This window comes from Miscanthus floridulus, chromosome 5 (genome assembly GCF_019320115.1).
Source record: "Miscanthus floridulus cultivar M001 chromosome 5, ASM1932011v1, whole genome shotgun sequence".
In the NCBI taxonomy this organism is placed as follows: Eukaryota; Viridiplantae; Streptophyta; class Magnoliopsida; order Poales; family Poaceae; genus Miscanthus; species Miscanthus floridulus.
In genome coordinates this window covers 95,787,932-95,860,020 of record NC_089584.1, presented here as the reverse complement: position 1 = coordinate 95,860,020, position 72,089 = coordinate 95,787,932, and the positions used below count along the sequence as shown (strand labels likewise).

At 45.0% G+C, this 72,089-nt stretch overlaps 2 protein-coding genes and 1 pseudogene across 2 annotated transcripts; all 3 read left to right on the top strand.

Annotated features, from left to right (window-relative positions):
* The first annotated feature begins 37,253 nt into the window (after positions 1 to 37,253).
* LOC136450271 (auxin response factor 2-like) lies at positions 37,254 to 42,993 on the top strand. The gene is made up of 10 exons (XM_066450655.1): positions 37,254 to 37,810; positions 37,898 to 38,149; positions 38,254 to 38,338; positions 38,992 to 39,082; positions 39,164 to 39,328; positions 40,036 to 40,152; positions 40,248 to 40,320; positions 41,334 to 41,493; positions 41,579 to 42,441; positions 42,515 to 42,993. The coding sequence occupies exons 1-10, from the start codon at positions 37,496 to 37,498 to the stop codon at positions 42,578 to 42,580; spliced, it is 2,187 nt and encodes a 728-aa protein (XP_066306752.1). The 5' UTR covers positions 37,254 to 37,495; the 3' UTR covers positions 42,581 to 42,993.
* Positions 42,994 to 49,810: 6,817 nt separating this feature from the next.
* Positions 49,811 to 53,055, top strand: LOC136454953 (uncharacterized; annotated as a pseudogene).
* A 1,146-nt stretch (positions 53,056 to 54,201) lies between these two features.
* Positions 54,202 to 57,078, top strand: LOC136452673 (putative receptor protein kinase ZmPK1). Its single transcript, XM_066453261.1, has one exon. The coding sequence runs from the start codon at positions 54,202 to 54,204 to the stop codon at positions 56,677 to 56,679; it is 2,478 nt and encodes an 825-aa protein (XP_066309358.1). The 3' UTR covers positions 56,680 to 57,078.
* The last annotated feature ends 15,011 nt before the right edge of the window (positions 57,079 to 72,089 follow it).

Here is a 72,089-nt window from a genome sequence, read left to right as displayed (position 1 = left end):
TATTGTACCAATTTACAGTTTCCTCTTGGGAATTCTGCACCTTTTGTTTATCTGATAGGTTCTTTCTTCCTTCCAGCAAGCAGTTGCAGAAAGCAGCATCGTTTATAAGCAGTTTCAGAATAAGCTTTTCCATACTCCTGTTCAAATCTTTCACAATTTTTGGCAATTGATATGTGATGCAGCACTAACATTTACAATCTTTGCCAAATATACAGGGTGATCTGTCAAATATTTAGGATGGACTGAACAGCCAAGGGCTTAGATAAATTGTTAGCTCTCTGAAGGTATCTCAGGTACAATCTTTCCCTGCATTGGATTATCGAAGGTACAATATTAATTATTCTCCTGCATTTAACCCTTAAAAATTGATGTTACACTCAATGCTACAAGAGCTACCACCATCTGCATTAACTGAAACCATTGTTCCTTCTTCCAGTATGGCTGTCAATCCACCGCTGCCCATTCTGGCAAACTGAACATCTATGGGAAACTTCATGTTTCGTATAATATATGCTCGTTGTTGTGTTCTTCATCGTTTGTTTCTAAGAAAACAGTATCTTATCATCGTTGATAATTATAGCTGTCAGTTAGGTGACTCAATTTTAGTTAGGCGACTATAATATTTGTATTGTCAGCATTGTGCCATTTCCCAGATAGATTTTCGGTCATTTCTCGCGCGCATGGGCGCGCGCAAATCACTAGTGGATGTGAATGACTGTTGGGGACCGGTTTGGTGTCCTTTCAGGAGTAGCCTGAACGATCCAGATGAGTTATCGCTAATCATATTAGCATATGACTAATAACAATTAGCATATATATATCAATGGCGTGATTACCTGCTAATTGATCATCTAATTACATATCTAACCTTTCTGAGGCGCACATTGATCACGGGATTCGATTCGACCCACGGCCGTGGGCTGTTGGACGTCTAGATTTCTACTGGGCCGGTCTGGCAAGGTGTTACGGACCAAATGAGGGACCCAGTGCTTCTACTACTCGGCAATTCGGCCGAATCTTTTGTTCGTATACATTTGGGCCCATCAAAGAACGTGCGCCTTACAATATAGAAGCTCCCCACTGAAAATGAGATTTCAGTTCTAGAGTATAGAAGCTCCCCTCTCCCCGCTGAAAGAATGACTCCATCTCTATGGGTGCGTTTGTTTCCCTTGGCCCAGACGGCCGGCCAGCTGCAACTCGGGCTGTTTGTTTACCTGACCTAGCCCAGCAGCCAGCCCTGCACGCACGTTAAAGCAGCGAAGATGCTGCATCCGGGGAAACGAAAAAAATTTCCTGTTCCTCCAGAGCCAGGCTCGCTGCGGCCTCGAGCGGGCGTTGGCATCACCTCCGGTAGCCTCTCTCTCTCCCCCGGTTGGAAAAGGTGACGCGAACGACGACCACCGCCGATGTGAGCTTGGAGGTACCGGCCACCAACGCGGGCGAGGCTCTCCCCGGCCGCCGCGGACGCAGGCTGCGGGCGCGGGCGCCGCCGCCACGCAGGACGCCGTGAGCGGGTGACGGAGGCGGCGCGCGGCGGAGCTCGAGGATGCGTCGGCGTCGTCGGTGGAGGCGGAGGTGCCGAAGGGACGGCGGCATGGGAGTGCTACGGAGCACGCAGATCCTGGAGGCCGAGGTGGAGGAGATGCGCGCCGCAGTGCTGCTCCATGGCGCCTGCCGTGGATGCCGCGGCACGTGGCGTGAGCAGGTGATGACCGCGGCCCGCAGCAGCACCTTCTCCGGCCGCCTGCCCTCCGGCCTGCACCTCGTTGATGGCCGTGGCCATCTTGCCCCTGCCGCCGCCGCTGCTGTGCTGCGCGCTGGAGGAACGCTCACGCCCGTAAGGTGCTCGATGAAATGCCAACCAGGTCAGAAAGAAGAAGGTGGGGGTGGTAAGGCTATCAGATTAAGGCCCTGCTCGTTCCTGCAGCGCCTCCTAAAATTTATATCATATCGAATGTTTGATATATGTATAGAGTATTAAATATAGACTAATTACAAAACTAATTGCACAACTTGCGACTAATTTGCGAGACGAATCTTTTAAGCCTAATTAGTCCATGATTTGACAACATTGTACTACAGTAAACATGTGCTAATGACATATTAATTAGGCTTAAAAAAATCGTCTCGCAAATTAGCCCCGTTTATGTAATTGGTTTTATAATTAATCTATATTTAATGCTCCTTATTAGTATATAAACATTCGATGTGACATAAATTTTAGGAGCGACTAAAGAACCAAACACCCCTAAACATCTGTACATACAAACAAACCTGATCTCGGTTCATCCTGCCTCGTTAAAAAAGAAAACAAATATGAGTAGTTGCACCTGATTAGCCTGTCCCATTTCAGCCTGGCTGTGGCCAGCCATACGAGCCACCCTCGTCCGAGCAAACAAACAGGTCCTATATGCTCCGTATTTTGTTCTTTTTCTTCAGGACGGCGAGCCGAGAGATCGCATCACATGTGACGTCCTGTTGCGCTTGCGGCGTTGCCGTCGGCCGCCTGGCCGCTGCCTCGGTGCGAGCGTGTGACCACGTCGTGAAATTTTGAATTGGCGAAGGGGGTTTTGGACACAGGCTACGTACTGCGTGATGCTTTTTTCGATTCTATACTAGATGCATATGTTTAGGAGCATAGTGACTAGGGATGAAAATGGTACGGATATTTTCTGACCGTATTCGAAACCAAATCCGTTTAGAGGGGTTGAGATCTATTCGTATCCGAGTCCGGATATCAACATCCGATACCGTATCCGTATCCGAATACTCAAATTGCATATTTATGATGTCGATATCAATCGTATCTTATTTGATATAGTTGACACTATCCGTATTCGAATTCGAATCCGGACAGAAATATAAAAACAAATGTAATATCGATGATATCCGTTCGTATCCGATCCGTTTTCATCCGTAATAGTGACGCTGATAGCCGGAAAATCAGACATAGTTTGGCCCCCAAAAGAGAGTAGAGAGCCTATCATAAGCAAGGGGTATACTCCAATTAGAACGCGCTGATATATAAAAAGAAAGAAAAAGAAAAAAAATAAAACAGAGAGACGACGGAGCAGGCGAAACCCGGATTTGTGAGACGAACACGGCTTGCGTGCTACCCAAATTTCGATGTGAAGACGCTGGTGACCGATGGAGGCAAAACGTCAGTTGCCACTTGCCAAGCAGCCTGAAAAATGCATGAGAAGTAATACTACATTCACATCATAACATGACCATCATAATTATTTTCTCAAGTATTTTTGGCTTGTTTCACCATATCCGTCCTTTGGTAGGCACAAGTTGACAGGAAGACAGACGATCGTTTGTTGCACTTGTGCCTACCAAAGCCAATGGCCACTAGGCACTACGCTTGCACGCGTGCTGCCATTTATGTACGTGTCATATATGTCCGGCCTGGACGAAAAGGATCGCGTGAATCTTGTACCATACGAGGAGAGGACTGGTGTATTGGAGCAACGGACATGTACGTACATGGAAGCTAGGGGTAGCACGGACACACGCGAGCTTTACATCGGTAGTGTCGTACGTACAACACTCTACTGCTTGGAAACTCGCGTGATCTTTTGACTGACGCAGTCACGCACGCTGAACACCTGCCAGCGACAAGCCAGGATCATCTGAAATGCAGCGCCTTAGCTATCAGCGGCAGTCCAGCTTTGGGTGTCTTTAGTTCGTGAAATAAAAACTTTTGGGAGTCGTATCGATGTGTCGAAAAAATGTCAGGAGGAGTTTTTGGATACTAATAAAAAAATAAATTATAGAACCCATTAGGAAACTGCGAGACGAATCTAATGATACTAAATAATCGGTCATTAGCACATGTGGGTTACTGTAGCACTTACGGCTTTTCATGGACTAATTAGGCTTCTCGCGATTTTGCCGAGAACTGTGTAATTAGTTTTTTTCGTCTACATTTAGTACTCCATGCATGTGCCGCAAGATTCAATGTGACACTTTGGGGTGAAATTTTTTGGAAACTAAACAGGGCCTTACTCACGCGCTGATTGGTTGCTTTTTGACCTGGGTCCCACATGCATGCGCGCTTTTCGCAGTCCTTGTTTGGCTCAACTCGTCCGACTCGTTACCTTTACCTCAGGTGTGGACGGTAGTCGTTCAGCCTGATTTTTTAACACTTTTTTAAACTAATTTTAAATCTAACACTATTTAATTTTTTTTAAATTAACACTTTTGGCCGCGCCTATTGGCATAGCGCGGCGAAACGCTTATACCGCACCATGCATGGTGGCGCGGCGAGAGGGGTGACACGGCGACGACCGAGGCGCTGACCGGTGATGTGGTAGGGTCTGCCGCGCCACCGATCTTGGCGCGGCACTGACGCGCCATAGCCCACGGCACGGCAGTCCCAGGTAAATATCGTCCGCGAGCCGCCGCCCTCCCTCTGTCTGCCTGCCCGCCCGCCTTGCCTGCCCGTCTCGCCGCCGCCCGCACACCTGTCGTTAGCCGCACGTCGCCCGCCGCCCGCCGCGCCACGCACGCCGGCACGCCCGCACACGTCCGCCGCGTCGACCACGCCACGAACACCGCCCGCACGCCACCACGACGACGACGCCCGCACGGCCACGACGACGACGCACGCCGGCAGCGAGTAAGATTGATTAAAGTCCTAATTAAGTGCTAATTTCGGTTTAGGCATTCCTGTAATTAGGTTAATTAAGATCTTGTCTAGTATAAGTTCTAACAATTGGTATCCGAGAAGCCGCTTAGCCTAATTTTTGAACCCTAAGACCTAATTAGTGTTTGGTTAAGATCTGAATAGCCTCGGATTTGTCCGATTCAAAGTTCTTTAAGACAAATCAGAATATAGGGTTTCGCTTAAGCACCGAGAAGGAGGGGGGTCGAATCAACTTCAACACTAAGCTCCAGTTTTTGCCCAAATTCGAACCCTAGGAATGTAAATTACCCAAATCTGATAACAATCCCCAACCCTAAAATCAGTAAGACGCTTTTCACTTATCTTAATAACTAAGATGGCGCCATCGGGCTCCTTCACGAGTTCGTCGGCGGCCACAAAAGGGAGCCACGCCCTGCCCTGCTATGTGCACGCGTGATCTCCGCGCCAGGGACGCCCGCAGGCATAGAAGACGAGGGCAGCAGGTCCATACATAGAAGTTGCTTATTTTTCTAGTGAAGTTATTTAATATGTCTGTTAATGTTACTTTGAATATATACATGTGCTTTTCATATTGTGTTCGTATTGCATAACAAGTAGTTCAAATTTTGCAATGCTGCATAATGTTAATTGGAATATTGTTAATTTGAATACTCTAACCCTTTGTTTATCAATTTGTAACAGGATGGCCCTTTCCACGCAGCACCCATTGTACCCCCTTCTTGAGATGGAGTACGATGAGCCGCACCGAGCACACTTCTTGACTGACACCGATGCAGAGGTGCCCTTGCCTCCGTTGAGGCCCTTCACGCACACCAGGGCACACTAGTGGGACGAGCGTTATGCACCGTTCATACGCCGTGCTTGCTTTCTTGAGCTTGTCCTGTTGTCAACTACGGTCTTTCACCCTTTGACCCAGCACTACTTACTGCAGTTGTAGACAGGTGCGAGTGCCTTCATTGTATGTAAACATTCTTATAACAAATTTGAGGTAACTAACAGTCGTTCTATTCTTATAACAGGTGGAGGCCTGAGAGCCACACGTTCCACCTACCTTACGGTGAGATAACCTTGACCATGCAAGATGTGAAGGCTATCTTTGGCCTTCGGTTGGGGGGACTTCCAGTGATAGGTATACTTGACAACGATCACTGGAGGGAGCTGGTGGCTTAGTTCACTGGCTTTCTTCCACTGGACAACGATGTTTCCAAGAAAAATAAGTGAGCAATTGAAGCCTATTTAATACTTGTATTGCTTTCCTACAGCCATCGGGTCTCATTTTCTTTGGTGAATTTTAGAAAAAGTTCTGGTGTTTTATCGTCGTGGATCATAGAGCGCTTTGATTACTTGGACCCACAGGCTGATGAGGCTCAGATCGATAGGTTCGCTAGAGTGTGGCTCTGACACTTCCTTGGTGCTTTCCGATTCCCAGACGCCTAGGGCAACACCATCAGCTGAATCTTTCTTGACATACTACGCCAGCCATGGGATAACATAGCGGCGTATAGCTGGGGCAGCACAGTCCTGGCATGGACGTATCGACAGCTATGCATTGCCTGCCGTCGCACCTCAGGGTATGCGAACCTTAGGGGTTGCTCCTACCTACTCTAGGTTTGGTGTTGGGAACGATGACCCGTTGGGAGGCCCCTTGTTACTGGTTTACTGGTAAGTACTTCGGTTCACTATATTCTTCGAGGCAGTTACATATGATGAAATTATTAATGGCTAATTCATTATCATGTTTAATGCAGCATTGGAACGTGTAGGATACACTCCCTATAGCTCTGTATATCTGGACGCAAGCAGAGTTAGTTAGAGAGAATGTGAGGCGCAAGTACATGGAGTACACAGACTGTCTCGATGTCCTAACATAGCACCAGGTTACACTCTCTTTACTATCATACATGTGTCTTGTTCGATGTATACTATATCATAACCTAACTCAATTACAAAATGTTCAGGTGCATTGGTGTCCTTGGGATGCTCTGGAGCTCCAGTACTATCTGAGTCTTATCACTAGGGATGAGTCAGACGAGTATCGCTGCAACATCCCTCTTATTTTCTTCCGCGTGGTCGAGATTCACTTGCCCATCAGGGTTTGCAGGCAGTTTGGAAGAATGACAGGCTACCCACCACCGCTTTACTCCACCAACCAAGAATTGCACGGGTGCGTTATCGATTAATAACAAAGCTACAATTTAGAGGTGTGTATGGTACAACTAACAATCATTTTTGTTGTAGGTATGACCACAGAAAGTGGTATAAGACCAAGGATTGGCGCGTGACACACAACGCGTACATCCAGTTGTGGTAGAACAGGGACCGGTAGCCGGTCGATGCGGATCCCCCACACGACCAGCACACCTTCGACGAGTACCTGTGGTGGCTTCATAGGTCTACGAGGACACATATCAAGCCCTCGTACACTGAGGAGGTGATTGATGAGGATGATGAGGAAGATGTGATCGAAGATGTGTACAACGTTGCCACTAGGGACGACACACAACTACAGATAGCCCCGCTTCAAAGATACTGAAAGGTCCTAATATGGCTAGAGGGGGGTGAATAGCCTATTTAAAAATCTACAAATCGACTAGAGCAATTTGATTAGTATGACAAAAGGCTAAATGCAAACTTGCTCTAGCTCTACAAGGGTTGCAAGTCACCTATCCCACAATTCTAGTTGCAATGATTGCTAGACACACAACTTGCTATGATACTACTCACTAAGAGCTCTCAATCTTTCTACTCTAAAGAGCTCCACTAAGCAAACTTAAATAGCAAAGCAATCTCTCAAATCTAATTACACTAAAGAGCTTGCTACAACTAGTTTGCAAGAATATAAACGAGTGAGTAGGATGGTTATACCGCAGTGTAGAGGAATGAACCAATCACAAGATCAATATGAAACCAATCACCGGGAGAATATCAAATGGCAATAGACAACCAATTTTTCTCCTGAGATTCACATGCTTGCCAACACGCTAATCCCCATTGTGTCGACCAACACTTGGTGGTTCGGTGGCTAAGAGGTGTTTCACAAACCTCGTCCACACGATTGGACACCGCAAGAACCAACCCACAAGTGAGGTATCTCAATGACATGAGCAATTTACTAGAGTTATCTTTCGGTACTCCGCCAGGGAAGGTACAACTCCCCTCACAATCACCGAAGATGGCCACGAACAATCACCAACTCGTGCCGATCCTCCACTGCTGCACCAAGCCATCTAGGTGGTGGCAACCACCAAGAGTAACAAGCGAAATCCATAGTGCAACACGAATACCAAGTGCCTCTAGATGCAATCACTCAAGCAATGCACTTGGATTCTCTCCCAATCTCACAAAGATGATGGATCAATGATGGAGATGAGTGGGAGGGCTTTGGCTAAGCTCACAAAGTTGCTATGTCAATGAAAATGTGCAAGAGAATGAGTTTGAGCCGGCCATGGGGCTTAAATAGAAGCCCCCACGAAATAGAGCCGTTGAGCTCTTCACTACACTGAACACAGGCCGACCAGACGCTCCGGTCAGATTGACCGGATGATGGACCTCAGCGTCCGATCGTGTGATGTGCACCACGTGTCATCGGCTTCAAACGCCGATCGCCCGATCTCAATGGTCAAGTGAAGACCTGACGTGTTAGTTAGAAAGTGACCGGACGCTAAGGTCTAGCGTCCGGTCGTTTCTAGTAAGCTCCTAGAGACGCATTTCTTCGACCAGACACAGCCAGCGTCTGGTCGGTTACCCTGACTTCTGTGCAGCTATGTCAGCTCTGACCGGACACTGCCTTCTAGCGTTCGGTTAGTCAAAGGCCCAGCGTCCGGTCACATGACCGACGCTAGGTTTTCACTACCATGCCTGACTGGGCATGCTGGTCCCCCTGAGACCAGCGTCTGGTCAGTTGTAAACCAGCGAGACTGTCCCTCTTTCATCTCTATCTCCTTCACCCTTGCTCAAATATGCCAACCACCAAGTGTATCACCTTGTGCACATGTGTTAGCATATTTCAAGGGTGTTAGCATTCCACTAGATCCTAAATGCATGTGTAATGAATTAGAGCATCTAGTGGTACTTTGATAACCGCATTTTGATATGAGTTTAACTCCTCTTAATAGTATGGCTATCTATCCTAAATATGATCACACTCACTAGGTGTCTTGATCACTAAAACAAAATGGCTCCTACACTTTATACCTTTGCCTTGAGCCTTTTGTTTTTCTCTTTCTTCTTTTCCAAGTTCAAGCCTTTGATCATAACCATGCCATCACCATTGTCATGATTTTCATCATTGCTTCATCACTTGGAGTAGTGCTACCTATCTCATGATCACTTTGATAAACTAGGTTAGCACTTAGGGTTTCATCAATTAACCAAAACCAAACTAGAGCTTTCAATCTCTCCCTTTTTGGTAATTGATGACAACCCTTATACAAAGATATGAATTAAAGTTCATTTGAATCTATGTTGCTTGCCCAAGCATATTTACCATGTGTAAAGGGTATGGACAAGTTTTATGAACTCCATATGGTAGCAATTGCTCCCTCTACATATGTGCTAAGAGTTTGGATTGTAGCTTTGCACATATGCTTAGATAGGAAATATAGGAGACAATTTCTACCAAATGATGCTAAGGTATAAGAGATAGACCTTTGAAGTGTGATACCAATCGGAGTGCATCATTATATCATCCTTAGCACCATTAGTAACTAGACACACATAAAAACTAGAATACCCCATGAGATCAATATTACAAGTAAGGGTCTAATTTCCATATGATAAACATAAGTCTAGTTACGTTAGCTAGATACCACTTGATAGCTAGATACCACTTGTAAAAATATGGGAATGAAATCATTAGATGACCTATGCATGCTAGATTTTCATTTCATCATTCAAATCTACAATTAGCATACACCACACAAGCATGGATCTTGAACTTTAAAACTTGTGCCATGCAAGCAAATATATGAAATGCACATTCAAATGCATCATACAAGTTTATGAGCTTGCTCCCCCTACTTGTATGCTCAAAATTTTAATTGATCCCCATCCTTTGTCATATTTTATCTTACCCTTATCTTTTCATCTTTTCACTATCTTTATACACTATTTCTCCCCCTTTGTCATCAATGGCCACAAATGCTTAAAGTATAGATAGGTTAGAATTATTAATGTCAACAATTAGCACAAAAGGTAATCTCATAATTATAGATAGGTTGAGGTGAAACCATGTGAAATGAGGATCATTTTTCCAATTTGGTTCAATCTAAAATACTTGCAAAAGATATTTAACTTGGTTTGATCCAAGGACAAGCTTCTTCACACCTCCAATAAGGGTTATATTGTACCATGTTGAGTTAAACACTTATAGCTTATTTTCTAGATCAAACACTAGGTTTACAAGCCCACAAACATGTTATATGCTACCACTAGATCATTTCGAACATACAAGCAATAGTGGTACCATACAAGCATCAAATTCATTTAATTTTCATGAATGGGCCTATTTAAATGGGAAATATGTCTAGATGCACTAATCATGTCCTTAGCAAGGATGTATGTCATGTCAATCAATTTATACCTTGAATTGCTCGAAGCAGAGGCACGTCATATAATGGGGGTGCATCAACACATATTTGAAAAGTCAAGTATGTTCAATTCATTCCTTAGCTTGCAAAACCTCTTTTCATCAAGTGGCTTGGTGAAGATATCGGTTAGTTGATCTTCGGTGCCCACACTCTCTATGCAAATGTCCCCTTTTTGTTGGTGATCTCTTATGAAGTGATGACGGATATCTATATGCTTTGTTCTTGAGTGTTGAACCGGGTTGTTGGTGAGTTTGACGGCACTCTCATTGTCGCATAGCAATGGCACTTGCTTGAATTTAATTCCAAAATCATTCAAAGTAGCCTTCATCTAAAGTAATTGAGCATAACAACTACCGGCCAAAATGTACTCCGCTTTTGCGGTTGAAAGTGCTACACTATTTTGCTTCTTTGATAACCAAGATACAAGTGATCTTCCCAATAGTTGACATGTGCCCGATGTGCTCTTTCTCTCAACTTTGCATCCCACATAATCGGAGTCTGAATATCCAATTAACTCAAATCTTGCTCCTTTGGGATACCACAATCCAATATTTCGTGTATACTTAAAGTACCTCAATATCCTTTTTTGTTGCTTTCAAATGACTTTTTCTTGGTGAGGCTTGAAATCTAGCACACATGCATACACTAAACATCACATCTGGTCTTAATACGGTCACATAGAGTAGACTTCCAATCATAGACCGATATATCTTTTGATCCACCATGTTGCCACTAGCATCATTATCCAAGCTTCCACTTGTCCTCATTGGTGTACTAATAGCTTTAGCATCATCCATTCCAAACTTCTTGAGTATGTCCTTGATATACTTGCCTTGACTCACAAATGTGCCATTCTTCATTTGCTTGATTTGAAGACCAAGGAAGTAACTAAGCTCTCCAATCATGGACATCTCAAACTTACTTGCCATCATCTTGCCAAACTCCTCACAAAAATCTTGATTTGTTGACCCAAATATGATATCATCAACATAGATTTGCATTACAAACAAGTTATTTCCAAGCTTCTTAGTGAAGAGAGTGGTGTCAACCTTTCCTATCTTGAATCCCTTAGAGAGTAGAAAATCCCTCAATCTCTTATACCATGCTCTTGGTGCTTGTTTCAATCCATACAAAGCCTTTATCAACTTATAAACATGGTTGGGTTTCTTCTCATCTTCAAAATCAAGAGGTTGCTCAACATACACAAGCTCATTGATGTACTCACTGAGAAATGCACTCTTCACATCCATTTGATACAACTTAATATTGTGGGCACAAGCATAGGCTAACAAGATCCTAATTGCTTCCAATCTTACAACCGGGGCATATGTTTCTCCAAAGTCAAGACCTTCAACTTGAGTGTAACCTAGAGCCACTAATCTTGCTTTGTTCCTTATTACTATCCCATCTTGATCTTGCTTGTTCTGAAAGACCCACTTGGTTTCTATCACGTTATAGTTCTTAGGCCTCTCAACTAACTCCTATACTTGGTTTCTTGTGAAGTTGTATAGCTCTTCATACATAGCATTGACCCAATCAACATCCTTCAAGGCTTCTTCTATCTTCTTAGGTTCAATGGATAACACAAATGAGGAATGCTCACAAAATGAAGCCAATCTTGATCTAGTTTACACACCTCTTGAAATATCACCAATGATAGTGTCTAATGGACGATCTCTTGCAACATTGGTTGGTTGAAGCACTTGCACTTGATTGATCACTTGGTTGAGATGATGAACTAGCCATTTGTTGATCTTGCACATTGCCATCACTAGTGCTTGCTTGGATTTGATCATGAGAACCACAAACTTGCATATTTGAGTTAGAGAGCACTTGATTCTTATCATCTTCAACATCAATCACCACTCTAGGCCTTAACTTACCAATGTCCATGCTTCTCATTGCCTTGACCAATTGAGTGCCTTTTACATCATCTAGATTCTCATCTTCCTCTTGGAAACCATTTGTTTCATCAAACTCCACATCATGAATCTCCTCAAGAGTACCACTAGCCAAATTCCAAACTCTATAAGCCTTGCTAGTAGTGGAGTAACCAAGCAAGAAACATTCATCATATTTCTTTTCAAACTTGCTCAATCTAGTGTCTTTCTTCAATATATAGCATTTACAACCAAATACCTAAAAGTATGCTATGTTTGGCTTTCTTCTATTCAATAGCTTATAAGGTGTCTTCTCCATCATGGGGTAGCAATAGAGTTGGTTGTTATAGTAGCAAGCCATGTTGATTGCTTCGGCCCAAAATGAATGACTCACATTGTACTCACTCAACATTGATCTTGCCATATCAATCAAGGTTCTATTCTTTGTTTCAACTAGCCCATTTGATTGAGGAGTGTACTTGACCGAGAATTGATGTCTAATTCCAAATTCATCACACAACTCATCAATTCTAGTGTTCTTGAATTCACTACCATTGTCACTTCTAATATTCTTGATAGTTGTTTCAAACTCATTGTGAATGCCCTTGACAAATGATTTAAATATTGCAAACACATCACTCTTGTCACCAAGAAAGAAGACCCATGTATATCTAGTGAAATCATCCACAATCATAAATCTATATTTGATTCCTCTAATGCTAGTGTATGTGGTTGGTCCAAACAAGTCCATATGCATTAACTCAAATGCCTTAGATGTGCTCATCATACTCTTTCTTAGGATGTGTGTCACCAACTTGCTTTCCGACTTGACATGCACTACATAGCTTATCTTTCTCAAAAGTGACATCTTTCAAGCCTCTAACTAAGTCATGCTTAATTAACTTGTTTAATTGTTTCATTCCAACATGACCAAGCCTTCTATGCCATAACCAACCCATGCTAGATTTAGTGATCAAACATATTGTCAATTGAGCTTCTCTAGCATTGAAATCAACAAAGTATAGATTCTCATATCTAAATCCTTTGAATATCAAGTTAGAGCCATCTACACTTATGATTTCTACATCATCCACACCAAATATGCACTTGAAACCAAGATCATATAATTGAGCTACCGACAATAAGTTGAAGTTCAAGCTCTCTACTAGTAGCACATTGGAAATGCTCAAATCATTGGATATTACAATCTTACCAAGCCCTTTGACCTTGTCTTTGCCATTATCACCAAATGTGATACTATTAATCCCATTGCTCTTGTTTTCATTGATTGAATTAAACATTCTTGGATCATCGGTCATGTGTTGTGTGCACCCACTATCAAGCACCCAATGCCTTCCTCCGGCTTTATAATTTACCTACAAAAGAAGATCAATTCTTTTTAGGTACCCAAACTTGCTTGGGTCCTTGTAGGCTAGTTACGAAGCTCTTTGGTACCCAAATGGCCTTCTTCTTTGGGCCCACAATTGGTGTACCAATGAACTTAGCATTCATACCATTGGCACCCTTATAAATCATGTAACAAGAATCAAATTTGATTGAGGATACATTAGGTAGCTTGTTCTTGTTAGTCTTGCACTTTTGCTCTATATGCCCAACTTGCTTGCATCTATTGCAAAACCGACAATTGCCCTTCACAAAGCTAGCTTTGGGAGTGACAAAGGCCGTTGAAAGGTCCTAATGGCTAGAGGGGGGGGGGTGAATAGCCAAATAAAAATTTCTACAACAACACTTAACCAAAATGGTTAGACAATTATGAGGCGAAGCAAGTGTTGAGCTAGCCTACTCAAAATACAAGCCACCTACCACAATTCTAGTTTAGATAGTGTCTATTCACAAAAAAGCAATAACACTACCCTATGTTAGTGTGCTCTCAAAGGCTAACTAAAGAGCCACCCCAACCAAGCAAGCAAGCTCTCACAATTAGCTACACTTAAGAGCTTGTCAACTAGTTTGTGGTAAAGTAAAGAGAGTGATCAAGAAGGTTATACCACCGTGTAGATGAAGAAACCAATCAATCACAAGGATGAATAACAATGAAGACCAATCACCTCGAAATCAATGATGAACACATTGATTTTTTACCGAGGTTCACTTGCTTGCCGGCAAGCTAGTCCTCGTTGTGGCGATTCACTCACTTGGAGGTTCACGATCTAATTGGCTTCACACGTCAAACCCTCAATAGGGTGCCGCACAACCAACACAAGATGAGGATCACACAAGCCACGAGCAATCCACTAGAGTACCTTTTGGCACTCCGCCAAGAAAAGGTCAAGAACCCCTCACAATCACAACGATTGGAGCCAGAGACAATCACCACCCTCTGCTCAACGATCCTCGCTGCTCCAAGCCGTCTAGGTAGCAGCAACCACCAAGTGTAACAAGCGAAATCCACAATGAAACACGAACACCAAGTGCCTCTAGATGCAAACACTCAAGCAATGCACTTGGATTCTCTCCCAATCTCACAAAGATGATGAATCAATGATGGAGATGAGTGGGAGGGCTTTGGCTAAGCTCACAAGGTTGCTATGTAAATGCAAATGGCCAAGAGTTGTGAGCTAGAACCAGCCATGGGGCTTAAATAGAAGCCCCCATGAAATAGAGCTATTGTATCCTTTTACTGGGTACTGATCGGGGTGACCGGACGCTCCGGTCCTACTAACCGGATGTTGCTCCTCAGCGTTTGGTCGTTCGATGGTGGCCATGTGTCTCCTGCGTTCAATCGGTGATCGTTTGATCTCAACAGTCGACATGTTGACCGGACGCTCTGATAGAGTTGACCAGACGCTGAACCCTCAGCGTCCGGTCATTTATAGTAAGGGTCCAAAACGAGTTTTTGCCGACCGGATGCGTCCGGTCATGCTTGACCAGACACAGCCCAGCGTCCGATGCTTAACCCTAATCACTGTGCCGACCAACAACATGACCGGACGCAACCCTTCAGTGTCCGGTCGCAGAGCCACCCAGCGTCTAGTCAGTTGACCGACGCCAGTATCATTGCGACCAACTCCATTTCCCCTCTAACTTCTCCACCCTTGTTCAAATATGCCAACCACCAAGTGTATGACCTTGTGCACATGTGTTAGCATATTTTCATAAATATTTTCAAGGGTGTTAGCACTCCACTAGATCCTAAATGCATATGCAATGAGTTAGAGCATCTAGTGGCACTTTGATAACCGTATTCCGATACGAGTTTCACCCCTTTTAATAGTATGGCTATCAAACCTAAATATGATCACACTCTCTAAGTTTCTTGATCATCAAAACAAAATAGCTGCTATGGTTTATACATTTGCCTTGAGCTTTTTGTTTTTCTCTTTCTTCTTTCCAAGTCCAAGCACTTGATCATCATCATGGCATCATCATCATGTTATGATCTTCATTTGCTTCACCACTTGGAATGTGCTACCTATCTCATGATCACTTGATAAACTAGGTTAGCACTTAGGGTTTCATTAATTCACCAAAACCAAACTAGAGCTTTCAATCTCCCCTTTTTTGGTAATTGATGACAACCCTTATACAAAGGTATGAATTGAAATTCAATTGAATCTATGTTGCTTGCCCAAGCATATTTACCATGTGTAAAAGGATATGGACAAGTTTCATGAACTCTAAATGGTAGCAATTTCTCCCCCTATATATGTGCTAAGAGTTTAGATTGTAGCTTGCACATATGCTTAGATAGGAAATATAGGAGTCAATGTCTACCACATGATGCTAAGGTATAAAAGATGGACCTTTGAAGCGTGATACAAATCGGAGTGCACCAATATGCCATCCTTAGCACCATGGTTAGCTCAATACCACTTGGAAATATTTGGAAATGAAAGTTATCTAGTGATTTCATTTCATCATTCAATCTAACAACTAGCATACATCACACAAGCATGGATATTTTAAATTTAGAACGTATGCCATGCAAGCAAACATATGAAATTCACATTCAAATGCACCATACAAGTTTATGAGCTTGCTTCCCCTACTTGTGTGCTCAAAATTTTAATGATCCCTTTCCTTTTTCACTTTTCTCACCCTATGTCATATATCAAGTATATCTTTATGTTTCTCTCTCTTTATGATATTTCTCCCCCTTTTCTACTCTTTTTACTACTATCTTTGTTTCTCTCCCCCTTTGTCATCAATGATCACAAAGGTTAAAAATATAGATAGTATTACTTGTAGGGTTGAGATTATCAATGTCAATCAATGGGGTGAGGATCATTTTCCCAAATTTGGTCAAATCTAGATCATTTGCCAAAGATATTTAACTCAGTTTGATCCAAGGATAAGCTTCTTCACACCTCCAAATAAGGGTTATCTTGTACCATGTTGACTTAAACACTTAGAGCTCATATTCTAGATTAAACACTAGGTTTACAAGCCCATAAACATGTCATATGCTATCACTAGATCAAATCAAGCATAGAAGCAATAGTGATACCATATAGACATCAAAATCATTTGATTTTTATGAATGATCCTAATAAAATAGAACCACTCGAAAGGTTCTAATAAAATTGAAAATATGACTAGATGCACTAATCATGTCCTTAGCTAAGATGTATGTCATGTCAATCAACTTTTACCTTGGATTGCTCGAAGGAGAGGCATGTCATATGAGTGGGGGGTGCATCAACACATATTTGAGAAATCCAATATGTTCAACTCATTCTTTAGCTTGCAAAACATTTTCTCATCCAATGGCTTGGTGAATATATCGGTAAGTTGATCTTTGGTGCCTACACTCTCAATACAAATGTTCCCTTTTTATTGGTGATCTCTTATGAAATGGTGGCGGACATCAATGTGCTTTGTTCTTGCACGTTGAACCAGATTGTTGGTTAACTTGATTGCACTCTCATTGTCACATAGCAATGGCACTCTCTTGAACTTGATTCCAAAATCACTCAAAGTGGCCTTCATCCAAAGTATTTGTGCACAACTACCGGCAGATATGTATTTGGCTTCGACGGTTGATAATGCAACACTATTTTGCTTCTTTGATGACCATGAGACAAGTGATCTTCCCAACAATTGACATGTGCCTGAGGTGCTCTTCCTTTCAACCTTGCATCCCGCATAATCCGAGTCGAAGTAACCAACTAGCTCAAACTTTGCTCCTTTGGGATACCACAAACCAACATTTGGTGTATGCTTTAAGTACCTCAATATCCTTTTTGTAGCCTTCAAATGACTTTCTCTTGGTGAGGATTGAAATCTTGCACACATGTATACACTAAACATGACATCCGGCCTTAATGCGGTCACATAGAGTAGGCTTCCAATCATAGACCGATACATCTTTTGATCCACCATATTGCCACTTGCATCACTATCCAAGTTGCCATTTGTTTCTATTGGTGTGCTAACGACTTTGCTATCAATCATGCTAAACTTCTTGATCATGTCCTTGATGTACTTGCATTGACTCACAAATATACAATTCTTTAATTGCTTGATTTAAAGACCAAGAAAGTAACTCAATTCTCCAATCATGGACATCTCAAACTCATTAGCCATCATCTTTCCAAACTCATCATAAAATTCTTGATTTGTTGATCCAAATATGATATCATCAATATAGATTTGTAATACAAATAGATCTTTTCCAATCTTCTTGATGAAAAGAGTGGTGTCAACTTTGCCCATTGTGAACCCTTTAGAGAGTAGGAAATCCCTCAATCTCTCATACCATGCTCTAGGTGCTTGCTTCAAGCCATATAATGCCTTCTTCAACTTATACACATGGTTGGGTTTCTTATCATCTTTAAAACCAGGAGGTTGCTCAACATATACTTCTTCATTGATGTAACCATTAAGAAATGCACTCTTAACATCCATTTGATAGAGCTTGATGTTGTGGGCACAAGCATAGGCTAGCAAGATTCTAATTGCTTCCAATCTAGCAACCGGGGCATATGTTTCTCCAAAGTCAAGACCTTCAACTTGAGTATAGCCTTGTGCTACCAATCTTGCTTTGTTCCTTACTACTATCCCATCTTGATCTTGCTTGTTTCTAAAGACCTATTTGGTTCCAATCACATTGTGTCCATTTGGTCTCTCTACTAATTCTCATACTTGATTTCTTGTGAAGTTATTTAATTCTTTATGCATAGCATTCACCCAATCAACATCCTTCAATGCTTCATCTATCTTCTTTGGTTCAATGGATGACACAAATGAGAAGTGTTCACAAAATGATACCAATCTTGATCTTATTTGTACACCTCTAGAAATATCACCAATAATAGTGTCCAATGGATGATCTCTTTCAATATTGGTTGGTTGGAGTATTGGAACTTGATTGCTTACACTTGCTTGATCATTTGGTTGAGATGATGTACTAGCCACTTGATCTTGTTCATTGTCATGAGAGCCACTTGTACTTGCTTGATTTGTATCATCTTGCACATTTGAGTTGGAGAGCACTTGTACTTGATCATCTTCATCATCATTCACTTGCCTAGGCCTCAATTCACCAATATCCATGTTCTTCATGGCATTTGAAAGTTGAATGCCTCTAACATCTTCCAAGTTCTCATTCTCTACTTATGAACCCTTGGTTTCATCAAATTCAACATCATGAACTTCCTCAAGAGTACCACTATCCAAATTCCAAACTCTATATGCTTTGCTTGTAGTGAAATAGCCAAGTAGGAATCCTTCATCATATTTCTTGTCAAACTTGTCCAATCTAGTGCCTTTCTTCAAGATATAGCATTTGCAACCAAAGACCTAAAAATATGCAATGTTGGGCTTTCTACCATTCAAGAGCTTATATGGTGTCTTTTCTTTCAATCGGTGATAATAGAGGCGGTTGCTACAATAGCAAGTTGTGTTGATAGCTTCGACCCAAAAAGATTGACTCATATTGTACTCACTAAGCATAGACCTTGCCATATCAATAAGTGTTCTATTCTTTCTCTCAACAAGGCCATTTGATTGAGGTGTGTACTTGGCTGAGAATTGATGTCTAATTCTAAATTCATCACACAACTCATCAATTCTAGTGTTCTTGAACTCACCATCATTATCACTTCTAACTCTCTTGATGGTTGTTTCAAACTCATTGTGAATGCCTTTGACAAATGATTTGAATGTTGCAAACACATCACTTTTGTCCACTAGAAAGAATACCCATGTGTATCTAGTGTAGTCATCCACTATCATAAAGCCATATTTGTTTCCACCGATACTAGTGTATTGTGTTGGCTCAAATAAATCCATGTGCAATAACTCAAATGCTTTGCTAGTGCTCATCATGCTTTTCTTAGAGTGGGTGTTTCTAACTTGTTTGCCAGCTTGACAAGAGCTACAAAGCTTATCCTTTTCAAAACTTGTTTGCTAGCTTAACAAGAGCTACAAAGCTTATCCTTTTCAAACACAACATCTTTTAAGCCTTTAACTAAGTCATGCTTAACCAATCTATTCAATTGTTTCATTCCAACATGACTAAGCCTTCTATGCCATAACCAACCCATGCTAGACTTAATGAACAAGGATGTAGATAATCTAGCTTCACTAGCATTGAAATCAACCAAGTATAGATTCTCATATCTAAAGCCTTTGAAGATCAAATTAGAGCCATCTACACTTATGATCTCTACATCATCTACCCTAAATATGCATTTGAATCTAAGATCACATAATTGAGCCACGGGTTGCAAATTGAAATTCAAGCTCTCTACTAGCAACACATTGGATATGCTCATGTTATTTGATATTGTAATCTTACCAAGCCCTTTGACCTTGCCTTTGCCATTGTCACCAAATGTGATACTATCATAATCATCATTGTCATTGGTGTTGATTGAGTTGAACATTCTTGCATCACCGGTCATGTGTTGAGTGCACCCACTATCAAGAACCTAATGCCTTCCTCTAGCTTTATAATTGACCTACAAAAGAAGATCAATTCTTTTTAGGTACCCAAACTTGCTTGGGTCCTTGAAGGTTAGTCACTAAGCTCTTTGGTACCCAAATGGCTTTCTTTTTTGAGCCCATCCATGGTTTACCAATGAACTTAGCCTTCACACCATTTGTACCCTTAGTAAGCATATAGCATGAATCAAGCTTAACGGAGGATACATTAGCATTTTTGCTCTTGTTTTTGCATTCTTGCTCTTTGTGACCTACTTGCTTGCAACTAGTGCAAAATCAACCATTGTTCTTTACAAAATTAGTCTTATGAGGAGCAAAGACCACCTTGCCTTTCTTGGGGTATAGCCCAATCCCTATTTATAGAGAGAAGCTCTTTGTCTACCCAAGCACATAAGCAAGCGGTCCTCACCACCATAAGCCTTAGCCAAGGTGTGAGTGAGCTTAGTGACCTCCTTCTTGGGGTTCTCATTCTCAACCACTAGTGAGATATCACAAGTGAGACTATCACTACTAGATGAGGTAGAAGTGGAAGTGCTACAAGAAGGGTTAGTAGGAGCAACAATGATAGGCATAGATAGTGATTCATCAATTATATCATAAGTTAAACCTACATTGCAAGTTTCAATATGCTTCTTTTTATTTTGCTCTTTAAGCGAAGAAGAATGAGCTTTTTCAAGCTTTTTGTGAGCTTTGCCAAGCTTCTCATGGGCTTCCTCTAGCTTCTCATGAGTTGCTTTGAGCTTATCAAGGGCTTGCTTAAGGGCTTTTACCTCCTTATTCAAGCTCTTGCATTCTCTTCTCTTAATGTCAAAGTGTTCTTTAGCATCTTCTAGCATGTCAAATAATTCATCCTTAGTAGGTTCATCATTATCACTATCACTATCATTTTCATTTTCATGTTTATTATCATCATCATATTCTTCACCACTTTCATCATCACAAGATTGTACCTTAGTGGCCTTAGCCATGAAGCATAATGAAGATTTGAAGAGAGAAGGCTTCTCATTGATAGCAATGCTTGCAAGAACCTTCTTCTTGGTGGTCTTGTTATCATCACTATCATCATTATCATCACTTGAGGAAGCATCACTATCTCAAGTGACTACATATAAACCACCCTTCTTCTTCTTGAATGCCATCTTGTCCTTCTTCTCTTTCTTTTCCTTCTTGCCCTTCTTCTTGTTCTTCTTGTTGTCATCATCATTGTCGCTATTGTATGGGCATTGAGCAACAAGATGATCTTTGCTTCCACACTTGAAGCACCTTCTTGACTCTTCTTTGTTCTTGAATGAAGATTTCTTTCTTCTTGCACGGTAGCCCTTCTTCACCATGAACTTGTCAAATCTTTTGACAAAGAGAGCCATCTTTTCATCATCATCATCATCCTAAGATTCATCTTCTTCACTTGATGTCTCTTGCTTAGCTTTGCCCTTTGATGATGTAGCTTTGAATGCCATGCTCTTCTTCTTGTCATCCTTCTTGTCATCTTTCTTCTCCTTCTTTTCTTCCTTCTCATCATCATTTCTATAAGCATCATTGGTCATGATATCTCCCAAGATTTGGTTTGGTGTCATTGTGTTCAAACCGGTCCTCACTAGTAAGGTGACCAACATGCCAAATCTTGTGGGCAAACATCTCAAGAACTTATTGGAGAAGTCCTTATCCTCTATCTTTTCACCAAGTGCCTTGAGATCATTGACAATCACTTCCATCTGATGGAACATGTCTGGCACACTCTCATCTTCCTTCATCTTAAAGCTTGCAAACTTCTCTTTGAGAATATATGCCTTTGCACCCTTCATGGCTTGAGTGCCCTTAAATGATTCTTCTAATTTCTTCCAAGCTTCATGAGCCATCTCAATATTCTTGATTTGCTCAAATGTTCTCACATCAATTGCATCATGAATGGCACTTAGAGCAATATCATTATTTTGGAGAAGCACTTCTTCGGCCGTGGTGGGATTTTCTAGATCCTCAATCTCAATTTTAGTTTCTACCACCTTCCACACCATTTTATTGATTGACTTGATATGTGTGGTCATCTTTGACTTCTAATAAGAATAATTTGAGCCATCAAATTAGGGTGGCTTCTTGATATTGTTGATTTGAGCCATTTTAACACCGAAGGTTGTTAAGCCTCAAATAATGGTGACCTCGGCTTCGATACCACTTGAAAGGTCCTAATGGCTAGAGGGGGATGAATAGCCTAATAAAAATTTCTACAACAACACTTAACCAAAATGGTTAGACAATTATAAGGCAAGGCAAGTGTTGCGCTAGCCTACTCAAAATGCAAGCCACCTACCACAATTCTAGTTTAGATAGTGTCTATTCACACAAAAGCTATAACACTACCCTATGTTAGTGTGCTCTCAAAGGCTAACTAAAGAGCCACACCAATCAAGCAAGCAAGCTCTCACAACTAGCTACACTAAAGAGCTTGTCAACTAGTTTGTGGTAAAGTAAAGAGAGTGATCAAGAAGGTTATACCGCCGTGTAGATGAAGAAACCAATCAATCACAAGGATGAATAACAATGAAGATCATTCACCTCGGAATCAATGATGAACTCAATGATTTTTTACTGAGGTTCACTTGCTTACCGGCAAGCTAGTCCTCGTTGTGGCGATTCACTCACTTGGAGGTTCACACGCTAATTGGCTTCACACGCCAAACCCTCAATAGGGTGCCGCACAACCAACACAAGATGAGGATCACACAAGCCATGAGCAATCCACTAGAGTACCTTTTGGCGCTCCATCAGGGAAAGGTCAAGAACCCCTCACAATCACAACGATCGGAGCCGGAGACAATCACCACCCTCTGCTCAACGATCCTTGCTGCTCCAAGCTGTCTAGGTGGCGGCAACCACCAAGATTAACAAGCAAAATCCGCAGCGAAACACGAACACCAAGTGCCTATAGATACAAACACTCAAGCAATGCACTTAGATTATTTCCCAATCTCACAAAGATGATGAATCAATGATGGAGATGAGTGGGAGGGCTTTGGCTAAGCTCACAAGGTTGCTATGTAAATGCAAATGGCCAAGAGTTGTGAGCTAGAACCAGCCATGGGGCTTAAATAGAAGCCCCCATGAAATAGAGCCGTTGTACCCCATCACTGGGTACTGATCGGGGTGACCGGACGCTCTGGTCCTACTGACCGGACGCTGCTCCTCAGTGTCTGGTCGCCCGATGGCAGCCACATGTCTCCTGTGTTCAATTGGTGATCGTTTGATCTCAATGGTCGACATGTTGACCGGACGCTCCAACAGAGTTGACCAGACGCTGAACCCTCAGCATCCGGTCGTTTATAGTAAGGGTCCAAAATGAGTTTTTGCTGACTGGACGCGTCCGGTCATGCTTGACCAGACATAGCCCAGCGTTCGATGCTTAACCCTAATCACTGTGCCGATCGACAACACGACCGGACGCAACCCTTCAGCATCCGGTCGTAAAGCGACCCAGCGTCCGGTCAGTTGACTGACACCAGCATCATTGCGACCAACTCCATTTCCCCTCTAACTTCTCCACCCTTGCTCAAATGTGCCAACTACCAAGTGTATGACCTTGTGCACATGTGTTAGCATATTTTCATAAATATTTTCAAGGGTGTTAGCACTCCACTAGATCATAAATGCATATGCAATAAGTTAGAGCATCTAGTGGCACTTTGATAACCGCATTCCAATACGAGTTTCACCCCTCTTAATAGTACGGCTATCAAACCTAAATGTGATCACACTCTCTAAGTGTCTTGATCACCAAAACAAAATAGCTCCTGTGGTTTATACCTTTGCCTTGAGCTTTTTGTTTTTCTCTTTCTTCTTTTTAAGTCCAAGCACTTGATCATCATCATGGCATCATCATCATGTTATGATCTTCATTTGCTTCACCACTTGGAATGTGCTACCTATCTCATGATCACTTGATAAACTAGGTTAGCACTTAGGGTTTCATCAATTCACCAAAACCAAACTAGAGCTTTCAGCTGTCTTGTCTTTCTTGGGGGTATAGCCTAATCTCTCTTTGTTGAGAGAGAACCTTTGGCTACCCAAGCACTTTAGCAAGCGGACATCTCCACCATAGGCATTGCCTAAGGCACGAGTGAGCTCATTCACCTCCTTCTTGAGGGACTCATTTTCCACCATTAGTGAGGTTTCACAAGTGAGGCCATCACTCAAAGGTGACGTAGAAGTGGTAGTGCTACAAGAAATGTTAGTGGGAGCAACAAAAATAGATTTATCAATAAGATCACATGTTAGTCCCACATCACATGATATGATCACTTGCTCCTTCTTGGCTTCTATCACTTTGACTTGCTTAATGAGAGAGGAGTGAGCCTTTTCAAGCTTAGAGTGAGCTTTGCCAAGTTTCTCATGGGCTTCCATTAACCCCTCATGAGTGGCATTGAGCTCATCAAATGATTGCTCAAGAAATTTTACTTTCTTGTGCAATTCTTTGCACTCCTTTCTCTTCATCTCATTGCAAACGTGCACTTACACATATCCAAGAGTTCTTCCTTGGTGTACTCCTCATCATCATCCCTACAAGAATCACTTTCATATTCATCATCATCTTCACTCTCATCATATTTTACCTTGGTAGGCTTTGCTATGAGGCATGTCGATGGAGTATCGAAGATGGAGAGCTTCTTGTTGATGGCAATGCTTGCTAGTGCTCTCTTGATAGATTTCTTGTCATCATCACTAGAGCTATCACCATCTGAGGAACCATCACTATCCCAAGTGACTGCATAGCCTCCACCTTTCTTCTTTTGGAATGTCATTCTCTTCTCCTTCTTCTCCTTCTTGTCCTTTTTGAGCTTCTTCTTCTCATCCTTATCATTGTCACTATTGTAAGGACAATTTGCTACAACATAATCGGGGCTCTTGTAATTGTAGCATCTTCTCACATACTCTTTGCTCTTGGTGTGATCTCTTCTCTTTCTTGCACCATAGCCCTTCTTCTTTATGAATTTGCCCATCTTGCACACAAATAGAGACATGGCTTTATCATCAATGTCACTAAGATCATCATCATCACTTGATTCTTTCTTGGACTTGCCCTTGTTCTTGGATGATGATGAGCTAGCCTTAAATGCTACACTCTTCTTCTTCTTGTCCTCTTCTTCCTTCTTGTCCTCCTTGTCATCCCCCTCTCTTTCCACACGGTATGTCTCTTGTGTTATGACATCACCTAATACTTGGTTGGGGGTAATGTCCTTTAATCCTCCTCTTATGATGAGCAATCTCAACATCTTAAATCTTGGAGGTAAGCACATCAAGAATCGATGAGAGACATCATCATCCTTGATCTTCTCTCCCAATGCCTTCAAGTCATTGACAATGACTTGTAATCGATGGAACATCTCTAGAATGCTCTCATCACCCTTCATCTTGAAACTTCTCAACTTGTCCTTGAGGATGTACAACTTGACATTCTTCACCGTCAATGTGCCCTCATATGTTTCCTCTAATCTCCTCCACACCTCATTTGCTCTTTCACAATCCTTGATTTGCTCAAACACCTTGAAATCAATGGCATTGTATATGGTGTTGAGAGCCATTGTATTGCATTGCTTGTTGATCTTTTCTTGGTTGGTAGGATCATCGGGATCAATGATAGTATAGTCATTCTCAGTCACTTCCCATACTTGATCATTTATTGAACCAAGATACATTCTCATCTTTCTCTTCCAATAACCATAGGATGTGCCATCAAAGAATGGTGGTTTGCCCCCCACATGGTTGAACACAATTTGAGCCATAATTTGACACCGAGGTTGTTAAGCCTTTAATCAAATGGTGACCACGGCTCTGATACCACTTGAAAGGTCCTAATATGGCTAGAGGGGGGATGAATAGCCTATTTAAAAATCTACAAATCGACTAGAGTAATTTGATTAGTATGACAAAAGGCTAAATGCAAACTTGCTCTAGCTCTATAAGGGTTGCAAGCCACATATCCCACAATTCTAGTTGCAATGATTGCTAGACACACAACTTGCTATGATACTACTCACTAAGAGCTCTCAATCTTTCTACTCTAAAGAGCTCCACTAAGCAAACTTAAATAGCAAAGCAAGCTCTCAAATCTAATTACACTAAAGAGCTTGCTACAACTAGTTTGTAAGAAAATAAACGAGTGAGTAGGATGATTATACCGTAGTGTAGAGGAATGAACCAATCACAAGATCAATATGAAACCAATCACCGGGAGAATATCAAATGGCAATAGACAACCAATTTTTCTCCTGAGGTTCACGTGCTTGCCAACACGCTAGTCCCCGTTATGTCAACCAACACTTGGTGGTTCGGTGGCTAAGAGGTGTTTCACAAACCTCGTCCACACGATTGGATACCGCAAGAACCAACCCACAAGTGAGGTATCTCAATGACACGAGCAATTTACTAGAGTTACCTTTCGGCACTCCGCTAGGAAAGGTACAACTCCCCTCACAATCACCGGAGACGGCCACGAACAATCACCAACTCGTACCGATCCTCCACTGCTGCACCAAGCCATCTAGGTGGTGGCAACCACCAAGAGTAACAAGCGAAATCCATAGCGCAACACGAATACCAAGTGCCTCTAGATGCAATCACTCAAGCAATGCACTTGGATTCTCTTCCAATCTCACAAATATGATGGATCAATGATGGAGATAAGTGGGAGGGCTTTGGCTAAGCTCACAAAGTTGCTATGTCAATGAAAATGTGCAAGAAAATGAGCTTGAGCCGGCAATGGGGCTTAAATAGTAGCCCCCACGAAATAGAGCCGTTGGGCTCCTCACTGCACTGAACATGGGCCGACTGGACGCTCCGGTCAGATTGATCGGACGATGGACCTCAGCGTCCGGTCATGTGATGTGCGCCACGTGTCATCAACTTCAAACATCGATCGCCTGATCTCGACGGTCAAGAGAAGACCGGACACGTCAGTTAGAAAGTGACCGGACGCTGGACCTCAGCGTCCGGTCGTTTTCAGTAAACTCCTAGAGACACATTTCTTCGACCGGACATGTCCGGTCGCACTTGACCAGACACAACCAGCGTCCGGTCAGTTACCCTGACTTCTGTGTAGCTATGTCAGCTCTAACCGGACGCTGCCTTCCAGCGTTCGGTCAGTCAGAGGCCCAGCATCCGGTCGCATGACCGATGCCAGGTTTTCACTACCATGCCTGACCAGACGCGCCGGTCCCCCTAAGACCAGCGTCCGGTCAGTTGTAAACCAGCGAGACTGGCCCTCTTTTATCTCTATCTCCTTCACCCTTGCTCAAATATGCCAATCACCAAGTGTATCACCTTGTGCACATGTGTTAGCATATTTCAAGGGTGTTGGCATTCCACTAGATCCTAAATGCATGTGCAATGAATTAGAGCATCTAGTGGCACTTTGATAACCGCATTTTAATACGAGTTTCACTCCTCTTAATAGTACGACTATCTATCCTAAATGTGATCACACTCACTAAGTGTCTTGATCACTAAAACAAAATGGCTCCTACACTTTATACCTTTGTCTTGAGCCTTTTGTTTTTCTCTTTCTTATTTTCCAAATTCAAGCCTTTGATCATAACCATGCCATCACCATTGTCATGATCTTCTTCATTGCTTCATCACTTGGAGTAGTGCTACCTATCTCATGATCACTTTGATAAACTAGGTTAGCACTTAGGGTTTCATCAATTAACCAAAACCAAACTAGAGCTTTTAGATACGTGGTAAGATACTTGAATGGTATAATTTGTTATCTATTTGGTATTAAGTATGTGTACTAAAATTGTCCAACCACATTTCTGTACCCAGGCGTCACAATTGTCAAGGCTGTCCAATGAAGCAATGTTTTGGCTTCCTGAGTCTAGAGGGCAGGGGCCAGGCGTTCTCGAGGCTTTTGTGGAGGTAAACATAAACTTGTCCATTTCAAAAATGTTTCTTTAGTGTATATGCGTTTGGGAAATGCACTAACTTTAACGTCTATTTATACAGAAGGTGAAGAAGAGTTGCATGAAGCTAGCTCAGAAACTAAGCTACATGGACACTCCTTTGGTGGAACCCGATTACCCAGCGCGGTCGGGTGGCACATCTTCTGGCTCTTTGAGGACACCAGCCAGCTCTTCTCAGCCGGTGATAGGCAATGAAAAACAAGGCGAGATTCCACGCTCGCCTAGGCATGACTAGGCGCTGGGCGGAGGGGTACCGCCTCGCCTAGGGGTGTAGGTGGATGTTGGGTGGAGGAGGAGGAAGGGAGCAGCGAGCGGAGGTCACCGGTGGGGGAGGAGGAGCGGCGCGTGGCGGGCGGAGGTCACCGGTGGGGGAGGAGGGGCAGGTGGCAGGGCCATGCGTGTGCGGGCGGCGCGCCGACCAGAGAAGGTTGAGAGAGAGAGGTGCGGGAGAGGATCCAGTGGCGGCGGTGGCTGTGCGGCATCAGGACTGCGGGAGAAACCGAGCAGGAGAGAAAGAAGGTTGGAAACTTTGGGCTTTGGGCTATTTTTAGAGGAGAAAGAAGGGATAAGGTGCTAGGGGACTTGGGCTTTGGGCTGTTTTCTATTTTAAGGGCCTTTCTCTTTAGTGAAGTCCACTTATCTCCTGTTTTCTTTTTCTTTTTTTCAACATATATGTGTGTATTAGCCACCGCCTAGAAAACGCCTAGGCGCGCTTAGGCACGCCTAGGCACTAGGTGACGGGTCTCCGCCTAGAAACCGCCTAGCGCCTAGAAAAACATTGGTGACAGGTGCTGCTTCCACAGTGCGTACACCATGACCTCATAGCGCTGGGAAGGACCCTACAAACGAGGACGACGACCCCCCAGGCTTCCGCATACAGCACCACCAGTGGGACGATTAACAGCAGGACGAGATCGGCATGTCTCAGCTAGGTGGTGGCACGCTTGGTACCCAAGGAGCCTCACAGGTAGTAATAAAAGTAGTTTCTTTAAATACATAGGCTCCATGAACTAACGATGATACAGATTATAAGTAATCGTGCATATCATATACTTGCAGGGTACGAGCCGTACGCACTGGCAACACGGCCACACCGACGTTGGCTACACTCCCAATGTGTTGCCTATAAGTCCGAAGAGACAGAGGCGTCCGAGGGATCCTTACACTCCTGGGACTTAGTTGGTTATGTCGAACTTATGTCGAACAAATATTGTTGTCCGAAACTTATGTTGAACAAATGTTATGTGGCAACTTGTCAACTTGCGCACGAACTCCATTAATTTGCTTCTTATTCGTTTCAATGCGTCACGACAGCACTGCCGGTGAGACTAACTAGCAACTAGTTCGAAAATCGGCAGTCCTGACGTATCTCGCCGCCGGTGGCCGGTGTCTTGACCCCGATCCTCCCGAGCTTGGTCATCACCACCACGAAATCGCCGAAGGAAGCACCCTGGTTGGACGTGTAGTAGTCGACCGTGCTGCGCGACATCATGTCGAAGTAGAGCACCTGGTCAGAGCCCAGGAGGCCCTTGCTGACCTGCAGGTTCCGGTAGAAGGCGTTGTCGAAGCCCACTGGCGAGGGGTCGAGAAGGCGAAGGCGTTGGGGTCGGAGCTGCAGGTGTCGTTCAGCTACGAAGCGAAGCCGAGGTCCATAGTCGCATCGCTGCCGATCCTCACCGACAGCAGCTCCCGTTCAATTGCAATTGAGGCGGGTCTTCTGTCTGCGTCCAGGTCCTGCCGCGCCGTGGGCTTTGGCGCGTTAGTGCTACGCCGTGGTCTATGGCGCGGCAGACCCTGCCACATCATCGGTCAGCGCCCCGGTCGTCGCCATGTCATCCTCCCGCCGCGCCACCATGCATGGCGCGACACAGGCATTTCGCCGCCCCATGGCAATAGGCGCGACCAAAAGTGTTAGTTTTGAAATTTTTTTAAAAAAGTGTTAGATTTAAAATTAGTTTACAAAAAGTGTTAAAATAAAAAAATCTTCAGCCTAACGCCTCTACTATCTCTCTATCTCTCTCTCCCATCGCATTCTGCCGCCGCCCACTCAAACTCTCTCGTTCCGCCACACCGCCGCCGCCGCTGCTCACGTCGCTCGTCTCTTCTCCTCCTCCCATTTGCCGACACCCGACCATCTCTAGTCTCCGAGCTACGTTCTTCCCCATGGAGCTTTTATCCGATCCTCTCTCGTTTTCCCCAACACGAACCACCGATTGTCGCCTGTTAGGTCCAGATCTGGCCAAATCCCGCGGGGTGGTGGGATTAATAATTGTCTCGCTAGTTCAAATAATTAAGTTACACAAGCTGAAGTCCTAACAACATATTACAAAAGAAAATAAGAAGCTAATTGGACAGATAGGGGAAGTTGGGATGAAACCGACCCAAGTGTATGAGTTCGTGAAAGAGTTTTTGGAGGAGCTGACAAAGTGCCCTTCTCAATACGATGGATTGCAATAATGGGATCGGCGTGAGCGCAAGAAGTACTTAGAATCTAATGATGCTTAGACATTGTTGTAATATTTGAAGAATAATCAAATAGAGGATCCTACATTTTTATGCAGTTGAAATAGATAAGGAAGATGGTCGGATAGCTAACTTATTTTGGACAGACAACCAATTTATCATGGATTATATTTGCATGTTTTGGTGACGATGTGTCATTTGACATCTCGATTCATACTAATAAGTTTAAAATGCATTTTGCTCCAATCCTTGGAACTAACCATCCATGCAAACAACAATTGGCCCTGTTTGGCTTACCCCATATTCGGTTTGTTCGGCTTTTTTTTTTCAACCGGAACAGTGTTTTTCTCTCACAATAATTCAACCGGAACAGTGTTTTTCAGCCAGTTTTAGCCAAGTTTCAGACCAGCGAACAGAGCCAATTGGGGGGGGGGGGGGGTTGAATTGATATTTAATGAAAGTATTGAATCTTTTGTTTGGCTCTTTAAGCCTTTCTAGCAGAAATATCAGACAACATCAAGAACAATTTTCACTTATCAAGGATACAGCCATGACAGGTGCAATTGCTTATGTATTAAAGAATGCAAGCCATCGTCTTAGTTTGTGGTACATATATGTCAACACTATTAAACATCTTGCACATGCAATTCATAATCACCTGTCAAATTTTAAGAGATGTGTTTACAAATATAGATCAAAAGCTTTGTTCATCTATAGTGGCATAAATTGTTGTCTAAGTATAACCTCGAGGACAACCAATGAGTGAAAAACTTACATGATTTGAGGAAAAAGTAGATTGTTGTCTAGCGTGACTCTCTTACAGGTAAAATGAACGCGACTCAGAGGAGCGGAGGTATAAATAGTGTATCCTTGCTAGGACATTGCCAGCATGACACATTCTCACTCACACGCACACACCTTGGTGGGGCTGCCATCAAACGCCCGGGACAAAGGCCCTGTTCGGCAGGACTTATTGTTGCTACGGCTAATTTATAGGACTGATTTGTTGTGAGAGAAAAATATTATTCCTATGACTAAAAAAAGGTAGGGCTGATTCTAATCGATAAGCTTAAGTGAACATGGCCAAAGTCCGGAGGTATCCGTAACCCACTAGCCCACTAGAGTACACCTCCCCAGTGCTCTTTCTCTAGAGCTGTAAGGGCCGAGGGGTGAGGAAAGGAAGAGAAAAGAAGAGGGTCAGCAATACTGTGTACCTTAGCGACTACTCTTTCCGTCCCTAAATGTTAGTCGTCACGATTTGTGTGGTAATAATTTTGACTCGATTTATAAAAAATACGTGCAACATTTCTATCTTTAAATAAATTTATTAAAAAACTAGATTCAAATATCTATTCAATTATACTAATTATGTATCATAAATATTAATATGTTTTAATATATATTTAGTCAAAGTTATTTCTCGAAAAATAAAAACGATAGATATTTAGGGATGGAGGGAGTATGTTCATGGAAGGGAACGAGAAGGAGAATGGGAACGGGAATGAGAACTTTGAGACTAATAAAGTGGTAAGTTACGATACGGGAACGTAAATATTCTTAAATCGGAGACGTAAATATCTTCGGAACGTGGACATGTTCTTTTGTGGCTGCTCAGTTCTGTACAGCTTACGTGTGGCTGCTAAGCGGATGTATGACGATTGACTAAAGACGTGCTTTGACGTTGACCACAAGGGAAGGTCATAACCCACTGGCAGCGGCGGACCGTACCCATGCTTGGGCACCAGCCTGGGTCCTGATTGAGCCCTCTAGGAAGTTGGAATTTGGAGGTACGGTACCACATTCGTTTTTATTTCGTAATTAGTGTTTAAACATGGATTAACTAGGCTCAAAACGTTCGTCTCGTAATTTCCTACCAAACTGTGCAATTAGTTTTTTTTATCTACATTTAATGCTCTATATACGAGCCGTAAAACATTTGATGTGACAGGTACTGTAGCATTTTTTTTTTTGAATTTGAGGTCCAACTAAACAAGGGGTGAGTGAAATAGAATAACCAAAACAAATCGATCCGCACGGAGCTAATCAAAGGCAAATGACGCAACACAGCACGAGCAGCAGAGCAGGAGCAGAGGGCTCGTCGTCAGCCGTCACAGCGGCGACAAGGCGCGCGTGGGCGCGGCCCCGCCGGCACCACCCCGTGCTCCGTCCGTAGTCCATCGACTGCTCTGCCCTGCTCCGTTGCCTTCCGCTAGCTTCCTCCGCGCTGCTGAAAAAGGCAGAGCGGCTTCTCCCACGACTCGTCACCGCTGCTATGCGGGCAGGGTGTGATGTCTCGCTGCCGCCGCAAAGACCAAGAAGAGAGCCTCACACACGTCCGGTCCATAAGGCATTGGCCACTACTGGTAGAAGCTCTTCCCGTCGGACGCAAGCCAACGATGCCTTGACTGTTGAAGCACGTACTTTTGGAGCAGCTGGTGGGCGGGCCCGCAACGCCGAGCCCCCCGCGCGCCGAGCAGCGGACAACGTGCGGACTGTGGAGTACCCAGGGCGGCCAGGCCACGGCCGCTGCGCCTGCGCTTGACGACCTATGTGAGCACAGTAGGCAGTAGCAGTGGCGGAGCTACATGTGGCCATAGTGGGCCATGGCCCCCCTTGGGAATTGAAATTTCTTAAGGATGATAAAAGACGATACTTAGGGTAGTCCCAATAAAAGAAACTAGTAGTTTGTATAACATAGGATACCCCATAAAAAAAAGTATGGCTTTTCAACCATAGTTTCTATGAATAATAATTATTTTCTCTTTCTCTCTCCCAACTCTATCTTCTTCTTTCAATGGGAGTGCGACACGAGTTCCCTAGAAACTGATGGTTTCTCCCTAATGGCGATTTCATGGTTTCTTGGTGCATTGGGTCAAGAGTAGACCTGATTTCTTCATGAAGAAACCATTTCTATGATTTTTGCTCTCTTTCTTCATTAATTACGTTGCCATGTCAACGTTTTGTCTACGTGGCAAGTCATTTATTGAGGATAGAAATCATTATCAATACATCATTGGGACTGCCTTTAGCAAGTAATGGAGATTTGCACATAAGAGAAAAGTTGAACACTGTTAGCCCCCTCTTGAATTCTCTTCACGCTCCGCCACTGGGCAGTAGGCCCGGTCCTTGGATTCGCTGCGCCATCTAGCCGGCGAGGTAAACCACACGCTGACATGCAGGTGTCAAAGCGTAAAGGGTTCGTGCATCGATTGGGCTTGCCGCTTGCGCATGGACGGCGTCCAGTCGAGGGAACGGGAACAGGGGTGGCGGGCAGCCGGGGGCCAAAGGCCAAAGCGCCTAGGGCCAACGGCTTCTTACCCCAAACAGCATCTCTGAGCCACTTCCGATAAAAGCGAGGGGAAAAGTGAGGTGGACGTAACATTGCTCCTGCGGCCTGCGGGCGCCGAGCCTGCCGCTGCCGGCCTGGGAGGGGGGAGGGGGGCCCTCTCCCTTTTCCTCCTACCCTCCCCGTGCCACTATTAACTCTCCATGTACAACGACGGCACGACGCCGCCCGCTCGTGTGGTCTCGTGCATTTTGATCGCTCTCGCCCCCTGTCCCACGGCCATGTCCCGTACCATCACGGTCGCGCCCGTGCGAGGCCCAGCAGCCTGGCGTACTGCATGCGTACGTACGTACGCGTGCACAGTGCGGTGGCGCATGCATGTGGCACGGCATGGCGTGGCCGGTGGCCTTCCCTGCGCGGCTGTGTGCCTGCCTGCGTTTGCTGCCTTGGTCGACCGGCCTCGCCACGCCGGGCTCTAGTACGAGTACGTTCGAAGCCTCGGGCCGCGGCAGCGAGCCAGCGACGGACGACAGGGCCATCAAATTTGGCAGCGGCAGCGTGCGGATGCATGCAGCAGCTGCTGCGTCGACAGTCTTATACTACGAGGCGTGCTGAGCCATCAATCGGCCTGTTCGCTGGTTGGTTTCAGGGCTAGTTTAGGCTGGCTGGTGCTGATTTGTTGTGAGAGAAAAATATTGTTAGCTGGCTAGTTTGGGCCGGCTGAAACCAACGAGCGAACAGGCTGAATGTCCACTCGACCTTACACTTACACTTGCGAGCCGTACTGTACTGGACAAAGAGCCTGGCTCGCATTGCCAGCCCAGCCTTCTTGTTTGGTCGTTCTCCGAAGTGTGCGTCCTTGGGGAATCTTGAGCTCATGGTACCTAATCATGGTGTCATGATGAGATGAATGCCCATTCTGGAAGACGCTGGCACAATGATAACCCATCGAGTGTACGAACAGTTGGAGATCGATGTGGCCTGTGGGCCTGGTCGATCAACAGTGATCGTGCACAGGAGCGTTAGTACTACGAGCTGTTGATTTCATGATTTCCCCCAAGAAATCCAAGTAGTAAATTCTAGCTTTAAGTTGTGACAAGGCCTTCATGGCCTCATCATGGCCAGGGACAAGCACAAGGAGCCATCTTCAGGAGTGCACCCTGCACTGCACGCGCAATGCCCGGGTCAACTCACACAGTCAGCCTGTTCGTTCGTCTAACGGTGTTTTTCTCTGACCATGAACCAACACCAATCAAGTTTATCAATTCAGAAACCCACCAACGAACATACGTGCATTTGCTTCACATCATTATAGCGTACACCACACCTGCAATGGACCATGGACCGGGCCAACTAATGGATCGGATCGGATCGGCGTGGCTAGGCCAGGGTAACATGGCGCCGAGCCGAGGGCCGTTAACCGGAGCAGCTGAGGGTCCCTTTCGGAACAGCTCAACCAACTGCATGTGTTCTGCAACAGAAAAGCGGCCCCTCGCCCTAGCGCACACATCTAGCCATTTAGGGTGGGGGAGCCGAGGGCACCCAGCACGCCAGCAGGCAGCAGCGTACTCAGATGGCTACAGGCAGTTCCATGGCGGCTCAAGTCAGTGATGATATAATATTTTATAACAGAGTCAACGGTTCTGTTCGCGTGCTCTTAAATCCAGTTTGATCCGCTTTTTTTTTTCATCCGAAACAATATTTTTTTCTCATAAATTTCTCTAGATTCATCCAGATTTCTCCAGAATTTCTCTAAGCCATAGGCAATGTCAATGTGGACGCATATATTTTTTTCTCAGTAAATCAACTGTATAAATCAGCAGACAACTTATAACAGAGCCGCCGGCAATGTCAGTGTGGGCGCGGTGCTGGTACCGCACCATCGCCCGTTCGGCGATCCAGGGCGTGCTGTGCCGGTGCCCGGTGTGCCCCCATCGAGTTTGTCACCATCGGTGAGGGCCAAGCGAGAATTATGCTGCTTGGCAACGCTGAACGGCGGTGGGCGTCAACTGTATTCATCGGTATCAAAACGTACAAACGCATCTGTGCCCCCCCTTACTCTACATGATCCGCCGTATGATTTTTTTATTTACCATGTGAAAAAACTGAAATACCATGGCCCCGTTCGCGTGCCTTTAAACTCGGTTGGATCCGCTTCTTTTTTTTATCCGGAACAGTATTTTCCTCTCATAAATTCTTCTAGATTTATCTAAATTTCTCCAAGCAAACGGGGCCATAAACTTTTGTAATTAGTACTGTAGCTCACTGCTGAGTGAAAACTAGGATATGCAATCCAACCATCCAAAATCAGAGTGACAGAAAAGTTTCCCCATCGAACATGATGTACCACGCTAGTACGCTCTTATAGTGGACAGGCAGGCTTTGTTTAGTTCCCAAAAAATTTCTTAAAAAGTGCTACGGTAGCTATTACATCGAATCTTGCGATACGTGTATGAAGCATGAAATGTAGACGAAAAAAAACTAATTGCACAGTTTAGTTAGAAATCGCGAGACGAACGTTTTGAGCCTAATTAGTCCATGATTGAACACTAATTGCCAACTAAAAACGAAAGTGCTACAGTAGCTAAATTCCCAAATTTCACGAACTAAACACAGCCTCAGGAGGCAGTGAGTGACGGACTGAAACTGATCTGAGACCCTGTTTAGTTTCCAAATTTTTTTTTGCCTCATACAATAAAAGAGCATGTTTGGACACATGCATGGAGTACTAAATGTAAACGAAAAAAAAAACTAATTACACAATTCTCGGTAAAATCGCGAGACGAATCTTTTAAGCCTAATTAGTCCATGAAAAACCTTAAGTGCTACAATACTCACATGTGCTAATGACCGATTAATTAGTATCATTAGATTCGTCTTGCAGTTTCCTGATAAGTTTTGTAATTTGTTTTTTTATTAATATGTAAAAACCCCTCTCGACATGACATCTAAAAATTTTCACCTCTCTAATTAAACACACCCTAAGTAGGGAGCAATGGTGGCAGCCAGAGCCCAGGCACAGGAGCGTCGGCCCGTCCTCGGCTCTCCTCATCACTCCCCCACCTCTGCCGCTGCACTGCACAGCGGCTCCCGGCACTCGCGCCTGCCTGTCCACCACCACTGCCTCGTGCCTTCCCCCCGCCTCGCCGGCCACTTCCCTTCGCTACAGTATTTACGGCCTGACTGGCACAACTCCCAACTGCTTCATGACCTGAACTGTTTCTTTTTTCTTTTTCTAAACACTCATTTGTAAAACAACTTCATGGATGAATTAATTTATCTCTTCCTCTCACAGAAGTATAAGTTGAGATAAAACTAAAAAAAAAATAGTTTATTCTAGCTTTATCTCTTATATTATAACCATTCTATTCGTTGTTTCATCGTGGGAAGCTGTTTTGTCAACACTTACTCTAAAATAACTCAGCCTCGAAAAAAAAAGTTACTCGTAAAGCTATTTAAAAAAAACAGTTTATATGGTGAGGTGAAGCTGAGCGATAGGGGCTGCCTCTCGTCTGCGTCCTACTCGGCTACTCCCCACCACACCACTTCCCTTCCCCGCCTACAAAGCAAGCCACCCCATCCATTCATGGCCATCACCGCCATGTCTCGCCACTCCACCTCCACCTCCACCTCCCACCCACTCCTCTCCCCGCGCCATTAAACCCCCTCGCTCCTCACTCGCTTCCTCAGTTCCATCCCTCGCCGCACTGGCGCTTTGCTGCCGTCGTCTGCTCCTTCCGTGGAGCCAGCTGCTGCGGCCGACCGGGGCCATGGCGGGCATTGACCTCAACACCGTGGAGGAGGAGGACGAGGCGGAGGCGGAGGCGGAGGCGGAGGCGGAGGCGCCGCCTGTGGCCGCCAGGGCCGGTGGCGCCGTGTGCCTGGAGCTGTGGCACGCGTGCGCGGGCCCCGTCGCGCCGCTGCCGCGCAAGGGCAGCGCCGTCGTGTACCTGCCGCAGGGCCACCTCGAGCACATCGTCAGCGACGCGGGCTCGGCGGTTGCAGCCGCTGCGGCGGCGGTGCCGCCACACGTGCTCTGCCGCGTCGTCGACGTCACCCTCCACATGAGTTCGTGCGCGCGCGGGGTCTGGGCGCTTGTACCGTGCCTGCGAGGGCAATGTGCTCGAGCTATTGACTGACAGTGACAGGATAACTGGTCTTGTTCCGTGCAGGCGGACGGCGCGACAGACGAGGTGTACGCGCGGGTCTCGCTGCTGCCCGAGGACGAGGACGCGGAGAGGCGGGCGCGGGCGCGGGTTCGGGAGGACGAGGACGCGGGTCGCGACGGCGAGGACGGGGCCGCCATGAAGCCGCTCGCACGGACGCCGCACATGTTCTGCAAGACGCTCACGGCCTCCGACACCAGCACGCACGGCGGCTTCTCCGTGCCGCGCCGCGCTGCCGAGGACTGCTTCCTGCCGCTGGTACGGCCAGTAGCCCTGAAAGAGGTCCCCCTTCTCATGGTGGTTTCGAGGTTGCTTGGGTTACTGACTCTGTTTGGGACCCCTCTGTTTGGTGTGGCGTGCAGGACTACAGCCAGCTGAGGCCATCTCAGGAGCTCGTGGCCAAGGATCTACATGACACGGAGTGGAAGTTCCGACATATCTACCGAGGTACACCAATAGAGTTTATTGACTGGGTTAGCTTGGCTTGGGGATTCACTGTGGGCTATACGGTTCTGTACAATATGCTTCGTTATTAGGATTCTCTTTGCAAACATGGATTCCGTTTTCTTAGCATGTTATTCAGGCTTAAGTACCGAATGAGACTCAGTTTAGAATGAGGGCTTTAGTTGTGTTCATTTGAGAGTCTGCATTTTCTGTAATAATAATTGACCAAATGTTGGCTTTAGTTTCCAAGTAATAGAGGTTATCGTATTTGCATTTAGTCTGTAAATTTGAGCAAATTTCTGAAAATGAATCTCGAAGCTAATCTAAGCGGTCAGGAAAATCAACTGATACTTCAACAGTTGTGTTCATTTGAGAGTCTGCATTTTCAGTAATAATAATTGACCAAATGTTGGCTTTAGTTTCCAAGTAATAGAGGTTATCATATTTGCATTCAGTCTGTAAATTTGAGCAAATTTCTGAAAATGAATGTCTCGAAGCTAATCTAAGTGGTCAGGAAAATCAACTGATACTTCAATAAAAAATCAGGCAGCTTGCGAACAGCGAAACAGATGTTAGTGATTGTATGAAACATAAAATAGGGTGGATGCTATTGGATTTTGAATAACTATAGTTTCTGATAGGCCTGCTTGTTACAGGCCAGCCACGAAGGCATCTCTTAACCACTGGATGGAGTGCATTTGTTAACAAGAAGAAGCTTGTTTCTGGAGATGCAGTTCTGTTCCTTCGGTAGGCGTTTAACTCATTTTGTCATTATAAAATTGAACATATTGTGCCTTCTCTTCTGTATAGACTTTCATCCTTTTCCAGAGGTGAAGATGGAGTGCTTCGACTGGGAGTGCGCCGAGCAGCGCAGCTAAAAATTGTAACTCCTATTCCTGCGCTGCGTAACCAGTTCTCAAGTCATAGCACTCTGGGAAACGTTGCACAAGCTGTGGCCACGAAGACTGTTTTCCACATTTACTACAATCCCAGGTAATAAAAGTACTTTTCTGGTTGTTTTGTCAATTATCTAGATGTCTGTACTGGTATATATTTGACAAGCTCAGATTCACATGATGCAACTATAGCTGTGATAGAGCATCTGCTATGCATGCAATCTGTGGATCCTTAAATAGTAGGAAAGTACTAAATCCTACTGTTGTTCCTTAGTGGCTTGCTCAAAAGCCATTTACTAGAGACCAAAATATTGTCTTACTTATACTCGGTTCAATACTTACTGACGAGCAAATCCAGTGCTGCCTCTTTTCGAGCACAACAATCCAATTTTATGGTGTCACAATAGTGGCTGCTGTTGTGCTATGGTTGATTAACAAAATAAAAAAAAAACTGATCCCTTTTGTTTCACCTCCTTGGCCTGTCGCATTATCTTGTGTCTGCATACATGCAAATTATGCTATCGCATGTGATCTTTGGGAATGATGACACGGTGCACATTTAAGGTTGCCATTTAGATTTCAAGTTTTTTTTTTTTGAATTTAACGTTTCAAACCTATTGATGCCAAATTATATTTACAAGTATCTATCCCGTTCTTCTGTGCTACTTCTTTTTTAGTACCATGATTAAATTTGTGACTAGTTAGAAGTGCAAACAGAATTTTAGATATGCATTTTCCTTCTAATGTCTCCCCTTGTTGGAGTCTGATGCCTTCCTGTGTATAACAAATTACTTGAATTCACAGGTTAAGTCAATCTGAATTCATTGTACCCTATTGGAAGTTCACGAGAAGCTTCAATCAACCAATTTCTGTTGGAATGAGATGCAGAATGCGATATGAAAGTGACGATGCTTCTGAAAGGTTACAGTGGTGCAATGATCATATATGTTTTTTGCTGATGGATTTCCCATGCACTTCTATTTCACTCATTCTGGTGTGTTCATTTTTTTTTTCAGGTGTACTGGGATAATAATTGGAAGCAGAGAAGCTGAGCCTATTTGGTATGGTTCAAAATGGAAATGCTTGGTGGTATGTTCTCTTCTCCTGATTTGTACATATGACGGATGCCAATATTAGTATCGATTGTACATGTATTTTTAAGAACATGATTGCCAGAAGAATCAATGTCTGTATCTAGTAGTTCGTTATTGGCATCCTTCCTGGCCTGACCTTTCTTAAGAACATGATCCCAAGTAGACCGAATTTATGTGTGTATACTACTCCCTCCGTTCCAAAAAATAAGTCACTTTAGTTTTGTAATAAGTCAAATTTCTCGATCTTTGACCAACTATAAAGAAAAAAGTACCAAAAAACATCAAATCAGTTTTGTTAAATTCTTCATGGAATGTCTTGATAGTGCATTTATTTGAACTATGTTAATATATTTTCCTAAAAGCTTGATCAAAGTTAGAGAAGTTTGACTTAAAAAGCTGAAGTGGTTTTCGAGAAAAAAAGCTAAAGTGACCTATAATTTGAAATGGAGGGAGTAGTAATTTTGAAGAAACAAATCTATTGTTGTACCCTAGGAGGCTACTACTAATGCTTGACATGATCAATGCAATTTCTGTTTTTTTGTTTGGTTATTGTGCTACTAATCAAGTTATATTCATTTAGTGCATCTGAAACTAAACTTCAATTATTTCTTTGCGCTTGCGGAACTTCATGCCTGCTTGTAGTCGCAATTCATGATTCTAATAGTTCGAGTCAGTTAGTGATTAGTCACTATAAGTATAGAGTGGGAGTTATAGCATCTAAAAGCTAAGCTAATGTCCTTAGCCAAAGTTTTAGTATGTGATTTTTTAATACTGCAGTCTTACTTTCATACTTTGTTACTTACTTTTTTTTTTTTTTTTTTTTGAGGAAGCTACTTTGTTACTTACCTTCCAGGATATTTGTCTGATGTAAATTTAAAGCTGCATTTTACATGCCATTGTGGGTCAGACTTCGGTTTGAGCCTTGATAGGAAATTCTTATCCTTCTGTTCCCTCCTGAAATCTTGTTCCAGGCTGCCATATGTTATTGACTGATGGTCATCTTGACAGGTTAGATGGGATGATGGTATAGAGTGCCATTGGCCCAATAGGGTATCTCCTTGGGAGATTGAGGTCACAGGATCAGTTTCAGGATCTCATATGTGCGCTCCCAATTCAAAACGTCTGAAACCATGCCTCCCTCAAGTTAATCCGGAGATTGTGCTTCCAAGTAGGTAGTTTTACAAGTGAAAGGAGAACCATTAGTCAAGGTTTATATGCCCTGCTGAATTTGTCCTCTTTTGCTATTTTGGCAGATGGAACCATTTCTTCAGATTTTGTGGGATCTGGCAGATCCCACAAGGTCTTGCAAGGTCAAGAATTGTTGGGTTTGAAAACCCATGACGGTACTGCTATTTCTGCTTTTCAGGCAACTGAAGCAAGAAATTTGCAGTACAGTGATGAACGTAGTAACATGAGTAACAATATCTTAGGGATCCCAAGACTTGGTGTTAGATCTCCAAATGGAATCCCTGGGTTTCCCTACTATTGCTCAGGCTTTGGGGAATCTCAAAGATTCCAAAAGGTCTTGCAAGGTCAAGAAGTGTTTCGGCCTTTCCGAGGAGGATGTTTGGCTGATGGCCATATAAGAACTGCTGGCATGTATCAACCTGATGGTAGCCATGTATCTGGTGCAGCGTATAAATGGCCTGCACCACAAGGGTGTGATTTTCCGCAGCCAGCAAAACCGGTTCTTCTGTTGCAAGCATCCTCCCCGTCATCTGTGCTGATGTTTCCACAAACTGGTTCTAAGATAACTCACTTTGAATATGAGTACAGCTGCCTGGATAAGGATGAGGATGGTAGATTTGATAGGACTGTTCCTACTCAAGATATGGGAAGAAGCAATCAAGCATTATCTCTTTGGCCTCATCTTGTTTCCGGCAAAGCAATAGAAGAATGTACTGGAACTGAGAATATGCATTCCCCTGTCAGTGGTGCAGAGCATGAATCAAACAATGAGAGTACAGTTGAAAATGGCTGCAAAATCTTTGGTATCTCATTGGCTGAAAAGATCCGATCATGCGATGAAGCAGACTCTTGTAGTGCAAAATTTAATTCTCGGCTCCAGCCTTCAAAGTCACAAATGCCAAAATCGCTAGGCAGCTGTTGGGCCACTGTAAGTGCTTTGTAGTTTCTTCTTTTGACATTGTCTTGGTGTGTTTGCTCATTAACTGATGAAAGTTTTGCAGGTTCATGAGCAAAGACCTGTTGTTGGCAGGGTGGTTGATGTCTCGGCGACAGATATGATGATCTGATCCACATGCCATATCCTTGTAGAAGATGCAGAAAGGACTACCGAGTGCAACTTTCATGTTAGTGACACTCATGGACGTTAGAAGTTTGTAAAACCTGCTTTCTGAATTTTCCACCCACCTTACGCTCTGAGGCTTCTTAACCATAACTTTCGCAGGGCCTGAACCACATCCTGGATGAAAGAGTGCTCGATGTAATGTACTTTTGGGCTTTGAATATCTTATTATCTTAAGCTACTACCTAGTAATCAGCACTTGTATCTTAAGGTGTGCGTGATGGCAAGTTCTTTTAGAGGGCTTGTTTGGACCAGCACCATTTCTGAAGTACTCATTGCATTGTTTCTTTGCCCCCCCGTGAAACAAGTCCGTTTTTTTCGTGATGTTTAATTGGAAGATTGGCTCCAGTCTTGGTACCATTTGTTGCATCGTGTGTGGTTGTACAATTGCACATCTCAAATTGAGGTTTCAGAAGCATGATTTAACCAGCTACTTGCTGCCTTCATTGGGACGTTCAGTCGAGGAATAAAGGCCTTGCTAGTGTTGACAAGCAGTAGCCTTGGCGGAACTGCCAGCAGTAGCCTGTAGCTAACTGCTAGTGTTGACAAGCTGGCGTGGAGAATGTACGTACCCTGAGAAAGACTTTCGCCATTTCGTCCAAGTTAAAACTCGTTAATAAGCGAAATAAGAATAAGCGAGGATGAATACAATCGACAAAGAGTTTTGCCGTCTCTCACTCAGTTCCCTGTCTTTGATGCCAAAAATCTTACTATTACTGATTAGAGGCTTCAATGGAGACACCACGTTAACTCTTACCAGACGTGCTAAGAAAAAAGATAAATCCTATAAATTCTTATAATAATTAGAACATCTGACCTTTAATTTGGTAGATTCTAATCATCATCTCCGATAATAGCCATTGGATTTATTGTAATTTATAAAAAAAAATTACCCACCTCTGCCATTATGAAAAATACTTAAAGTAACCCCTACTTGTGCATATAAATTATCCACCTCTGCCATTACGAAAGATAATTCAAAATAGCCCCCTAAATTTGTATATAAATTACCCACACTTATCATTATAAAAAATAATTCAAAATAACCCCCTAAATTTGTATCTAAATTACTCATTTTATCATTATGAAACATATTTCATAATAACCCTCTCACATTACATCTAAATTACCCACCTCTCTCAAATCTATATGTAAATACGAATATATGCTATTACAAAAAATCTATATTCATAAAGTATGAGACATATATATTTCTAAATTACAAACTTCTAGAAATATGAAATTAAGTAATCACAATGCTATGTTTGACCATGTATATACGGGACATATATATATTTCTAAATTACAAACTTCTACAACTGTGAAATTAAATAACCATAATGCTATGTGCGACCATGTATACCAAGTAGACATATATACATTAGTATAAATATTTATATTAATAGCTTATAAGCATGGAAAATGTTTAATTAACAAACTATTGCAATAACATAAAACCGGCAATTCCCTTTGAATTATATTAATACTCCCTAATCATGAATTTCATAAGTTGTTTTAAATAACTTTATACATTTTAACTAAAACATTATTATGTCATATCAATATTGATAATTTAATTTTTACAACTCTGTGATATATAAAATAATACGACACACATATAATTCTGTGATATAACAATTCAATAAGTTCGGTGCTAGGGTGCAATCTGAGTTTCAACTTAATTAACATGCGGAAAACAATATTACTAAGACCTAAACTCTTTTTAATAAAAATAAATTTTGAATAAAAAAATAAAAAACACTAGAGTTTCTACTTACATGTGGAAAAAATTGTACAACTTGGTTAAAAGTCGAAAGCTAAACTATAATTCATGAAATGGAAGCAATAAGAGTTTATATATCTTATGATTAGGTTTAAACTAAATGCATGCCATGCTGTAAAAAAGATAAATACTAGAAACGCTAACTAGAGGTTCTTAATGGAGCCTCAACTTTAATCCCCATGAGACACAATAGGAAAATAAAAGATAGATCCTAGAAATTTCTCACAAAAATCTGAAACATATAACCATCAATTTGGTATAACCTAATCACCATTGATAATAATAGCTATTAGATCTATTCTATTTTCTAAATAATTACCCACATCTGCTATTACATAAAACAACAAAAAAATAACTTATGGCTCTATATTTAAATTACCCACATACTCCCTCCGTCCCATATTATCTGTTGTTTCCGGTTTTCGTGCCACAAGTTTGACTCGATTTGTAGAAAATACATACAACATTTGTATCTCCAAATAAATTTATTAAAAAACTAGATTCAAAGATCTTTCCAATGATACTAATTATATACCATAAATATTAATATTTTTTAATATATATTTTATCAAAGTTGTTTCTCGGGAAGCGAAAGCGACAAATATTTTGGGACGGAGGGAGTATGCCATTAAGAAACATGATCTAAAGAAGACCTAAATTTGCATCTAATTACCCACGTATGCTCCTATTACAATAAATAATTTATGTAACCCAATTCTCATCTCATTACTAAAAAAATTAAATATGCTATCAAATTTACATCTAAAAATAATCAATATCTTCAATGAAAATTTGTGTAAATAACCATAGAGCATGTAGATGTTTTTACATTGTCCACTTCTATCAATATTAATATATTAAGATTTGATTAATATAAGCATACAAATTGTGTTAGCATACATGAGTGATAAATATACATGTTATGTTTCATCAACAACATATTTCCTTAACAACTCATATACTAATGATGCTATTTTTTTTCTAAAACCATATTTAGTAGCCATGACATAATTTATATAGGTTGTTACTTTATCTATATTTATATATTTTAACTAAATGTTTGACACGCCTATATTGGTAGTATAACCATAATTGCACGTATAATTCCTTGATAGGAAAATTCATTCATCCTAAGAATCGTGGGAGACTACTGATGGCTATATTTTTGTGGCCCTTTAAGATTACTATAGAGTAATTTGATCATTATAAGGCTTAATAAGACTTAAAGTTCTCTTGAGGTTAGCACTGCTACCCCTCATTTCAAGCTCTATCACTTATCTTAGGTGACATGGTGCATGTTTCAAATGATTGCATATACTATTGTAGTATTTAGGAATGTACTATATGACCTAAAATGTTGATTTTAAAGCCGTCCAAAATGAGAGTTAGTAAAATATACAATAAGCACAAGAGTTTTAACTTAAGGAAAAAAAATCTGTAGCAGTCAATAAAAATAAAGTTAAAAAAAATTAAAATTAAAATTCATGGCTTAATATATTTGATGCAACAAGGGTCACCATAGTTAATCGCAAGGAAACAAACTAATTGCATATTAAAATATACAAGGTGCCATGCAAAGTAAAAGAATTAATATGGATGAAAAATATACAAGTTAGTCCCTTGCAAAAAAAAGCAATTAATAAGTTTATGATCATTAGATATAGACTACAAAGTATCTATTATGTCAATTTTGTAGAAAATAAACAAAGAAAAGCATACAATTTAATATAAGTATTTTTTTATTAATCAAATCAAATATATTAATAGTACATCTTTTAAAATTCTAGCTCATGCGAGAGCACAGGTTGATGGACTAGTGGTTTATAATTGGCCGGATAGTTAATTCCTCGATCAAACCAATTAATGTGATTTTTTTGATACATTGTTTGGTTATTTGGAGTTGTTGTATATCCAGACATGTTCAGCCTTTTGTTTGTCTTCTCAGCAAAGATGTATTCACATTATTCCAACAACTATCAGGATCTTTGCTAGAGGTTTTTCGAGTTTCATCTACCATTTCTAGAGACTAAGCGGATTTTTGTCTGTCCGGTGCAGAGACTACGCTCTTGTTTGCCCTTTCCAAAGAAGCTGCAGAGTTTTGACTGCAGGAATTCTGTTTGCCCTCATCACTGCATATGAAGAAGCGTTCAATATAGAGTCCAAATTGGTTTGGACTTTGTCTATCATACGAAAGACCATTCATTCTATAAATATGTACCAGGTACGTTTGATTGACATCAAATAATTGAACAAATCAATCTACTATATCATTTCATATTACTATTTCATCTCTGCACTAGTTTGTTTCTTGTTCTTTATTGACATCTACTTTGTTACAACAACGAACACAAGGTTCTAAGGATGGTTAGGCCGCCCTAGGGCAGCCCATCACCACAGCTTGCCTTGACTAGGTTCCCCTCGGGCATATGGGGTGTTAGGTTTCAAAAGCTTCAGTTGCTGTGTCCCTTATGACGTGTATTGTGCATCGTTTTCATTGTCGGGGGCACATGTGATACATATAGTCGACAAAGTACTCAAACAAGATCAGAGTTCAGTTGATAGAAACCATCGGATTCAAGGAATAGTAAATGTGGCTTTAAACTTTTCATTTGTGAAGCAAATTACATGCACTCAGCCTCAGTATCTTCTCTTTTTCAGTTGTATCAACAATCAATTAGGCAAACATGGCATTGAAGCAAGTTAACTCGAAACATTTGTTAAATATAAATAGCAGGTGCTTGCTTTTTGTTCAAATCCAAACATACGAAGTTTCCGTTTGCCAGAACTTGAAACAGAACCTGTAAAATAATCACTCTTCAAGGTCACGGTCATTCGTTGGAGGCTTGGCTTGAAGTCATTGGCAGACGTTTAGCTGTCATTTCTCATTTTCTCCACCCTCACCTGCGGGGCATCCTATGAACAGTCCAAAGACCTTGACTTCAGTCTTCACCCTTGAGAGAGAGAGAGAAGTTGCAATATTTGACACCTAATACGTGTGCATTACTTCAATTAACACTCGTCGGAGCCTGACAGATGTCACCATCGTGCAAGGGCCTTGGCCCTGATCACAAACACCGCCACCTTGCCGGCTTACAAGTTCATCCAAACAAGATTTGTTTGGATACCTCCTATCCACTCAATCCACACATGTTGCAGTGAATTAGGATAAAAAATAGTTTAATTTCTATCTCAATTCATGCCAACAAATGTATATTGAGGTTGATAAGAGAGGAGCCAAACAATCCCCAGGTAGTTTTGCGTCTTCTTGTATGCTTTCAGCCAAAATTGGATGTATTTCCATTTAAAAAAGATCTTCCACTCCCATAGTCCCATGGCCCAAGTAAAAACACCAAGAAAAGGACGAATGAGGTCAATCTTCAGGACTTGGGCACATCTTTGTTGTCACGAGACCAGTTTTAGCGGAGGTTTTATAAAAATTTTATAGACATTAAATAATTTGATAGGACATAATATAAATGAAAAGAGACAACAAAAATTCAAATTCTATGGGATGAAATGAGTCTTATAAAGATGAAATTTGTTCACACTACTTTCATCATTACATTGAAGTCTCAGAAACTGAGATGTGAAATCTCCATTAAGATTGGCATTATACACAGTTCAAACGAAGTGCATGGACCTATCAATGAATCAAGTGGGCTATGAAATCACGGGTAGGGTGCCCTTTTCGATCGGAGTATCGGACCAGACAATTAATAAATGGCCCGGTATAGCTATTTTTTGACTAGAAATAATGCATTGTACTGCAACGCATTTTCTGAAAGCATATAAGATCGATTCAATAATCTGGAATGGTTGTTCGAAACTTCGAATCCCATGTGCATACCGTACACGCATTCGCCTCGCAACCAGTGGCGGATTTGATAAGCGCACGTATAAAGTAGTATTAGTTTTTTTTTGCGAGACCCAGTAACAGACGGGACGCTTACGTACACGAGCGCACATTCATCCCTATGAACATACGCACGTACACCTTACACATATGAGCACCTTCGAATAATCGAGTTAGACTAGCAAATCTCGAGGATGAGCACGACGTACCCAGTGCAAAGAGCTCCCGCTCTGTGCGGGGTCTGGGAAAGGATGTCAGTGGCAAGCCTTACCCTCGTCTGTGCAATGCGAGGAGACCACGACTCGAACCCGGGACCTTCCGATCACAGGCGGTAAGACTCTACCGCTTGCACCAGATCCGCCTTTCCTACCACTGAAAGAGTAACGCCGTTAAATCCTAGAATAAATTTAGAAAAATATGAGCATCAATATTAAGTCGAGAACTTAAACCTAAATTCAACAGGTCAGTTCGCTGTATTAGTTAGGAAAGCTAACGCACTACCCCTACTACTACTAGAAGTTTTTTTTTGCGAGGTGCCACTTGCAGTACTTTTATGACCAGCCACGTACCATTCTGATCTGTGTCTGTGTGCGTGATCCATGGTTTGGAGGCGGCCTAATAACCTGCCTAATCGAATATTTCGGTCTTGTTTCTTCCAAGTTTGAACACTAGTCTATTTCCATTCGGGTCAAGGTTAGCTCGCCTTTTGGTCAGGTCGTGAGCAATCTGCAATGGGATCCACGTAAGCACGGGCCCGGTTCGCTTATCTTATAATCCGTACTTTTCAGCTGGTTTTTTCAGTCGGGACACTATTTTTCTCACAACAAATCAGTCGGAACAGTGTTTCGGCTTGTTTTTTCAGCGAAACAAACGAGGCCATAAGATCGACGCGGCATAGATTAGTTATTCAGGGGATATCAGCAGTGTTGAAAATAAGGGTTTCAGCTTATTTTTTCAGAGAAGTGGAACCGTAAGTCTCCTTTCATTTCATACAACCCGATGGATTCAATGCTTCTTTTTGACTACCTTTTATATGGCTCTAACTATTGCTGTTAATAGATACATGTTTACTGGCAACCTTTATAAGATCTCGGTGAAATAGCCATATTCATCCTCAAATTTTCATCCAAAGTTCAAATTGGTCCCTCAACTATCAAAACAGCCACTTTAGTCCTTGAATTTGCAATTTCCGTTCAATCTCGTCCCCTGTCCGACGTCGTTAGCTCACACCGTTAAAATCTGAGATGATATTTCCATTAGGTCGACCTGAGAGAAGCACAACTCGACTTATCCTCTTCCATGACGGCTGCACGTGGAGGCTAGGGTTTGAAGCGTGGAGACGACGTCGAGGAGGGTGCGAACGGAGCCGCGCTGCTGGTTGGGTGCTGCTCGTGGACTCGCTGTGAAGGAGAGCAGAGACGGAGTTGGAAGTACAGGTGAGTCCATGTTTGCCCACATGAATCTTTGTCTCCTGTTGGTGGATTTGGTTTTGCTTTGAGGTGGAACCTGACCATGTAGTGGATCTGTAGGGCTGCAGTAAAATGTCAGATTTTGAGGTATTGAAAGTTAGATTTCATTTCAATCGGGATTTTGTTATTGATAGGTCAAAGGTGAAGTATTGCAATGGGGATTGGGGACTGTCACACATTGATAAGGACAAGCTATCTATCCTAGAACTTGAAGGCCATCTTTTAGATCATACAACTTTCCAAAGATGTATTAGGATGTACTGGTTGCCATTTGGTGCAGAAGTGAGTAGTGGAATGAAGCTATTGCTAGATGATAAGTCATGCCTGGACATGGTTAATGAGCTAGGTGCTGCAAGGGCTATGGACATATATACTGAGCCCATTGAAATTGATGCCAATGAAGAAATCGAGATACAGTATGAAGATGAAGATGTTTTTGCCTTATTTAGGGATGATAACATCATGGATTTGGATGCCCCAACCCATCTTGTGGCGAAACCTAATGAACAGATAGGTGAAAAAAATTTGGAAGATACTAAAATCATGTATTTGGAGGCTCCAACTAGTGTTGAGGTTGTTTAGAATGAACAAGAGGGAGAGACACATGAAGAATCAGATAGCGCTTGTGATGTGACATGATTTACATCTGATGAAGATGATGAAATTAGAGAGATAAGAGCCAAGTATGAAGACATTATGTCAAAAATGAAGAAGAGTGTAGAGATTCCAGTGGACACCCTAGCCGAACTTGATGTTCTCCAAAGAACAGAACCCAAGGTGGATATGACCTTGATTCAGATCAGGATGTGTCATATGATGAGGAGAGTGATGGTGTTTCAACTAGAAGAAAATGCAGATATCAAATATTTGATAGCTGTGCTGAGACTCCTCAATTTGCTATGGACATGTGTTTGAGAGGAAATGATCAATTAAAGGATGCCATAGAAAGGTACGCACTGAAGATGAAGGTAAATCTCAGATATGTCAAGAATGACAAATAAAGGATTAGGGTTGTATGTAGGTGGAAAGGTTGTCCTTGGCTTATGTATGCTTCGTACAACTCAAGGTCTGATTGATTTCATATTGTCACATATAATCCCAACCATGCTTGCTACCCAGAATTGAAAAATAAAAGATTATTAGCAAGCAGAATCTGTGACAAGTATGAGAATACTATCAAGGCTAATCCATCCTGAAAGGCTAGAGCAATGAAGGAGACAGTACAAGAAGATATGGGTGTAGATGTATCAATCACAATGATTAAAAGAGCGAAGCCAAAGGTAATGAAGAAGTTAATGGATTCTCAGAGTGGTGAATACTCAAAATTATTTGACTATGCTCTTGAGTTGAAGAGAAGTAATCCTAGAACTAGTGTACACATTGCTCTTGATCCAGAAGAAGAGGACCATGTTTTCTAGAGAATTTACATATGTTTCGATGCATGTCGAAGGGGTTTCTTAGATGGATGTAGGAGAGTCCTTAGGCTAGATGGTTGCTTTCTTAAGGGACCTATGAAAGGTGAGTTACTATCAGCAGTTGGAAGGGACGCGGATAATCAGATTTACCTAATAGCATGGGCTATTGTGGAATATGAGAATAAAGATTCGTGGGATTGATTTCTTGGACATCTTCAAGAAGATATCAATATACCTATTGATGCTGCGGGATGGGTGTTCATTATAGACCAACAAAAAGTAAGGGAACAAATTTATTTATGTAGCTTTTAACATGCATGCATCAGTTAGCTTATAAATTGTGGACTGACATCCACTTCATTTATTTATGTAGGGCCTACTAAGTATTATTCAGCAACTATTTCCATTTGCTAAGCACAGAATATGTGCTCGTCATATCTATGCTAATTGGAGGAAAAAGCATAGGCTACAGGAGTATCAAAGAAGGTTTTGGAAGATTGCAAAGGCACCAAATGAGATATTATTTAATCATTACAGGAACAAGCTTGCTGTGAAAAATCCTACAGGATGGGTAGATTTGGAGAGAACAGACCCTATACATTGGTGTAGAGTTTGGTTCAGGCTTGGATCAAACTGTGAATCAGTTGATAACAACATGAGTGAATCATTCAATAGTTGAATTATTGAAGCAAGATTTAAACCTATCATAACTATGTTCGAGGACATAAGGGTCCTAGTAACTAGAAAAAATCAAGAGAATAGGAGCAATAGTGAGAGGTGGATTACAACAATATGTCCCAATATATTAAGAAAGTTTAGAAAGATAAGACATTGGACCCAATTTTGTCATGTCTTATGGAATGGTGAAGCTGGATTTAAAGTGAGAGACAAGAAATGGAGGTTCACTGTGGATCTGAAAAACAAGACATGTTCTTGCAGATTTTGGCAAGTCTCTAGGATTCCATGTCAACATGCTTGTGCTGCTCTATTCAAAATGGGTGAAGAGCCTAACAATTACATACATTTGTGTTTCTGGATTGAGCAATACAAGAGGACATATCAGTATGTCCTGCAACCCGTGGAGCATGAGTCAGCCTGGCCTGTATCTCCAAATCCAAAGCCATTGCCTCCTAGAGTGAAGAAAATGCCAGGGCGCCCACCCAAAAATAGAAAGAAAGATCCTTCACCAAGTCATCGAAAGTTGGTACTAAAATTAGATGCAGTCGATGCAAAAATACGGGTCACAACTCCAGGACATGCTCTGTGAAAATGGTGTTTATGTATTTCTGATTTTTTCCTTATTATTGTAACGTATTGTTTCACATGAGATGAATCTAACTTCTACTATATAACAACAGGAGGACACAGGGGCGCATAATCCATCACAACAAGCTGGACTGAACCTGAACAATCCAAGCAATAAAAAAGAAAGTGTCCCGCCACATCTTCAACTCAAAGCAAGAGGTCTGATGGATTATACTATAATGAAAGGACTGATTCTTCCTTTACCCAGGTTACTAAGCTGTACCAATCATTTCATATTAGTTGCATATACTATTACAGCAAAGTAAATTGAAATATCTTTTTTCTATTGTAGTCTGGCCAAAACAAGAGGCTAGCTTCTTTTTCAAGATGCAAGTCCACTGCTAAAGCATCAGTAAAGGCATCTGTTGGTGGGAGTGCCTCTATTGTCATTGAGACAAATGCTAAAAAAGATGCCGCAAAGGCAACCATATCAGTGTAACAAGCGGCCGTGCATCTGCAAACATTCAGTCCACTTCACTTGGACGTGGATCAGCAGCAGGACAACATAGCTCCTCTCTGAAAAAAAACAGGAAAACAACTCGAGGCCTTAAAAAAGAGCATCATGTAATTTCAGTAGGCATTGACTGTCAGAGTTAATCCTTTGTGAACAACATTTTCTATGTCAGCTGATATTGAGACATGAGATATTTTATTTTCTCGCAAAATCATTTGATTTCAAAAATCCTTACAAGATTATCTATGGTTCTACAGCCACTTACAACAACTATGCTGGTAGAGTACATGGGCTGTGCTGACGGAGTAAGCTGCTGTAGCAGATGACGTCGGACAGAGGATGAGATTGAACGAAAATTGCAAATTCAAGGACTTAAGTGGCTGTTTTGATAATTGAAGGACCAATTTAAGTTTTGGATGAAAATTTGAGGACGAATATGGCTATTTCGCCTGAGATCTCCAAGGAGGGCATCACTCGTCCTTCACGGACAAATAGTAGTACACTCGAATTTCCGTGGCATTAAGAGCGCGTTTAGTTGGTGAAAATTTTTGGTTTTTTTGGCTACTGTAGCATTTTCGTTTGTATCTGGCAATTAGTGTCTAATTATAGACTAATTAGGTTCGAAAGTTTCGTCTCGCGATTTCTCACCCAACCGTGCAATTAGTTTTTTTCGTCTATATTTAGTACTCCATATATATGCCGCAAGATTCAATGTGATACTTTAAAGTAAAAATTTTTAGGAACTAAACAGGGCCGAATCTACTACAATCACGTACGGTGTATGCACCTAAGAACGATGTGATATCTGATGGAAGACCAATACTGACATCGCGACATGTCAAACGGTACACATGCGTCCATACAATACAAGCGCGCGTTTAGTTTCACAAAGTTGGAATTTGGGGCTACTGTAGCAATTTCGTTTTTATTTGGTAATTAGTGTTCAAACATGGACTAATTAGGCTCAAAACATTCGTCTCGCAATTTCCCACCAAACTGTGCAATTAGTTTTTTTTCGTCTACATTTAATGCTTCATACATGGGCCACAAATATTCGATGTGATGACTACTGTAGCACTTTTTGCGATTTTGGGTTGAAACTAAACATGGGCCAAATATACAATGCAAGAATGTACTACTGGACGACCAAGAGCTAGACGCCTAGACCTCCATGACCATCTCACCTAAATAAATCTCTTAAACTACACGCCCGCGCGCGTCACTTGTCTGTCCGTCCAGATTATTATATATAGAGAGTTAAGTTAGGGACAAAGAATACTTCTAAATCAATGGCTCTTCATCTAGCTTACATACTATCATTTGTTTCCATCCCAGCAAAACAGCGTAGAATGCTGCGAAAATCCCCCCGTCTAGCCTTCTTGATTTCTCTGCTCTCTCTTCTGCTGCGCTCGTCGGCGTCGGCGCCGGCGCAGCACATGCTGGGCGCCGGCTCCTCCCTGTCCGTGGAAGACCACGCGCGGGCCTTCCTGGTGTCCCCCGACGCCACCTTCTCCTGCGGCTTCCTGGAGGCCGGCAACAACGCCTTCTCCTTCTCCATCTGGTACACCGACGCAACGAACAAGACCGCCGTCTGGACGGCGAACCCCGACGCGGCCGTGAACGGCAGGGGATCCAGGATCTCGTTCCGTCACGACGGGGGCCTGGCCCTCTCCGGCGCCAACGGGACGACGGTGTGGGAGAGCAAGACGAGCGGCGCGGGTCTCTCCGTCTCCCTCCTCAACTCTGGAAACCTCGTCATCTCGGATCCGTCGAGCAGCGGCGGCGGCCGCACCATGTGGCAAAGCTTCGACTGGCCGACGGACACGCTGGTCCCGTCGCAGCGGCTTACCAAGAACACCACGCTGGTGTCCAGGTACTTCTACCTCTACTACGACAACGACAACGTGCTGCGGCTCCGCTACGACGGCCCCGACATGTCGAGCATCTACTGGCCGGACCCGGATTACGGCGTGTTCCCCAACGGCCGGACAACCTACAACAGCTCCAGGATCGCTGTCCTCGACGACACCGGCGTCTTCCTGTCCAGCGACAACCTGCGAGTCGTCGCCTCCGACCTGGGCCACCCCGGAGTCAAGAGACGGCTGACCATCGATCCGGACGGCAACCTGAGAATCTACAGTCTGGACCCGTCGACCGGGGGCTGGACGGTGACATGGGCGGCGATGGCGCAGGCGTGCTCCGCGCACGGGCTGTGCGGCCGGAACGCGATCTGCGTGTACCAGCCGAGCCTCAGATGCTTGTGCGAGCCCGGTCACGAGATGGTCGACCGGCACGACTGGCGACAAGGTTGCAGACCCATGTACAGCGTCCCCAACTGCAGCCAAGCGGCGCCGCCGGAGCAGCGGTTCAAGTTTGTCGAGGTGCCGCACACCGACTTCTACGGCTACGACGTGGGGTACAACGCCTCCTCTGATACGTTCGAGCACTGCAAGAAGCTATGCTTGGAGATGTGCTCGTGCGCCGCTTTCTCCTACCGGCCGTTCGAAGGGCGAGGCGTCTGCTACCTGAAAGGCTTCCTCTACAACGGCTACACGTCTCCAAACTTCAACGGCAACATCTACCTCAAAGTGCCAATCGGTTTCGATGCCTCGGCTCAGTCAGTCTCTGCACGTAGCTCCGAAGGCCTTGCTTGCAATCCTGACTGTCCCGAGATCGTTCAAGGAACTCCAGACACGTTCCGGGCATCCAGAAACAACGCCAAATGGTCGTACCTGTTTGCGTTCGCCGGAGTGCTGGGAGTTCTTGATATTATCTTCATTGCAACAAGCTGGTGGTTTCTCTCCAGCAAGCAGAGCATACCCAGCTCGCTAGAGGCAGGGTACAGGATGGTCACGGGCCAATTCAGGAGGTTCACGTACCGGGAGCTCAAGGACGCGACGGGGAACTTCAAGGAAGAGCTCGGCCGGGGCGGCTCCGGCGTCGTGTACCGCGGCGTGCTCGACAAAGGGAAGGTGGTGGCCGTGAAGAAGCTGACGAACGTGGCGGGGGGCGACGAGGAATTCTGGGCGGAAATGACGTTGATCGGACGGATCAACCACATCAACCTCGTCAGGATCTGGGGCTTCTGCTCCCAGGGCAAGCACAAGCTGCTGGTGTACGAGTACGTGGAGAACGAGTCGCTGGACAGGCACCTGTTCGACACGGACAGGACGCTACCGTGGCGCGAACGGTACAGGATCGCGCTGGGCACGGCCAGGGGCCTCGCCTACCTTCACCACGAGTGCCTCGAGTGGGTCGTCCACTGCGACGTGAAGCCGGAGAACATCCTGCTGACGCGCGAGTTCGACGCCAAGATCGCCGACTTCGGGCTGGCCAAGCTCTCCAAGAGGGACAGCGCCGCCGCCGACAGCATGCCGCTCTCTCACATGAGAGGGACGACGGGGTACATGGCGCCGGAGTGGGCGCTCAACGTTCCCATCAACGCCAAGGTGGACGTGTACAGCTACGGGATTGTGCTGCTAGAGATGGTTATGGGGTGCAGGGTGTGTGACCAGACGACGGCGGGCGGGGAGCGCCTGGAGATGTCGCAGATCGCTCAGGCGTTGAGGCAGGTGGTGGCTACCGGCAACGTCGTGCCCTTGGTGGACGGTAGGTTGCAGGGACAGTTTAATCCTCGGCAGGCCCTGGAAATGGTGCGGATTTCCTTATCGTGTATGGAGGATAGGACCAACCGGCCGACAATGGACGACGTTGCCAAGGCTCTCACAGCCTGCGACGACGAGGACGAGCATCCCGCATACAGGTAGAGTCATACCGTTAGGATCAGGAGATAGAAACTTTTTTGTTTTTTTTGTCTCATAGGATAGAATTGGAGGGTTAGTATCCTGTCAAATTTTATACAAATTATAGAATTGGAGGGTTAATATCCTGCGATGACGAGGACGAGCATCCCGCGTACAGGTAGATTTATACACTCATACTGTTAGGATCAGAAGTGTCAACACTACTACTGTAGGGCAATAAGCATCGCAGAAGAAGCAACATGGGAGGTGGCTGCGGAACAAGCCTAAGAACGCGCGTCTAGGCCCGTTCGCGAACACAGGCCCAACACATTGGACACTGGCCTAGAGTGCAGTACTTAAGGAAGGGAAGAGAGAGTGAGCTTGATGCTTATGAAAATTGTAAACGAATTCCCGAAACAACTTAATTCCTCCCAATCTTCTTTTCCCCAAGTTTGTTGCTAACAATCTTCCCCAAGTTTGTTGCTAACAATCTCATATCAGACTTCTCGATCTTCCCACCTTTCTTCGCACTATGTCTCTCACCCTGGACCTGCTGCCGTTGTCGTCCACGACCACTACACCCGCCGGCAACGGAAGCTCGATGCTATGGATCCTAGTTTGAAGTTTCTCCTCAACAAATTCAACCGTCGCTTCGACGATCACGACACCAAGTGGGAGCAACGCTTTGCTGATCTGAATTGTGATCGCAGTGCTCATGATGTCATTGTTGACTGCCGCTTCACCGAGCTCACCCAACCCTCTGCAGTCATCGACCAGCGCCTCGCTAATTTGGAATCGGTGTGGGTGAACCAAGAAGTAGACGTCACCATGCGCCTCTACGACCTCGAAGTTGTTCGCGTCCAGTAGATCTCGGACGAGCGTGATGAGTGGGTAGCGGAGCTCGAAGTGGTGGCTGCGGACATCAATGCTTGGAGTCCCGAGTTGGAGGGCGTCGTCGATGACCTCAAGCTCGAAGTCCAGAAGATTGCGAAGCATTGGGACCACATGGTGCTCTACACATTGTCTCCATGTTAGGGGAATTAATTCGGATAAGAAGTGGAACTTGATCCGTGATCGCATTTTGGAAAGTAACTGTGAAATTGCTTGCTTTCAGGAAACAAAGCGGTTGCTTTTTTATTTATCTTTCATTCATCACTTTTGTCCTCCTTTTGACAGTTTCGAATTTCTTCCTTCCGTGGATGCATCTGGCAATTCTCTCATAATCTGGAAAAGCTCTTCCTTTAATGACAATCTTGTTTTCCAGAATAATTATGCTACTACTATTGTGTTCACTCTCTTTTTAATAATGCGACCTGGCTCCTCACCAAGATCTACGCTCCTTGCACACATGTGGATAAAAGGAAGTTTATTCGGTGGTTTCGGAATGTTCAAATGCCTGATTTGGTAGACTGGCTTGTCGTTGGTGACTTCAATCTATATAGACATCTTGATGATACAAACAGACCAGGTGCTGACCATGCAGAGATGTTTATGTTTAATGAATCCATTAGCAAGCTTGGTTTAGTTGAGTTGCCTTTGAGAGGAAAGAGGTTCATCTGGACCAACAAGCAGCATCCCCCTTTACTTGAGCACTTGGATTGGTTTTTCACTTGGACTACCTGAACTTTGGCCTATCCTAACACTGTCTCTTTCTATGGAGACTTCAGATCACGTGCCTTGTTTGATTAACATTTCAACTAATATTCCTCGGTTTCATATTTAGATTTGAGAATTTTTGGTTATTGCATGAGGACTTCTTAAACCAAGTTCAGCAGGGTTGGTTTTCCCCTTTCTAGCATTCAGACACAACTAAATTTCTTACTGCTAAATTTAAGAATTTGTGGAAAATTTTAATGGAATGGAAAAAGAGCCTATCAAGTCTCAAAGAAAACATTGCAAATGTCAAGATGGTCTTAGTTTTCTGAGCTTTTTGGAAGAATGCAGGGACTGATCTCTTATTGAGTGGAATTTCAAAGCATTACTTGAAGATAAATTGATTTTGCTCCTCAAACAACATAAGGCTTACCGGAAACAGAGAGGTATAGTCAAATGGGTCACTCTAGGTGATGCTAGTACAATGTTTTTTCATGCCCATGCCACAGCAAGGTACAGAAGAAATCTTATTACACAATTATATGGTGAATCTGGTCAAGTTTTTTATCAGCATCAGGAAAAGGCACATATGATTTGGCAGGCTTTTAAAGACAGACTTGGCACAAGTAGCTTCACTGGTGTCTCCTTTGATCTGGCTTCCTTGCTTTCAAATACAGTAGACTTAACCTTTTTGGCTGACACTTTTAGCAGGATGGAGATTGACTCAGTGGTTAAAGTTTTACCCTCAGACAAGTCTCCAAGACCTGATGGGTTTAACACATATTTTATTAAGAAGTGTTGGTCCATAATATGTGAAGATTTCTATACTCTCTGCTCTGCTTTTTACTTTGGGGACATCTGTTTCCAAAATATTAATGGCTCCTACATAACTCTAGTCCCTAAGAAACATGATGCTTCAAAGGTTGCTGACTATAGACTCATTTCCTTACTTCATTGCTCTATTAAGATCATTACAAAGATTTTGGCTAATAGACTGCAATTTGTCCTGCCTTCTTTGATTCATTTATCAGAACCAATATGGTTTCATCAGAAATAGAACCATTGAAGAATGCATTGTTTGGGCTCTAGAGTATGTTCATATGTGTCATCAATCTAGGAAAGAGATTATTATTTTTAAGCTTGACTTTGAAAAGGCTTTTGATAAGGTAGAGCATGAGTATATGCTTAAAGTCTTGAAAGCCAATGGCTTTCCCCAGAAATGACTCCAATGGATGAGGCTAATCTTTGCTTTAGAAACCTCGACAGTTCTAGGGGAGTTAGACAAGGGGACCCCCTCTCACCACACCTGTTTGTGCTAGTAGCAGATTTTCTATAGAATACTGTTAATTCATCAAAGAGTAATGGCCTTCTTCACCTGCTATGGGGGGTATAACCCTAGGTACCTATGGCAATTGACATGGGCCGCACCACCAGGGGAGGTCCAGACCATAAGATCAAGGCCTACGGTGCTCGGCTCTGGTCGGCGTGCACCGCAAGTAAGGATGGCAGCGGTTCGGTTTCGGGTCGGATATCCGTGGGTTTTGGGTCCGCAGGTTTCAGTTTTGGTTCGTGGTTTTCGCCCATGGTTTTTTGGGTTCGGATACCCGAAATACCACGGGTTTGGGGCGGGTTTGAAAAATAACCCGCGGAGCTCCATCAGGTACCCGAAATAATTTGGCCTACTAAAGGCCCATTAGGAACCCTAGGTATATAATGGGAAGATACACCGAGGCGTCCAGGCTCTAGGCACACGCCGCACCCCGCACGGGCACACGCCGCACGACCACACCCGGTAGCCCCCGTAGTCCCGCACGCTGCATCGGCGGCTCGGTGCACCCCAGTCCCCCACCTCGCCGTCTCCACTGCCGGCCACCTCCTCGCCGCCGGCCATCTCCCCGCCTCCGGCCGTCTCCACTACAGGCCGCACCCCACCGCCGTGGTGCCATGCGTCGCCCCGTGACCACGAGACCCCGCCACCGTGCGCTGTCCCATGAGGAGGCCGTGCCCCGCCGCTGTCCTGGCACTGTTACTGTATTGATTAAGAGTGGTATACTGTGTAATGTACTATTCATGTTCGGGTTTCGGTTAATCCATCGAGTTTCGGGTACCCGCAGGTTTCGGTTTCGGGGATGGATTTTCACCCGAATCGGTTTTCAGGTCGGATTCGGATTTTCAGTTCGGGTTTTGGTTTCGGGTGCCCAGGCACTCCACCTGATCCAAACCCACCCCGTTGCCATCCTTAATCGCAAGATAATCAGAAGACATCTTGGCGATGAAGAAAGATCTGTTCGGATATGATAGATATCGTATTCCTTATAAATACTTACCATATAGCCGAATAGATCTATACCTAAACTGATCTGTAACCCTACCCTCCATACTATATAAGGTGGGTAGGGACCCCCCTCGAAGGCATCTCATATTCAATATAATCCACCAAAGACACATGACGTACGGTATTACGTCGATTAGACGGCCTGAACCTGTCTAAATTGCTTGTCTCTGCGCTTGTGTCACCATCTGGCTCCTATTATGCGCACCTCCATCGATTCATCTACTACCATGGGCATACCCCTCGGTAGACTACTGTCGGTGTTTTGAGTTGCCACCGACAAGTAAATTTCTAATATTGCGCGTCTGGCTCCGATGGTGTGCTTAGAAGACATGAGGTTTATACTGGTTCGGGCAGAATATCCCTACATCTAGTTCATTGCTACTGCTCGTGTTACTAGCACTGAAAGTTCATAGTAGGGGTTACAAACGGGCGAGAGAGGGATAGGTCCCAAGTCTCTGGTGAAAGGAGTGAACGGGTGCTGAGAAAGCTCGGTTGCTACTCAGCCGTGTGTTCAGGGTTAGATGGGTTCGTGATGGTTCAATCGGATCTAGCTTGAATTGATGTGATATGTTTCAATGCCCCTTATGGGATGCCCTGCTTTCCCTTTTTAGGCCAAGGGAAAGCATGGATTATAGTAGAGGAAAAAGAAGAATGAGAGAGAGAGAGCCGAAGGCCTTCAGGATCGCTGGGTCCTTCTTCTCCTTCATGCGGGTCCCACCGACCCTATAGATGTCAACAGGGACGGCTTTGCATCGTGGTCCTATCCGTCACTAGCACCACGCGCAGGTGTCATATGCCGGTCATGGCGCTCCACTCCATCCTAGCGAATGTCGTGGTGAACTGACACACCCGTCAGTGTTCGTACGGGGGTTAGGCAGAACAGCACCGGTACGCCCGATGCTGTTCTTGATATGAATCCTCCAGTATGGCCCGTCAATGCCATGGGTTACACCAGGGCGTGCCAGTCTCTTCCCTAGTGTTAGAGCTTTGACTTAGGCCCATACGCTTGGACCTAGAGTGGTTGGCGGTGATATGGGTCTCCGTCGGGCAAGGCAGAGCCTGCGGCCTTGGGGTCGGGCGAGGCGGAGTCCTCCCCTAGAGGCCGAGCGAGGCAGAGCGCAAACCTAAGGGTCGGGCGAGGCAGAGCGTAGACCCAAGGGTCGAGCGAGGTGGAGTCCTCCCTAGAGGCCGGGTGAGGCAGAGCACAAACCTGAGGGTAGGGCGAGGTAGAGCCCATGGCCTCGGGGTCAGGTGAGGTGGAGCGTAGACCCAAGGGTCAGGTGAGGTAGAGTCCTCCCCTAGAGGCCAGGTGAGGCAGAGCCCACAGCCTTGGGGTCAGGTGAGGCGGAGCATAGACCCAAGGGTCGGCCTTGGGGTCGGGTGAGGTAGAGCATAGGCCCAAGAGTTAGGTGAGGCAGAGCCCACAGCCTTGGGGTCAGATGAGGCAGAGTCCTCCCTTAGAGGCCGAGCGAGGTGAAGCGTAGACCCAAGGGTTAGGCGAGGCGGAGCGCAGACCCAAAAGGTTGTGCGAGGCGGTCCCTCTCCCTAAGGCCGAGCGAAGCGGAGCTTGCGCGCTGAGGGGTCTGGTCGACCTGTAGTCATGCTCTTGACTGCTCGGATGAGTCAATGTTGATGGTCATTAGCTCCTGTTCTTCGAGTACCCTAGTATTGGTCCCCGACTGTAGCCCCCTGAGCCTGCGGAGGAGTAGAAAACTCCTTCAGAGGTTTTTCTGACCGGGAGGACTCTGATGGCCTTGGCCTTCTTTTGTCTCCCACGGCGTGACCTAGGGACGGTGATTCCCTTTCGTCATGATCAAACCCCTTGGGGGTACAGCCATGAGGTTTGGTGGGTCAAAAAATGTCCTTCCCTGATTTCGACCCCTTCAGGGGTCTGTCGTTCCACGACCGTGCGTTCGGTGTCCTTACGAGCCCAACTTTCCTTGAGCCCTTCGTGTAGCGGGGTCCGGTCGAGGGTCGGCTCGTCTTTGTGATTGTCACCCCATCTGAGCCGTGCCTTGATTTTCTTCTATGGATGGGCCATGGTGCTCGATGAGTTGTCAGCTGGCTGGCCCGAGTGGGGCCCCAGCATCCTGTTCATTGGGATCCAGCTTGGGTCAATTAGTGACCGACTCTAGACCCTCGGAGGTCAATCCATATAGTTTTCGGGTACGTTTGACTAGTCCTGAGGGCCTTCTACCTTTCTTTCAAGGAAAAAACCATGGATCGTATTCAGCCAAGACTTGAACATGGGCCGGGATGCCTACGACGCTTGTGCGCTTGGGTACCGGCCGCTAGCGGGCCCATCCCTTTCCACCCCTCACTTTAAAAAGTCGCCCGGAGTGGTTGTTGAATCCGTCGATGGGCCAACCTTCAAACTCCTAGGCCTAGATAGGACGTAGTAGAGTTTTTAGCACCGTATCCCTTACCTGTGATGGGTCGTGGCCCATCCAGAGAGGCAAAACGTCTGGCGAGTTTTTTCGAGGGAATGGACAGAGATTGCGTGCATGCGTCCCATGGCAATACGTGGTGGCAGATCATGGCAGGCATGGAGATCTAGGTGGGTGGTTGGTTTCCTTGCACCCATTGCCCTTATAAAATCAAAGGGTTTGCCCTCCGGGTTCCATACATTGCGTCCTTGCCTCCATAGCCATGACCGTCGCCGCCAATCGCTTAGGTTTCCTACCTCTGCATCCCCATCGCCATCGAGCCTGCATCTATCTGCCCCACCTCTAATGGATCCATGGTACTGCTTTGACATCACCTTCCAGCGCATGGAAGGCCTCATCCATCGCGGTCTTCTCTGCACGCGGACCTCGGCTGAGGAGTGGCTGCTGCTCGGTGAGGAGGATCTGCCGTCCTCGCTCGATGGCTATGTGGTGTCATTTTCCCACTTCCATGAGTGTGGGTTCGCGACCCCCACCCACAAATTTTTCCAGGGGTTGCTACACTATTACAAGATCGAGCTGCAGCATCTCAACCCAAACGGGATCCAGCAAATGGCGGCGTTCGTCGCCCTATGCGAGGGGTTCCTGGGGATTAGCTCCCACTTCGATCTGTGGAGGTACTTCTTCACTGTTACCCTCTAGAAGAAGAGGGAGAAGTGCAGTAGACAGGAGCTGCATATGCCGATGGGGTGCACCAGCATCCAACTTTGGAACAATCGGGTCATCGAGTACCCGCCCATGCGGCTCTCGATGTCCAATAAGGGGTGGCATTCATAGTGGTTCTACCTCAAGAATGATGTCACTGCCCCTCTACTAGAGTTCACCGAGTGCCTGATCGAAGAGGCCTTGGAGTCATGGAGGAAGTGGGGTGTCCTGAAGAAGGACAAGAAGAAGATCTGGGACCACATCGCCGCCACCTATATCCTGAAGGAGAATGGCCTGAAGGGGTCGGGCATCATCGAGTCCTACCATGCAAGGAGGGTGGCGCCGTTGATGATGCGTAAGCTCCTACTATACGCGATGGCGCCCGAGGCATCATTCGATGGAACGACGCTCGCCAAGGGGGCACTCCCCAACTCTGAGATCACGCAACGCATCATGGAGGCAATGGAGCCCTCGTGGGACGATGTGGGTGCCCCCCTCAATTTTGTCTTCCTAGTGCTAGGACATCTTCCGATGTAGCCGGAGCCTGGCCATGTCATCTTTGTAAGTTTCCCCTTCTCTTGCCTTCTCTTCAATTGATTTCCTAACCCCTTGATACTAACTTTGAAAGGGGCAGGGCCAGTCGAGGGATCTCATCCTCATGGATCACCTGGCGCCATTGCCGTGGGATTTGGCCATGAGGACGGTGAATCGCGTTGAGGGTGAGCGACTGAGGAAGGCAAAGGAGGACAAGAAGAGGAAGAAACAGTGGAAGCTATAGGGGAGGACACTGATAGTGATGATGATGATGATGATGATGCCAATGACAAGGTAGCCGATGACATTGAGTGGGATGACCTAGAGAATGAGGATGCGCTGATAGGTATCGGTTCATCCTTTAAAGGCATCAAGACCCTTCCCATTCCATGGAGGGAAGGGTACATCTAGGGAGCTAGCGGAGGGGCCATACCATCGGCCTACCCTAGGAGCCAATAGGGGTGCATGGCTCTGCCACCACACCTGAGGTGCTAGCAGAGGTGGGTGGCTCAGCTATCATGCCCTAAGAGCCAAGGGAAGCGAGCCCCTCTGCCTAGGAGCAGGGGGTGGGCTCGAAATGGCCTCATTCCGACAAGGTGGAGCAAAGGTCGAGGGGTTCGCCCCCTAAACGCATCTGCCACCCGACAACGCTAAGGTGAGTTGTCAGTTCCTCTATTTTTTCCTGTTTTAGTTGGATTTCATCGTGACTTATGCTTTTTGTCCCTTGCAGCATCGGCAGGCAGCGCAATCCTTTGGCGCTGGCATCGAAGAAGAGCGTTGCCCTCCAATTGAGGCGGCAACCATTGGTTGGTGTCATGCCCATTTTGGGTGGGAGCAGCACCAGTGTGACCGCGTCGTCAGTCGGTCAGGCACTGCCCATGGTGGCGCCTGTGCCCTCAATGGGATGGGCGGATGCAGGGCCTCAAAGGGCACCTTCGGAGGTTGTAGAGCAGCCGGTGATGGCCGTGATATCGCTACCGATGACAGGGCGGATGGGGCTACCGACCGTGCTCGTGGCACCGACTGTGGTGGAGGTGACATAGCCAGTCATGACCCCACCAATGCAGGTGGAGGTGGCGGCGGCCGTGATAGATGGGTCACAATTGGGCGCAACCGCAGCGGTGCCTGAGGCACCAACATGACCCACGCCATCAGCGGCCCAAGCGACAGAGCCTATCATGGGCCGAACGGTGGGGGATGCGGCCGAGGGGTCCCTGGGAGTCATGGTGGTTCCAGAGAGGTCAGCGTCCACACCGCTAACCCCTTCCATCGCTGGAGGGGTCCCTCAGCGGGGACGTCATGGCAAGAGGGGTTGGCGATGCTTGGGACCGGTGGGGAGTCATCCCTGGTGCTGATGTTGGTAGGTAGCAACTCACCCTTATGGGGCGAGCCCCTGCTCCTGTGGACAAATCCACAGGATCCAGCATCGATGCTCTTCACCCACGCTGCCATGGCCAAGAGCATGGAGCGAGAGAGCCTCGATGTGGGGATCGTGTCCATGCTAGAAGCCTTGGACCACGCTAGGGGTGCCTTGTGCGATGTTGTCATTCCCTTCAGCCAGGTATTTGCCTGATCCTACTTCTTGCCCTTTTCTTTCTCTATATACTTTTTGTATTCTAACCATCGTTTCCCTATAGTTCCTCATAGCTCGTAGCTAGGGGAAGTCTTTGTTCCTTCATCAATGAAAGGAGACCTAGGATTGCCTCATCGAGGAGGCATGGCTACGCGGGGAGGTGACCGCTCAGCTTGTTGCTACCTAGCAGAGGGTGGCTGAGCTGACTCCCCTTGCTAAGAAAGAAGACAGTCTTCGGTCACGGGTGGCCGAGGCCCATCGAGACACTAACGAGGCCCAGAAGGCATTCGAGGCCCTATCGGTGAGGTCGTAGAGGGACGATGAGGAGGCTACCAAGGTCAGGAAGGAGTGGGACGAGCTGCTCTAGAAGGACGCTGAGACCCACTAGTGGATCCTCGACCTTCTGGCCAAGGTTGAGAAGGAAAGGGAGCTAAAGCTAGGGGCCAAGGAGAAGCTCATGGCCCTAGAGAAGAGGGCAAGCCTTGATGCCATGGTGGTCGCCCGACTACGTAAGGAGTGGGATGATCTACTCCAAACCATAGAGATGCTCCGCTCGGAGCATGGCGTGGCTCACAAGGAGCATGACCAAGCCTTTTGAGAGTGTGACTAGGCCTACCAAGAGTGCGACGACACATAGCAGAAGGTCGGCTCCCTCCAAGCTAAGCTCAGAAACACGATGACCCAGAAGCTGGAGGCCGAGAGCATTTCTACTAGGTTGGCTGTGGACCTCACCAAGGTGTGGAGGAATCTTTAGGTGGAGAGCGATGAGCTCGGTATCCTGAGCGCTGCCCTCAGAGTGGTCTACGATGACCTTGAGGTGGTGCGGTCAGAGGGGACTAGCTCGCTTGCGGCCCATGCCATCGACATCACGGCTCGGGCGCGCCAGCTTGAGAGGAATGCCCTTTGCGCTGGGGTCAATCAATCCTTCATGATTGCTCATTCTCATTATGGGGATAGCATCGATCTGGGATGATGAGCCATGGCTTCACGCCTAGCTATAAAGTCCATGAGCTAGAGGAGATGGAAGTGGCGGTGGCTCCCCTTTTGTAGGACCTAGCGGATAGGATCGAAGGCATAGTTCTTCTCTAGAGGGGTTAGTTAGTTCAATAGGTTAGGTGGTCATTCTTGTAATAAGCGAATAAGTTCCGACCCTTCTATATCGTTCGAACAAACTTGTCATTTTGTTTCATTTGATCAAATCGGTTCTTTTGTTTTGGTGCGAACGAATTTGGTTTTCCTCCCTTTTTGTGTGAAACAGGGTTCATGCGTTCTGACCCTTCCGTTTGTTAAGACCGTAGAGTTCAAGGTGTAGGAGGGAAACTCTGATCACGCTGGTAAGCAAGAGTGCCGTACCCGCTGGGGCATATGTTTCTTGCAATCCGACCAGCCTTCCTCAGCCATTCATTTCCGTAGACCTTTCCACTTAGTTTTTAACATGTGGAAGGGGTTGGGTGCGGTGACTGTTTTAGAGAGGGTGTATATATACCCTTATCAGCCCTCGAGTGAGACCCGACCCCTTGGCGTTGCTGGGGTCAAGTGTCACTAATGATCGAGGAGAGGATAGTGAAACTAGTAAGAGAAAGCGTCTCTTATTTTCGTACGTACCCCCTCCCTAGGACCTGAGCCGTCATTCTGTGACTGCGTGTTAGGTCTTCTTGTGAGTCCAACTTTCCTCGAGGCCCCCCGTATAGTGGGGGTCCGATCAAGGGTTGGCTTATTTTTGTGATCATCACCTCATCTATGGTTTTCACAACCGGAGGGGTTGAGCTAGCGTCACTTGCCTTGATGGCTTGAGTGATGCGCTCGGCGAGCTCATTAACGGGCATGTTTGAGTGGAATCTAGGTCCATCATCTGTGATGGGGCCAGCATAGCCCTCATGTGACATTCCACTGCTCCTTAACCTGCCTCTCGGTAGATGCTCGGGTCATTCCGAAGAGCGACTCAGGTGGCCAGCTGGTCTCTCCTTGATGGAGATTCTATGGGCTTGGCTCGAGGTTAGGATTGAACAAGAAGGTTAAGATGACCCTATCCACTTCTAAGTGAGTCCAGCGAAGGCCTCTGGGGCTCATGCATTTTCTCCCCTCGCTCTGGTCGACGTGAGGTGGCCTCGAACCCTTCGTGGGTTGGCCTTCGAACCGCGGTCAGTTGGATTCCTGAGTTAGGGTTAGGCAGCTCGAGCCCCCGAGGCTCATTAGGTTCGGTTGGGGTCAGCCAAGTTTCATGCGTCACCCCGTCCATGGTTTCCACAACCAGAGGGGTTGAGCTAATGACACTTGCCTCGATGGCTCGAGTGTCGCACTCGGTGAGCTCGCTAACGGGCATGTCCAAGTGGAATCTAGGTCCATCATTCGCTGACAGGGTCGGCATAGCCCTCAGGTGGCATTCCACTGCTCCTTAACCCACCTCCTAGCAGATGCCCATATCACTTCAGAGAGCGACTCAGGTGGCCCGCTAGCCTCTCCTCGATGGAGATTCTATGGGCTTGGCTCAAGGTTAGGATTAAACGAGAAGGGTCTAGATGTCCCTGTCCACTTCTAAGTGGGGTCGGGCAAGGCCACTAGGGCTCATCTACATTTTTCTCCTCTGGCTCTATTTGACGTGAGGTGGCCTCGAGACCTTCGTGGGCCAGCCTTCGAACCTTGGTTGATCGCCGCTCATATCAAATGAGATGACTACCGCTTTGTGATGCGACCCAAAGGTTTGTGATGCAGCAATTGCATATGTAATGCTTGGATATATGGGATGAATGTATGGATGAATGAATGAATGTATGAATGCATGCATGAGAATGGATGAATGAATGATCATGCAATGGAAAAGAAAAGTGGGGGTCGTAAAGTTACCTCGATGGCTCGAGTGATGGGTTCGGGGAGCTCTTACCAGATATGTCCGTGTGGGGTCCGAGTCCATCGTTTGTTGCAAAGCCGGCATAACCTGCATGGGGCATCCCACTACTCCCATTCTATCTCTCGGTAGTGGCCCGAGTCATTCATTCAACTTGGGTGACCTACCGACCTCTCCTCGATGGAGATTCCATAGGTGGCCCCCTCCAAACCCTTCCCGATAAGGCGAAGGCTAAAGCTCGGGTTGCGGGGACAAAAACTCTGATCACGCTGGTGAGCAGAAACACCGTAGCCACTAGGGCGTAGGTTTCTTGTGGTCCAACTAGTGTTACTCAAAGTTTGTTTCCACACACCTTGCTTCTAGTTTTTCAACATGAGAAGGGGTCGGGCATAAAGAATGTCCAGCGAATAGATACTCTTGCCAGCCCCCGAGTGAGGCCTGACCCCTTGCCGTTGCTAGGGTTAGGGGCTCGATAGTGAAATTGATAAGAGAAAATGTGCATAAATTAAGTGCGACCTATTGGCGCAGGGCCTACCTTGATGGTATGAGTGACGAGTTTGGGGAGCTCTTACCAGACATGTTCGAGTGGAATCCGGGTCCATCATTCATGATGGGGTCGACATAACACGCGTGAGGCATCCTGCTGCTCCCTACCCATCTCTTGGCAGCAGCCAAGCCATTCGATCAACTTGTGTTACCCACTGGGATAGGACTTACCTACTAATATAGGGGATGAGAACACCCCACCCAAAAATTTAGTTAGGCAGATGAGCCATGCAATGAACTTGTAATAAGTGGACAAGCTCTCTTAAATTTTGTTATAGCCTAACAGATTTTTAGCCCTTCTCCCCTTTTTGTATAAAAACATTAGTGCATTCTGACCCTTTCCATCGTTGAGGCCATAAAGCTTGAGGTGCGGGCGAACAAACTCTGATCACGCTGGTGAGCAAAGACGCCGTAGCCACTGGGATGTAGGTTTCTCACAGTCCGGCCAGTTTTACTTAGAGTTTGTTTCCACAAGCCTAGCTTCTAGGTCTCATCATGAGAGAGGGTCGGGCATGGAGAATGCTTGCTAGGCGGATAGACTTTTAAATGCATACCGACTCTTTTTGTAGCTAAGGTAAAAAAGCCCAAGGTGTGGAAAAAACTCTGATCACGCTGGTGAGCAAAGACGCCGTAGCCTCCGAGGCGTAGGTTTCTCGCAGTCCAACCAGTTTTACTCAGCGTTTGTTTCTACAAACTTCGCTTCTGGGTCTTAATGTGAGAAAGGGTCGAGCATAGAGAATGTCTTCTAGATAGATACGCTCTTACTAGCCCCCGAGCGAGGCCTGACCCATCGTCGTTGCTAAGGTCGGGTGTCACTAAAGATCGAGGAGTTTGAAAGCAAAACTAATAAGAGAAAGTGTGCATTTATTAAGGGTAAAAGCGATGTAGCTGCTCGATGTTCCAGGCATTAACGAAGACTTCGCCATTGATGGTCTTGAGCTTGTATGCACCTGGTCGGAGCACCTCCACAACGACGTATGGTCTCTCCCATGGCGGAGAGAGCTTGTGGCGGTTCCTGTTACTCTAGACGAGGCGGAGCACCAAGTCCCTGACGTTGAAGGCTCGACCCTGCACTCGACGGCTGTGGTGCTGGCGCAACGCTTGCTGGTATTTTGAGGAGTGGAGGATGGAGACATTGCACGCTTCATCTAGCTAGTCCATGGCATCTTCGAGGGACACCTCAGCTCCCTGTTCATCGTACGCCCTGACCCTTGGCGCTCCATAATCGAGGTCGGTCAGGAGTATAGTCTCAGAGCCATAGACCATGAAGAATGATGTGTAGCTAGTGGCCTGGCTAGGGGTTGTCCTTAGGCTCTAGAGCACCGCAGGAAGTTCCACAACCCATCGTCTGCCAAACTTGTTTAATCGGTTGAAGATCCTAGGCTTGAGGCCTTGTAGGACCATGCCGTTTGCGTGCTCGACCTGCCCGTTTGTGCGGGGTTGCACCACGGTGGCCCAATCGACGCGGATGTGGTATTCATCGTAGAATCAGAGGAATTTCTTTTTGGTGAACTACGTGCCGTTGTTCGTGGTGATGGAGTTTGGGACTCTAAAGCGATGGACGATGTCGAGGAAGAACATCACGGCTTGCTCGGACTTGATCGCAAAGATCGGTCGAGACTCTATCCACTTCATAAACTTGTCCACGGTGACAAGCAAGTGCGTATAGCCCCTGGGTGCCCTCTTGAGAGGTCCAACCAGATTGAGCCTCTAGACCATGAATGGACATGTGATGGGGATCATCTAGAGTGCTTGGGCTAGTAGGTGGGTCTGCTACCTTGGTCGGCCAATATGTTTAGCATCGGCTACTGTGGTCGGCCAGTAGAAGCCTTGTTAGAATGCATTTTTGACCAAGGTTCTAGACACGGCATGGTGACCGCAAATCCCACCATGGATATCACTCAACAACTACTTCCCTTGTTTGATGGGGATGCAGCACTGTAGGATCTCGGTATGGCTTCGCCTGTAGAGTTTGCCATCAATAATGGCAAAGGACTTGGCATGACGTGTGAGCCACTGAGCCTCCATCTTGTCCATTGCTAGCGCCTCGTGGAGGAGGTAGTTGAGGTATGGCATACTCCAGTTGGCTAGAGGGTCAGGCTCTATTGCTGGATTCTCGTCTAGCTCCATGACCTTGGGGTCGAATGGAGCCAATGGCTGGTTAGCCCCTGAGCCTAGGGCAGGCGTCCCACCACCGGCTCATTCTAGCTCCTCATAGCGGACTAAGGGTTTGTGCTGATCGCTGGTGAAGACACCCATTGGCATCGGCTCTCGGCCGGACACCACTTTCGCTAGTGTGTCGGCCGCCTCATTGAGATGCCTTGGGATGTGGTTGAGCTCGAGACCATCAAACTTGTCCTTTAGCTAGTGGAGTTCTTGGCAATATGCAGCCATCTTAGCGTTGTGGTAGCTCGACTCCTTCATAACTTGGTTGATGACCAGCTGGGAGTCGCCCTGGACATCGAGGCATCGGATACCCAACTCGCTGGCGATGCATAGGCCGTTGATGAGTGCCTCATACTCGGCCACATTGTTGGAGGAGGGGAAATAAATGTAAACCATGTACCTCATGCGTACCCTAAGGGGCAAAACAAAGACCAGCCCCACACCGGTGCCTTTCTTCATCAGCGATCCATCGAAGTACATCGTCCAGTACTCCTGGTCGACGACTGCTGGCGGCATTTGGACCTCGATCCACTCTGTATTGAAATCAGCCTGCACTTGGGACTTGATGGTCGTCCAGGAGGCATACAAAATGCGTTGACCCATCAGCTCGAGTGCCCACTTTGTGATTCTCACCGTGGCATCCTGGTTTTGGATGACCTCACCGAGGGGAAGGACGTCACGACCGTCACCGAATGTGACTCGAAGTAGTGACGCATCTTCCTCTTAGCAATGAGGATGGTGTATAGAAGCTTC

Coding starts and splice junctions, on each gene's coding strand:
- LOC136452673 (XM_066453261.1), top strand. CDS start 54,202: ATGGCTCTTCATCTAGCTTACATACTATCATTTGTTTCCATCCCAGCA.
- LOC136450271 (XM_066450655.1), top strand. CDS start 37,496: ATGGCGGGCATTGACCTCAACACCGTGGAGGAGGAGGACGAGGCGGAG. Junction 37,811..37,897: donor TGAGTTCGTGCGCGCGCGGG/GTCTGGGCGCTT, acceptor TGTTCCGTGCAG/GCGGACGGCGCGACAGACGA. Junction 39,083..39,163: donor GATGCAGTTCTGTTCCTTCG/GTAGGCGTTTAA, acceptor ATCCTTTTCCAG/AGGTGAAGATGGAGTGCTTC.